Source organism: Schistocerca piceifrons, chromosome 7 (assembly GCF_021461385.2).
Source record: "Schistocerca piceifrons isolate TAMUIC-IGC-003096 chromosome 7, iqSchPice1.1, whole genome shotgun sequence".
NCBI lineage: Eukaryota > Metazoa > Arthropoda > Insecta > Orthoptera > Acrididae > Schistocerca > Schistocerca piceifrons.
This window is the reverse complement of record NC_060144.1, coordinates 68,271,449-68,343,537: the sequence shown is the minus strand read 5'-3', so window position 1 is coordinate 68,343,537 and position 72,089 is coordinate 68,271,449. Positions and strand designations below refer to the sequence as shown.

General features: G+C 43.0%; 2 protein-coding genes across 2 annotated transcripts in view; both read right to left on the bottom strand.

The window, feature by feature from the left end:
- LOC124805425 overlaps positions 1-2,416 on the bottom strand; it is a 107,505-nt gene extending 105,089 nt beyond the window's left edge. The window contains exon 1 of the mRNA XM_047265987.1: positions 2,317-2,416. Coding sequence (XP_047121943.1) covers positions 2,317-2,330 — 14 coding nt within the window. The 5' untranslated portion in view covers positions 2,331-2,416. The remainder of the gene's footprint in view (positions 1-2,316) is intronic.
- An 18,210-nt stretch (positions 2,417-20,626) lies between these two features.
- LOC124805424 lies at positions 20,627-51,779 on the bottom strand. Its single transcript, XM_047265986.1, has 3 exons — positions 51,652-51,779; positions 41,885-41,992; positions 20,627-20,777 (listed from the first exon to the last, which is right to left on the bottom strand). Exons 1-3 carry the CDS (start codon positions 51,777-51,779, stop codon positions 20,627-20,629), a joined length of 387 nt encoding a protein of 128 aa, XP_047121942.1.
- Positions 51,780-72,089: the final 20,310 nt, after the last annotated feature.

Sequence of the window (72,089 nt, the reverse complement as noted above, 5' to 3'; positions counted from 1 at the left end):
GCACAACTTGAGCAGAAGAAGGGATCGGTTGGTAGGACATGTTCTGAGGCATCAAGGGCTCACCAGTTTAGTATTGGAGGGCACAGTGGAGGGTAAAAATCGTAGAGGGAGGCCAAGAGTTGAATACACTAAACAGATTCAGAAGGATGAAGGTTGCAGTATGTACTGGGAGATGAAGAAGCTTGCACAGGATAGAGTAACATGGAGAGCTGCATCAAACCAGTCTCTGGACTACTGAAGACCACAACAACAACAACAACAACAACGTGGGTAAACAGTAAGGCCGCCGAGAAGAGACACCGTGCGCTGTTAGTGAAACTGTTTTATGTGAACGGCAGCAACTACAGCGCTGCGTTGAGAGAGCATCGCCGACTGATATGTCAGATGTTGGTTTAAAGGAGATGATGAAAACACAGATGAGCTTAGTGTGGCTCCTGGAAGAGGGAGGCGACCCATCCCGGTGGAAGTTATTGACGATGTTGCTGTTGCTGTTGCTGTAACTGATTAGGCAGTCCGTGTCCCGGGTCGTGTTATTGCTCGTGCAGTGTCACGAGAACTGTACATCCCACGGTCTGTCTTCCACTGGTACCCAAACAAGGCCCAGAAGGTGCAACAACATTATGAATTTGCTCTTCGATTTCTGGCACGAATCGAAGTTGATGACATGTAGCCGGTCAGTATTCTGTGGAATGATGAGGCACATTTTACACTACAGGTTGCCGCCAGTCGAAATCCTGGGAGAACCTATCCCATGGAGTGGGACGTCGAAATACCTAGGGGTTACCCTAGGCCACAGGCTCACCTGGAAGCATCACATCCGTGATGTGAAAGGGAGAGCAATAGGAGGCCTCCGCGCCCTGTATCCAGTGCTAAACCCGCAGTCGTCGTTGCCACCGGAATACGGCATCACGCTTTATCCAACATTGGTTCGTCCACTGTTAGAGTATGCGGCCGCGGTCTGGGGGAAAGCCGCAGATGCTCACATTGTGACTCTGCAGCGGATACAGAACCGTGCCATGAAGACTGCTATGCATCTTCCGAGGCGCTTCTCGACGCGCCAACTCCACGAGGACACCGGGATGCTGCCTCTCCGAGACAGGATTCGCGCCATCGCCAGGAAGTTCTACGAGAAGACGGGACGCTCCCGCAACCGGCTCATCCGCGGACTGGGCCAACAACCTCATCACAGGCCAACCACGCGTTGGCCTGACCTGCTGAAGGATTAAGTTTTACTAATCCCTCAACAGAGTGTGTCTTTCTCTTTTTCAGGCTACACCAGCTAGGACCAATCAACAATATCAATAATATATCTTTTACGGGAACAGCAGGAATGACAAATTTTGTCTAGACTGCACCACCTCGAGCCAAGGACAGGCTCGTCTTTTCAGCGTCAGCGTCTACAAGTTGCAATGAATACACAGAAATGTCGAATTTGGGCCACTGTTAAAATTCGGGTTGTTCACGGTCTTATTCCCTACTTCTTAGAGAAGAAAACACCAGAGGGCCTGTCCGGTGTACCATGACGTTTGCACTGGACGTTATCGAAACCTCCTTGTGTGGCATGTGAGTGCTCTAGCGCAACTGTGTGGAGAGTGCTTTTGCATGCAAGATGAGGCAACACCTCATGTCCCTCGCCCAATTCAAGGTCTGCTTAATGCAATCTTCCACGAACGTGTTATCTCTACAGATTTTCTAGCTACATGGCCGTTAAGATGAAGTCATCTGAATCCATGTGATTTTTGGCTCTGGGGTACATAAAAGTAAGCGTTTACCGGGGACACATTCGGTCTCTACGTGATGTAAACGCCACTATACAGGAACGAGTTCCTCAGATATCGCGAGAAGTGCTGTGAAGAACTGTCGATCACGTCGCTTTACGGAAGCAGCATCTCGTTGACATTTCCGGTGCTCATACTGAACAAATTGTGTAAGCGTTGCCTTTCTAACTTGTTTGCCCTTTCCTGACCACGTCCCTGTCCCAATCCAACACATATGGCAACATTTTTATACGTCTTCCTTGCATTCACAGCGCCATATTTGCACCTGGTGGCGAAAATACAACTAATTTTTTTCCCGGCGTAAATCGGCTCCACATTAACGCATTATAATATTTACCACGTTTCGCTGCCACACGATAGTTACAGCCTGCACCTCTGTGAGTAGCTGCAGTTTAATTATAACCATTCGGTATCATCGATTATCAGTGTAAAACGGTTTGTCTGTGATCTTGAAGAAGAATAGGCAAGACTAAATGAAAACGAAAATGAGGAAAATAACTGGAAGTGACCTAAGCTGTTGGTGACGGCAGGGACTGACCTGGAGTTGTCCATTGCAGGCGCCGGTCTGAACTGCAGTCAGCTTTCTGTGCGGGGTGACTGCAATGCCAGACGTCGGCCGGTTAGGTCCAGGGCATTGCCCTGGCAGTATGAGCGAGTATGCGCCGTCACGCACAGCTTTTGAAGGCACCACGAGCGACGTGGGCTGGCGTGCTGCATACGCAACAGAATCCACTTCTCCACCGCAGCGGCCTCTTTCTCAGTCACTAGCGACAGGTCACTGACGCGCTGTCTGTGAAGGCGAAGGCACCGTAACAGTGTTTCGTCCATTTCGAAGGTGGCAACCAAGTATGGCAGTCGTAAGGATTTTACTATCAACTTGAAAAAATATCAGTCTACGACATTAAAACTGCTACTCATGTTAGTCCTCTTGTCGTGGAAACGTTCCACCTTGAAATCACTTCGTCGTCATTCTGTATGTCATGACCAGATAAAACTACAATCGTCCGGCTGTAGTTGCAGATTGATTGTTCTGGAAGGCGGATCGCTGGAACTACTACAAGAGACATATTAGTTCACTTTATTACTTGAATGAATAAAAAGATTTACTTTACTTTATACAATCCATTGCCATAGGTGTGCATTGACTATCAAAGCATCTCCATCTACATATATACTCCGCTAGCCACCAACCGGGGTGTGGCAGAGGGTGCTACTCGCGCCAAAGTCATTTTTCCCCACCTCTGTTCCACTCGCGGATGGCGCGAGGGAAAAACGACTGTCTGAATGCCTCAGTACGAGCTCTTATTTCCCTTACCTTTGAATGGTGGTCATTCGCAATTTGAAAGCTGGTGGTAGTAATATATGCTCTACATCCTCGGCAAAGATCGGATTCTGGAATTTAGTGAGCAGCCCCTTCCGTTTAGCGCGGAGTCTGTCTGCAAGTGTGTCCCACTTCAAACATTCTATGTGATTTGTAACGCTCTCGCGATCACGAATCTTGCAGTTTCTCTTTGGACCTTCTCAATCTCTTGAATCAGACCCAACTGGTAAGGGTCCCATACTGACGAACAATATTCTAAAACTGGGCAAACTAAAGTACTGGTTGAAGGACTGGATTGCTTCAGGATCCTACCAATAAACCGCAATCTAGAGTTCGCCTTGCCCGTTATTTGTGTTACCTGATCCAAACCTTTTATCCAACCGCTTATGTCATCGGATAGACCGTAAGCGCGCACTTTTTGGGGCAAGCGACGGCGCGGAACTATATCGAAAGCCTTTCGAAAGTCGAGGAATATGGCATCAACCTGGAAGCCGGTATCTAGAGCCTGTTGTATACCATGCACAAAGAGGGCCACCTGTGTCTCACTTGACCGCTGTTTCCTAAAACCATGCTGTTTTCCGCAGATGAGCTTCTCAGATTCTAGAAAGATCATTAAGTCTGAACACAAAATGTGTTCCATGATTCTACAACAAATCGATTTCAGTGAAATTGGCCGGTAATTACGTGCATCCGATTTTGTAACCTTTTTATAGATTGCTATGTCCTGGGCCTTCTTCCAGTCCCGTGGAACTTTCCGCTGTTCCAATGATCTCTGATAGATGATGGATAAGAATGGTGCTATATTTGTATATAGTCGACATTAAATCTTACGGAGATACTGTCCGGGCGAGATGCCTATCTGGCGTCTAAGGATCTTTACTGTTTTACAATCCCAGATACACTAAACACTATGTCAGCCATCCTTGCGTTTGTTTGCTAATTGAAAGGAGGAATGGTGCTGCAGTCCCCTACCGTAAACGAGTGTTTGAAAGCTAGCTTTAAAATTTCGACCTTCTCTGTATCATCATCAGTTACATTACCCGTACTGTCAGCAAGAGAAGGTATTGAATTATTTGTAGCATTCATAGATTTTACGTACGACCAAAATTTTTTGGGGTTATTTTTAGAATCTGGAGATAAAATATTGCTTTCAAATTCGTTAAAACAATCTCTCATTACCCTTCTGACAGCTGCTTTCATTTCGCATAATTTCTGTTTCTCAGCGGAGCAGTGACTACGTTTAAAACTAGTGTGTAAAATTCTCTGCTTTCTCAGCAACTTCCTAATGTGTTTGTTGAACCAAGGTGGATCCTTTTCCACACCTATATTTTTGCTAGGCACATACTTATCTAGCACGTGGTGGACAATACTTTAAATTCGGACCAAAGATGCTCACTATCTTTGCGTCCCGCGCTGAATGCTTGGAGCTGATTATGAAGATATTCATTAATGACACTTTATTTGCTTTCCCAAACAAGAAACCTCTACGCTGTTTCTTTGGTTTTTTTGCAACGTCCACTGACATAGAAGCTTCAACGACTTTATGGTCGCTAATACCTTCTTGTAGATTAACTTCCTCAAAAAGATTAGGTCTGTTTGTCGCCAAGGTATCTGATATGTTCCCATCTCGAGTTGGTTTTCTAACCAATTGCTCAAGGTTGTATGATGAGAGCGTTCCTAGAATAACTTTACACGTGTCTTTGCATCTGCTTCCTCTAATAAACGTGTAATTTTCCCAGTTAATAGGCGCCAAATTAAACTATCCGCCTATAACTAATGGATAATTTGCATATTTGTTTCCTACGTACTCAAGACTTTTCCTGAAACGTTCTGCGACGTTTGTTGCGGATGCTGGTGGTCTATAAAAACATCCTAATACAATGGTCACTCCTTGTCTGATTGACAGCTGTATCCAGACTATTTCACAGTCCGTCCCAGTATCGATCTCAACTGCGTTTAAACAGCTTTTAACTGCAACGAACACACCACCTCCCATGGCATCATTCCTATCCTTCCTAAACATTGTCCAATCCGAGCTCAAAAGTTGACTGCTATTTATGTCTGGTTTCAATCAGCTTTCGATAGCTGATATGATATTGGCATTAGTACTGTTTATTTCGGAGACTAACTCGGTTATCTTGCTACAGACACTTCGACAATTTACTAACATGAGAGTTAGTGTATGTAAATCCTTTGGAATTACCTGCTTAGGCGAAATAACACTTTTTACAGTTGGCACACCCACATCAGTGTCATGAACTGGTAATTTTTCAGGCCAACGGTTTGTTTCCCGTGGGGAGTAACCTAATCTAAAAAAAAACCATGTGCACGCCACAAGTACTGTGCTACCCATGTAGCTGCTTCCTGTGTGTAGTGCAACCCTGATCTATCTAGGGGCGTCCTACAACCTTCCATCCAATAGCGTAGGTTTAGGAATCTACAACCATTTTCGTCACAGAGTCGACGTAGCTGGTTTAGATTCTCCACTCGACTCCAAACCAGAGGACCCCGGTCCACCCTGGGTAAGATGCTGCAAATCGTCAGCTTGGCTTCCACTCCTCGAGAGATGGAGGCCGCCTTCGCCAATTTAGCCAGCAGTCGAAAGGACCCAAGGATTTCCTCGGAACCCCAGCGACAGGCATCGTTGGTGCCGACATGTGCAACAATCTGCAGCTGGCTGCACCCCACACGCTCGATAGCCGCCAGAAGAGCCTCTTCCACATCCTGGACAAGGCCCCTCAGCAAGCACACAGAGTGAACGTCGGACTTCTTCCCCGCCCTAGCCGCTATTTTTCTGAGGGACTCAATGACCCGCCCGACATTGGAACTCCCAATGACTAACAAATCCCTATCCCCACGTGCCTGCCCGGACCTTGCTGAAGGAGCGGCCATGCAGCCTTTGCCTTGAAGCTCGAGACCTCTACACAGTCCGCCGCCCAAACTGAGGTGGGAGTGGGCCGGCCGGCTCAGTCGCACGTGAGGTCGGCTTAGTGACAGAGAGCTGTGACATTCCCCCGTACACATCTAGTACAGCAGAGGCTGTCCCAGGCACCCCATCTCCACCGCACCTCAAGGTGGCACTATGGAGCCTGTTGACTGTGGCCAACAAAGCTTCCAGCTGCGTTTGGACTGCGGCTAATTCTTCCTGCATCCGCACACAACAGACACAGTCCCTCTCCATCTAACTAATATGTGGTTAACTATAAGAAACTTAAGGAAACCTACCACCACACAAGGTTAACAGCTACACTCTAGCTGAGAGAAACAGACACTCAACAATGAAAAACAATAAAAATATATGGTAGAAGCTAGATCTGGTGCTTATTTCCCTGCTAGGGGCTATCAAGTGAATACTCAAGAAAGAAAGAAAAAATAACGTACAGTAAACTGCTAGGGCCTATCTAGTGAATATTATTAAAGAATTAAACAGTAACCTACGGTAAACTACACTTACTCATTATCCCTCGTATTTATAACGTAAACAAACGTTTACGTACATGCGAAAATGACCTAATAAAACTATAAAAACTGCTACCTTCAATGTATCGAGTCTAAATAACAATAATAAACGTAAATACTGAGTATTGTACACTGATAGATGCAGGTACAAAACAAAACCTTTAGCTAACAATAAGAGTTGAGAATGTAAAGCACAAATACTAACTCTACTCTATAGGAACAGATGGGCTTACAGTACACTATCACTGAAGCCCACAACAGGCTAAGGAATTTAAGCAGACGGCGAGGTGAGTTTTAGATTTCTGCTAACTAAACCGTATGTAAGATGGTCTCAGAAGTTGTATTATAACACTGATTTACTCAGATATTGCAGTGTAACACTAATTTACCACGTATTTTACGTTTGCTTAACTGTTAACGCTCACGGGTTGCGCTAGTCAAGTGTATACAAATCAGGTTAGAATTCACTGTCACTATCACTTTTCCTAATAAAACGTATAAAAACTGCTACCTGCAACGAATCGAGTCTAAATGACACTAATAAACGTGAATACTGAGTATTGTACACTGACTTAATTGATAATCACGCGTATTTAACGTCAGTTGAGAATGTAAACAAACGTTTGCCTACACGCGAAACTTTCCGAAACAGAAACTACGCTTTTCCTATTCAGACGCAAATAAAAACTGAAACCTTCAATTTATCAAGTCTATCTGACACTAATGCAAGTGAATACTATAGAATATACAGCAAAACAATTAATTACTAGCTAAATTACTTATCTTGTAACGCAGCAACTGGAATCACTCAACAGAGGAAAGTCCACTGGACCTGACGGGGTAGCAATTCGTTTCTACACAGACTACGCGAAAGAACTTGCCCCCCTTCTAACAACCGTGTACCGCAAGTCTCTAGAGGAACGGAAGGTTCCAAATGATTGGAAAAGAGGACAGGTAGTCGCAGTCTTCAAGAAGGGTCGTCGAGCAGTTGCGCAAAACTATAGACCTATATCTCTTACGTCGATCTCTTGTAGAATTTTAGAACATGTTTTTTGCTCGCGTATCATGTCATTTCTGGAAACCCAGAATCTACTATGTAGGAATCAACATGAATTCCGGAAACAGCGATCGTATGAGACCCAACTCGCCTTATTTGTTCATGAGACCCAGAAATTATTAGATACAGGCTCCCAGGTAGATGCTATTTTTCTTGACTTCCGGAAGGCGTTCGATACAGTTCCGCACTGTCGCCTGATAAACAAAGTAAGAGCCTACGGAATATCAGACCAGCTGTGTGGCTGGATTGAAGAGTTTTTAGCAAACAGAACACAGGATGTTGTTATCAATGGAGAGACGTCTACAGACGTTAAAGTAACCTCTGGCGTGCCACAGGGGAGAGTTATGGGACCATTGCTTTTCACAATATATATAAATGACCTAGTAGATAGTGTCGGAAATTCCATGCGGCTTCTCGCGGATGATGCTGTAGTATACAGAGAAGATGCAGCATTAGAAAATTGTAGCGAAATGCAGGAAGATCTCCAGCGGATAGGCACTTGATGCAGAGAGTGGCAACTGACCTTTAACATAGACAAATGTAATGTATTGCGAATACATAGAAAGAAGGATCCTTTATTGTATGATTATATGATAGCGGAACAAACACTGGTAGCAGTTACTTCTGTAAAATATCTGGGAGTATGCGTGCGGAATGATTTGAAGTGGAATGATCATATAAAATTAATTGTTGGTAAGGCGGGTACCAGGTTGAGATTCATTGGGAGAGTCCTTAGAAAATGTAGTCCATCAACAAAGGAGGTGGCTTACAAAACACTCGTTCGACCTATACTTGAGTATTGCTCATCAGTGTGGGATCCGTACCAGATCGGGTTGACGGAGGAGATAGAGAAGATCCAAAGAAGAGCGGCGCGTTTCGTCACAGGGTTATTTGGTAACCGTGATAGCGTTACGGAGATGTTTAGCAAACTCAAGTGGCAGACTCTGCAAGAGAGGCGCTCTGCATCGCGGTGTAGCTTGCTGCCAGGTTTCGAGAGGGTGCGTTTTTGGATGAGGTATCGAATATGTTGCTTCCCCCCTACTTATACCTCTCGTGGATATCACGAATGTAAAATTAGAGAGATTCGAGCGCGCACGGAGGCTTTCAGACAGTCGTTCTTCCCGCGAACCATACGCGACTGGAACAGGAAAGGGAGGTAATGACAGTGGCACGTAAAGCGACCTCCACCACACACCGTTGGGTGGCTTGCGGTTTATAAATGTAGATGTAGATGTAGAAGCGCTCATAGCCAGCGTCGGGGCTGCCAACGTCACATCGTGTGGCGCAGTAATTTTCTAACTCTTCTCTCGAAGTAATGTTCAGTATTTACAGAACTTCATTTCCCTCTAAGACTTGAATAATTCTTTAGTACTACTCGTCGATCTTGACTGCTTCAGCTGAGGTCACGAACTGGGGCAGAGCTATTTCACACTCGGCTCTATATTGGCCTCCGTGTGAGTGCCCTGCTGTGATGGGAGAGAGGGAGTGTCGTCGTTTCGGATTGCAGTGAGTGTTGATGTGTGTTGATGTGCAGTGGTGTTGATGCGCATTGCTAGCAGTGGCGTGGGACCGCGATCTTTTGGCGTTACAATACTGGAAATGCCTGCCAAGCAATGGATTTTCCATGTGAGGAAAGAGGATGTAGTCATTTGGCGACACTTCAGAATACAGGTGGGGGGGAGGGGGGGAGGAGGAGAGAGGGCAGAGGGAGAGCAAAATCTGATGGCCCATAGTAGCAGTAAGTGTGACTGGTTCCTGTGCAGGAATTAGCTGTGGCATTGTTGCGGAGCATCAAGACTCCTTCGGGCACTTTCCCTCGATGATTCGTCTTCACTGTCTCCTGTAACCTTGTCAAGAGATTTTGGCAATATACTCGGTAATAGAGTCACAAATAAAAATTCAGCATAGGCTCAGCAGATGCTGGTTGAGAATTCCCCTTTTTCGGCGGTGGTGAATGCACCTGTTTCCACTGCTTGCTTTGCTCCTTTTTTGACAAGTGCTTATAAGCTGTCGTGAGTGACTTACCTTTTCCACACTCATCAAGTGGTGTATGACGCTGAAAACTGACCATGGACTGATTTTCTTAAAATCTTCCCATACAAAATGGTCAATATGCTCTGCAATAAACCTACAGGCTAATCGCAGTCTGTTCATATCGACAGCTACACAGAAGTTGCATTAACTTGCAGGCACATCCACGCTTGACATCAGACGTGAAGTGGCTGCTGATTTGGGGAGGCAACAGGTTTATAACGTCACCGCCCGTCCCCTTCATGAACGACAGCTCGAGTTAAGTCCAGAAGTAGTTTCTTGCAAGCTTCTGCTCCACGTCAGTCCAATCCAACAAAAGCCAGGGCTGAATATGCGACGTAAAGCGCTGTTTCGCACATCGACGTCGGTTCTGCAACATAAATTGTCCACCTACCTCTATACTGCCGCTGATCTGCACACGTAGCTCCTGACTGCAGCTACTTAAGAGATCTCAGAAAAACAGTGCTGAAGAAACCGAGATTTCATAACTACACGTCGGAGGCCGCTATAAGTACAAAAAGCTGAAAATAGTCTTGTGAAATCTAAAGAATAAATCGGAAATGGGTTTCTATTCAAATTTCTACGTTCAAAGTTCCTTTTAAACTTGCATCACGATTTTTTATTGTTATTAAGCAAGATCATCAGCCCACATGTGCTCAAATCATTACAGTTTCTGTTCACAGTGCTCGTCACACTCAAACAGCCAGAACTTTTCCTATCCAATTCCGAAACCATTTACTAGAGTAACACAGTCAATAAACTGCTGTTTACTTTTGCACACAGCATTCAGTGGTTGTCTTTAAATAAAGTTTTTTCTCGCCTTAAATACTCAGTAAAAAAAAAAAAATTGCTTAGTACCGCCACGCTTTTAGTTCAAAGTTTACACACGCGATTTTCTCCAGAACAAAATATCTCTCGACTCTTAAAATTGCACAAATAGTTAATGGTAAACACCAGCTACCTTTATCACCGTACCGAAACGCGGAAGTCACAATATCACTTCGTTTTACACATAACGCGGACACTTTCAGCATGACCGTCTCCTTCGAAAGCTAGTCCACCAACTCCTTCTTCTTCTCTCTCTCTGCCTCTACAAGCACCTCTATCACCTGCGATAGGTGGCAAGCCGTCTCACTTATTATTGGCTGTACTGAATTACGGCCAATCAGAACTGACTTTCAGGGCGCAGCTCGCGCCAAAATCTAGCAAGAACCAACCACTGCTCTCAGCTCACTGACGTCATTAAAATAAGCAACTCAAAACTTTCTTGTTAAACAAATAAAGTGAAATAAACTTTAAGCTGTACTTTACGACTGGAATTTAACTATATAATCGCGAATGTTCTGGCTGTCTCTTACATATTCAAACATGCTTGGAAATCCGTCATCCACTAGTAGGGGAACTACTGGTGGATTTGTTCCGACGATACAAAGCTGGAACACTTGCAAGTTCCTATAGAGAATTACAAACTGAAAATTTAATATTGGCGAATGCCCCACATATAGTCACACAAGTACTCTCTTTCACACTCACCCTAACACAAAACATAAATATCTATTTGAAATTCTTAAAGTTATTACTACAGGAAAATTACGAAAGATTTTCTAAAATGAGAACTTTCCAAATTTGATTCTAAACACTGAAGGTGTTATCATATCTTTTCAAATACTCGCAGTTGGTGAACTATTAACACACACACACACACACACACACACACACACATATATATATATATATATATATATATATATATATATATATATATATATATATATATATATATATATAGTCCCCCCATGAACCATGGACCTTGCCGTTGGTGGGGAGGCTTGCGTGCCTCAGCGATACAGATAGCCGTACCGTAGGTGCAACCACAACGGAGGGGTATCTGTTGAGAGGCCAGACAAACGTGTGGTTCCTGAAGAGGGGCAGCAGCCTTTTCAGTAGTTGCAAGGGCAACAGTCTGAATGATTGACTGATCTGGCCTTGTAACAATAACCAAATCGGCCTTGCTGTGCTGGTACTGCGAACGGCTGAAAGCAAGGGGAAACTACAGCCGTAATTTTTCCCGAGGGCATGCAGCTTTACTGTATGATTAAATGATGATGGCGTCCTCTTGGGTAAAATATTCCGGAGGTAAAATAGTCCCCCATTCGGATCTCCGGGCGGGGACTACTCAAGAGGATGTCGTTATCAGGAGAAAGTAAACTGGCGTTCTACGGATCGGAGCGTGGAATGTCAGATCCCTTAATCGGGCAGGTAGGTTAGAAAATTTAAAAAGGGAAATGGATAGGTTAAAGTTAGATATAGTGGGAATTAGTGACGTTCGGTGGCAGGAGGAACAAGACGTCTGGTCAGGTGACTACAGGGTTATAAACACAAAATCAAATAGGGGTAATGCAGGAGTAGGTTTAATAATGAATAGGAAAATAGGAATGCGGGTAAGCTACTATAAACAGCATAGTGAACGCATTATTGTGGCCAAGATACGAGTAGATACGAAGCCCACACCTACTACAGTAGTACAAGTTTATATGCCAACTGGCTCTGCATATGACGAAGAAATTGAAGAAATGTATGATGAAATAAAAGAAATTATTCAGATTGTGAAGGGAGACGAAAATTTAATAGTCATGGGTGACTGGAATTCGAGTGTAGGAAAAGGGAGAGAAGGAAACATAGTAGGTGAATATGGATTGGGGCTAAGAAATGAAAGAGGAAGCCGCCTGGTAGAATTTTGCACAGAGCACAACATAATCGTAACTAACACTTAGTTTAAGAATCATGAAAGAAGGTTGTATACATGGAAGAATCCTGGAGATACTAAAAGGTATCAGATAGATTATATAATAGTAACACAGAGATTTAGGAACCAGGTTTTAAATTGTAAGACATTTCCAGGGGCAGATGTGGACTCTGACCACAATCTATTGGTTATGACCTGTAGATTAAAACTGAAGAAACTGCAAAAAGGTGGGAATTTAAGGAGATGGGACCTGGATAAACTGAAAGAACCAGAGGTTGTACAGAGTTTCAGGGAGAGCATAAGGGAACAATTGACAAGAATGGGGGAAAGAAATACAGTAGAAGAAGAATGGGTAGCTTTGAGGGATGAAGTAGCGAAGGCAGCAGAGGATCAAGTAGCTAAAAAGACGAGGGCTAGTAGAAATCCTTGGGTAACAGAAGAAATATTGAATTTAATTGATGAAAGGAGAAAATATAAAAATGCAGTAAATGAAGCAGGCAAAAAGGAATACAATCGTCTCAAAAATGAGACCGACAGGAAGTGCAAAATGGCTAAGCAGGGATGGCTAGAGGACAAATGTAAGGATGTAGAGGCCTATCTCACTAGGGGTAAGATAGATAGTGCCTACAGGAAAATTAAAGAGACCTTTGGAGATAAGAGAACGACTTGTATGAATATCAAAGGCTCAGATGGAAACCCAGTTCTAAGCAGAGAAGGGAAAGCAGAAAGGTGGAAGGAGTATATAGAGGGTCTATACAAGGGCGATGTACTTGAGGACAATATTATGGAAATGGAAGAGGATGTTGATGAAGATGAAATGGGAGATATGATACTGCGTGAAGAGTTTGACAGGGCACTGAAAGACCTGAGTCGAAACAAGGCCCCCGGAGTAGACAACATTCCATTGGAACTACTGACGGCCTTGGGAGACCCAGTCCTGACAAAACTCTACCATCTGGTGAGCAAGATGTATGAAACAGGCGAAATACCCTCAGACTTCAAGAAGAATATAATAATTCCAATCCCAAAGAAAGCAGGTGTTGACATGTGAAAATTACCGAACTATCAGTTTAATAAGTCACAGCTGCAAAATACTAACACGAATTCTTTACAGACGAATGGAAAAACTAGTAGAAGCCAACCTCGGGGAAGATCAGTTTGGATTCCGTAGAAACACTGGAACACGTGAGGCAATACTGACCTTACGACTTATCTTAGAAGAAAGATTAAGGAAAGGCAAACCTACGTTTCTAGCATTTGTAGACTTAGAGAAAGCTTTTGACAATGTTGACTGGAATACTCTCTTTCAAATTCTAAAGGTGGCAGGGGTAAAATACAGGGAGCGAAAGGCTATTTACAATTTGTACAGAAAACAGATGGCAGTTATAAGAGTCGAGGGACATGAAAGGGAAGCAGTGGTTGGGAAGGGAGTAAGACAGGGTTGTAGCCTGTCCCCGATGTTGTTCAATCTGTATATTGAGCAAACAGTAAAGGAAACAAAAGAAAAATTCGGAGTAGGTATTAAAATTCATGGAGAAGAAATAAAAATTTTGAGGTTCGCCGATGACATTGAAATTCTGTCAGAGACAGCAAAGGACTTGGAAGAGCAGTTGAATGGAATGGACAGTGTCTTGAAAGGAGGATATAAGATGAACATCAACAAAAGCAAAACAAGGATAATGGAATGTAGTCTAATTAAGTCGGGTGATGCTGGGGGAATTAGATTAGGAAATGAGGCACTTAAAGTAGTAAAGGAGTTTTGCTATTTGGGGAGCAAAATAACTGATGATGGTCGAAGTAGAGAGGATATAAAATGTAGGCTGGCAATGGCAAGGAAAGCGTTTCTGAAGAAGAGAAATTTGTTAACATCCAGTATTGATTTAAGTGTCAGGAAGTCATTTCTGAAAGTATTCGTATGGAGTGTAGCCATGTATGGAAGTGAAACATGGACGATAAATAGTTTGGACAAGAAGAGAATAGAAGCTTTCGAAACGTGGTGCTACAGAAGAATGCTGAAGATTAGATGGGTAGATCAGATAACTAATGAGGAAGTATTGAATAGGATAGGGGAGAAGAGAAGTTTGTGGCACAACTTGACCAGAAGAAGGGATCGGTTGGTAGGACATGTCCTGAGGCATCAAGGGATCACCAATTTAGTATTGGAGGGCAGCGTGGAGGGTAAAAATCGTAGAGGGAGACCAAGAGATGAATACACAAAGCAGATTCAGAAGGATGTAGGTTGCAGTAGGTACTGGGAGATGAAAAAGCTTGCACAGGATAGAGTAGCATGGAGAGCTGCTTCAAACCAGTCTCAGGACTGAAGACCACAACAACAACAACATATATATAGTCTTAAGTGTCGGATAATTACGTTTTTTGTAGACTTTTCTTTTTGTTCTTTCTTTTTTTTCTTTTTCTTTTTTTTTTTTGTAACCTCCAAATTGTGTGAGTTATGACCAGATTTTGACAGATTGTTCCTTTAGACAACAGAAGATTATGTACCTAATATGAAGTTCCTCATACTATTTCTAGATCAGTTATTAATTTTTATAGTTCTAGAGAATGCAACTACTCATTAAGTGCCTCACCGCTGCTTTCACATGCTGCAGTCACGTCATATGGTCAAGACGCACGTGTGCAGGACACAGCTCGCCCGTTGCAGATCGTATAAGATTCTGACTGCTTACACTGGAGCCCACATACATTCATACAAGAAAGCTCTAATAGACAAATTGGTGATCGCGCCCTAGCTGCGACGCCTCAAACAGTCGAGTGAGGGGTATGCCGATAATCCGGAAGGTATGAAAACTGATGAACAATAGCCATCTGATCACGAGCAAGGACAGTGTACGTGGAAGTCGTCAAACAGACTGCGCAAAGGCGTTGCCATGTCCAGGACAATCACAAGAAATGCTACATTGTCAGTGATGAATACTCATCTTGCGAATGTGACGAGGAACAACTATCTAGCTATCCCATGAAGCGCCGCCTTTGTGCTGGTTCATGCATAAGGAGCGAACAGCACAGGCTGACGCTAGTGCCACCAGTAGACAAATAGACAAATAGCGGACACAACTTGTGTAAGAAAATATGATGCAAATATTTCATTATGTCCATTTACTTTCCACGTAGTACTGTGTATCTTCCGATTTTAAATTTCTTTGTAAATTTTTCCTGGGAGCATTACGTGTTCCCACCTCTCGCTATATGAGTGTACGTCCAGCATTATAGGACATGATCTATGGTCGAAGTGGATACGGCGAGCTGAGGCATAAAGTAGCACCGGTGTACTGACATCCTGATATTTTAACACGATACACTAACATATCATCGTTTTTGTATCACTGCACTCCTTCCCAAAGTGTATGTGCGTCTTTTCAGGGCTGCATCTGACCCTGACTTCATTTTTGCATAACAGTGGGCGACTGCATCACCCAGAGGATATTCGGCGGATGGACTTATCTACCCCTTCGCTCGACTTAAATCCCATAGATCCCGTGTAGGATGCGTTGGGGAGACGTGTTGTAGCATGTCCACAAGCACCAAAGACCATACTGCAGTCGTCAGTCGCTCTGGTGGGGAAATGAAACGCCCTACCACAAGAGCTCCTTACCAACATTGTGGCCGCCATGAGAGCACCTACATCTACATCTACATCTGCATTTATACTCCGCAAGCCACCCAACGGTGTGTGGCGGAGGGCACTTTACGTGCTGCTGTCATTACCTCCCTTTTCTGTTCCAGTCGCGTATGGCTCGCGGGAAGAACGACCGCCGGAAAGCCTCCGTGCCCGCTCGAACCTCTAATTTTACATTCGTGATCTCCTCGGGAGGTATAAGTACGGGGAAGCAATATATTCGATACCTCATCCAGAAACGCACCCTCTCGAAACCTGGACAGCAAGCTACATCGCGATCCAGAGCGCGTCTCTTGCAGAGTCTGCCACTTGAGTTTGCTAAACATCTCCGTAACGCTATCACGGTTACCAAATAACCCTGTGACGAAACGCGCCGCTCTTATTTGGATCTTCACTATCTCCTCTGACAACCCAACCTTGTACAGATCCCACACTGATGAGCAATACTCAAGCATAGGCCGAACGAGTGTTTTGTAAGCCACCTCCTTTGTTGATAGACTACATTTTCTGAAGACTCTCCCAATGAATCTCAACCTGGGACGCGCCTTACCAACAACTGATTTTATATGATCATTCCACTCCAGATCGTTCCGTATGCATACTCCCAGATACTTTACAGAAGTAACTGCTACCAGTGTTTGTTCCGCTATCATATAATCATACAATAAAGGACCCCCCTTTCTATGTATTCGCAATACTTTACATTTATCTATGTTAAGGGTTAGTTGCCTCTCCCTGCACCAAGTGCCTATCCGCGTTCTAGAGGGTGCATTGCCGTCCGCGGTGATCACACGCGCTATTAATAACTGTGTCTCGTCTTTTGTAATGTCCTGGGGATCGTCATGAATCACGGTATCTTCACTGTAATTTTATTTGAATAAAAGTGTCGTTTATGTTCGTCTCATTGCGTATTTGTATCATACACCTTATGTACTTTACTGTAGCATTTGTTCCTATCGGCCACTCCCGCCGGAGGTTCGAGTCCTCCCTCGGGCATGGGTGTGTGTTGTCGTTAGCGTAAGTTATTTTAAGTAGTGTGTAAGTCTAGGGACCTATGGTCTCAGCAGTTTGGTACCATAGGAATTCACACGCAATTTGAACATTTGTTTCTATGAGTAGTCCAAGTATCATCGACGTGTGTTACATACCAGTCACACGTCACGCGAAAGTTACTTTGTCCCTAAGTTTTACACATCAGTGTATTTTGCACGTTGACTAACAACGCTGGTGTCGGCTTTATATTATGGATTTTCAGTATTTAGAAGGACGTCATCGAACTAGAAACTAGAGGTAGTTACAGCATTATAGTAGTCAATCCCTACAAATTGTCCGATAACAAATGTTCAGTTTTCTCCATTTTTTACTCCGAGAGATACTTATTTCTATTTGGGTTTTTAAGTTCCGCCTTGTGCCAAACATAATTTTTATTTTTATATTTAGAGCAACGTGTTTCGACACGTGCGAGTGATCTTCTGTGGTTCTTGACTTATTTCCGTAAAAAATATTGTGAAAACTTTCGTGGTTGTTCTACTATAGGCCTAAAAGTTATAACATTCATGTTTCATTTGTTTTATTTCGATTACTCGCCTGGACCTACATTTACCTATGAAAAGTCGATATCTACAATTTGGCTCGTTTTTGTGCTTATCGTCGTTTGACGGGATCTCATCTGCAAAGTAGTGACAAGGAACTTGCTTATTTTTTAAAATACTATTTAGTGAGTAATAGTTATGTATGTCCTTTACTTACGTTTTTCTTTCAGTTGTATGTCTCTTGTTTCTTTTTCTGGTGAATTATATCTTTTAACACTTCACTCTCACCTGCGAAAGTATTGGCTTGCTGACTAAGAGAAAAGATAGTTAATGAAGGAAGGCAGGATATAGGAGAAGTCAGTCGACTGATGCCGCTTTCCTGTGTGTATGTCTCATAGAGAGATTTTGTGTACACATATACATCACTGTCCTCACCTTCAAAATATAGATGTAAAGAAAATTACCACCAATAATATCAAATTTTATTGACGTTTCTTATACTGCAATATTCTGGAAATATACTTCTTATTCTTGCAGATAAAGACATAACCAACAGAACATTATCATAAGTTCTGCTGTTTCTAATAAACACCCAGCGACAGCATTAATTGTGAACTTAAATGAGGGAACTGAACGTATATTACAATTTCTGAAGTCAGAAGCGTCTATTAAAGCATTACACTCTACCAATCAATTGCTGTTAAAAGAGAACACCCACATTAAAGCTTTGGCCTTTTGTCGAAAAATGTTTTGCCAACATGTCTTCAACATTCTGAAACAAATTCATCCCACAGATGGCACATCGCTAGAGCTGAAACGCTATGTACTCAGCAGTGCTAATGGGAACGACGAAGTTGCTGCATATTCGAACGGTGCATATTTCTTGTATGAATGGATTAAGTCAAAACATATATGTAAATTATTTTCTACTATTCATAAGAAAGTTGGAGAACAATGTCATAAAATCAATGTAAATCACTACTATTTGTTTCCGAAACAATTGTTACCATATTTATGTGATATTTCACACAGATTTCACAGGTTGCGCTAGTCTCTCTGACTGATCACTTTACCTCTCAATATTCATATTTTTGTGAGCATAACAACATGAATACCAGGTGTGAGACTGATAGTTCACATCGTATTATACTGGACTGTAGATGTTGCAAAAGACATATTCTTATGAAAGCAAAAGGAAACCAGTAATTATTATGAGTTTATTTATTCTTGCACAGTAAAATCAACTACAACCCTTATCGCTTTTTACGATTTAGTGACCCCACGTTAGGATATTAACCTTATGCTCTAGTACCATCCGTTTGGTATCGATTACTGATAATGCTAACTTATACTGCGACTTGCTGACAACTCCACGAAAAGTTTGAGTGACTTTGGAGGAACAATAATCCAGCTTCTTACCAATATGAATGTGTATTACTGCTCTTCAGCTCTATCGTGTGATAGTAGAATATGATACCATCCTGAATTCCAAGATGACGTCAATACCATAGCACGGGATCACCATAATGTCAAACACGTAATATTTTTACTTTATTTCACAATACAAAATTACTTTACATGTGGAAAAGATCACATTCTGTTTGTATGTCGTGTGTGTGTGTGTGTGTGTGTGTGTGTGTGTGTGTGTGTGTGTGTGTGTAGGTGTGTGTGTGTGTGTGTGTGTGTGTGTGTGTGTGTGTGTGTGTGTGTAGGTGTGTGTGTGTGTGTGTTTATTTGCGCGAAGAAAAAGAAAGGAACTAAATCATTTCAAATACAATTACCGGATTACTTTTTAAGGGAGATGACATATACAAGAAGTATAGGATCTGATGTATGAAATACATAGGTGTGTGCGTTAGTGTATGAGTGCCTGTGTGTCTATTCACGAAACTCAGAAGCAAATATTTTGGAAAAGATTCCATTTTACGTAAATATGTTTGACCTTGCAATTTGTGAAGGTTACGTAATTTATTTGTATATCTGTGAACGTGAGGCCATTTTTATGCAATATTTAATACTACCCTGTGATTGGCTGGAGATGGGGAGGGACAGTGGGAAGCGGGAGAGGAGGTGAGGAAAGGGAGAAGAGAGGGCAAAAGGGGGGCGGGGCTTGCCACGTCATGATGATGATGATGATGTCATTGAGAAGGCGGGTATGGTATCGCCACAAATATGAACAAAGTGAGGACTAGAACGTCCAGTGTAAACAAAGCGAGCAAGGTAGTAGTTAGGCATTGCTGCCGTTCACCAAGTCTGATAATCGGCATAATCGCAAAACCAACAGGACCGACCATGTCCAGATTCTGAGCTTCATGGGCAAAGCACAATCTAGATGACGTATTTGTGTTGTAATGACCAGTTTACACCTGATGAGGCCGTCTTCAGGTCTATTGGATGAATATTACGTCGGCATCAGCTGGCGCAGCACCTGATAGCCACTATGCTTCACATCTCAAGATGTTCTGACTCGGCCAGAACCAGTCATTGCAATACGAATATGTGCTCCAGAGTCTGCTTTGTTCACCACGTTAGAAAACAAGGTGACTGTTTTCTCATAGTCAGAACGGCACCTCTCTGTAAGTCTAAGCGTCCATTCCTGTAAGGACATACGCCACTTGTCAGATGATTTACCTCTACAACCGTGGCTTTGTGTACGACACACGTTTAACGATAACGGTTCTAAAGACTACAGAAGGCTCAGCCTATGAAGAAGCAAACGGTAGTAATAGACAGCACCAGCAGATTCACAAGTATGATAAATGAGGTGTTGCTCTGTTTTGGCCGATGTACTTTCCTGGTTAGTGCTGAGCGTCTTTCGACAGATAACTTGCATAAATGTTTTCGTGCACATCAGTGGTTTTGTACTCGCATCCATGACGGATGGTGACAACGCTCCAGTGGCTTACGTCATATCGACAATGAGTGTGCTCTCCAGCTATCACGATAACATTTGCAAGATGTCGCAATTTTTGGTCCAGCGGTATGTAGCAATGACGACAGCTTCCCACTGCCACGTGTGGGTGGTGCATAGTGCACAGGGTGTGATGCGGGCAGATGAAGGAGCGTCAGGCGGTGAAGAGCTTGGACACGGCGTCGAGCAGCCCGTGGCCCGGGCGGCAGGCGTCGTAGCGCCGCAGGCACGCGCCGCCCCCGCCGCCTCTGCCCGCCTCCCGCGCCTCCCTGTGCTCCTGCAGCTCCTCCTCCTGGTTGCCCGGGCTGCAACACATCACACCACTGACCACGTCTGCAATCCTGTAGGGAGGCTATCTGTATTAACAGACGACTAAAACTTGCAGGTTGCCTGTCTCTCAGGGGCAACAAAAATTTGATTTTCAGTGTTTCATATAATTATTGCCCGAATTTAAAACTTTAGATACCTTAAGGGTTTAACACTTTAAATCAACTACATAAGTTAGAAACTGTGCATACGCGTTGAGGCATGGCATTTCCCAGCGCGAAAATTAACCAGCCTGCATTCATCCAGCACTTAGCTGCCCTCATCAAACTTTACGCACAATTTGAAACTTTATCGAAACGTCTGCTCGCTGGGATTCACCACGCCCTAAATAATGAAGAAAAAAAGTTTATCACTTATTACAATTTAGTATTTATGCAATAAAATTACAGCATAAGGCATGACTTTTTAATTTATTACTTCTTTACTACAAAATATATTCGCAACACACTTTTCAAACGGTATCCACGTATTTCCTTGAATGAACCTCCAAAATTATAACACTGTGTGGCACATGATTTCAGGAAATACATTATAAAATGTTCAAATGTGTGTGAATTTCTAAGGAACCAAACTGCTGAGGTCATCGGTCCCTAGTCTTATACACTACTTAAACTAACTAATGCTAAGAACAACACAAATACCCATGCCCGAAGGAGGACTCGAACCTCCGGCTACTCCGCGCGGCAAATACATTACAAAATTTGAGATGTGAGAAAAACGAGCTTTACTCAAAGTGGTGTAAAATTACCAGACTATACTCATCTAGTGTTTGATAATGACTTTTGACAAACTTTGAACAGAATTTCAAATAACATTTAAAACTTTTCTCGCTTACACCCCACAAGCTAATGGAATTTTCATTGTTCATGTTGTAAAAATATAGTACCAAGCTTGAGTTTAAATTTATTATTTATTTACTACCAATTATCTTCGCCATCGATAGCTGTAGAAGTATCACCGTAGTCAGGGCTCTGCGTCTCTTAAACCATAACGGTTTTACATGCTTAACGTCAAATATTTAGCAGATTAACTCATTTGTAAAACAATCTGACGTCTGAAACTGTTTTAAACGTGGGAGTTGGATTCTTTATATTATATGGCGGAGTGGGGAGGGGGGGGGGACAGGGGGAGGAGTCGTTACTGGTCATTAACATCCGGTCACAGTCAAACATAGTTTATTATCTTTTTTTTTATCTAGTAGAGATAAACATACACAGAAATGCTGCATGTCATTAGAGAGTTGTTTGGCGGAAGGCACTTAGTATACCAGTGCCACATTCCCTTCTTCGTGTTTCAGTTGCGTATGGTTCGAGGAAAGAACGGTTACTGGTAAACCCCCGTGTGGGCTCGAATCTCTCTGAATTTATCTCCGCGGTTTTTTCGCGAGAAAGCAATACACTGCTTGACTCTTCTAGGAATGTACGCTCTCGGAACTTTTGTAGTAGATCATAACGTGATATAGAACACCTCTCTTGCAGCATCTGCCACTGAAGTAGGCTGAGTATCTCCGTGACCATTTCTAGTTCACTAAATCAAAGTGTAACGAAACGTGCTGCTGTTCTTTGGATCTTCTCTATTTCCCCTCTCAGTCCTCTCTGCTACGGAATCCATTCTGACGAGCAATGTTAAATTAATTACTGGTCGAACGAGTGTTTTCTAATCTACTTCCTTTGTTGATCGATTACATTTTTCCTACGATCCTTTCAATGAATCCCAGCCTGGCATCCGTCCTACTCGCGACTAATTTTATGTGGCCGTTACACTTCAGATCGCAGGGCACCCGTGCTCGTAGATATTTTGTGGAGGTAAATGCTTTCAGCAATGGTTCTCTGATATTGTGATCATATAGTAAAGGGTCTTTCCCTCCGTGTACTCGCTATACATTACATTTGTTTATGATGAGGGTCAGTTGCCACTCTCTGCACCAAGTGTCGATACTCTGCAGATCCTCCTGCATTTCGTTACAACTTTTTGTCGTTGCCACTTGTCTGTATACAACAACAACATCCGCGAAATGCCCTGTGGAACCTCCGACGTTATCTATTGGCTCATATATATGCACACACACACACACACACACACACACACACACACACACACACATACACTGATAACCGAAAACGTTATAACCACTGCCCTTCGCGACGTTGGATATATATATATATATATATATATATATATATATATATATATACCACAAAAAATAATAAGTGATGGTACTGGTCCCCAATGGTACACAAAACGGGTCAGATCGTTGTTGCAGAAGCAACCAGAAAAGCATGCCAAATTTAAAAGAACGCAAAATCGCCAAGATTGGCAAAGTTTTACAGAAGTTCGAAATATGGCGCGTACTTCAACGAGAGATGCTTTTAATAACTTCCACAACGAAATTCTGTCTCTAAATCTGGCAGAAAACCCAGAGATTCTGGTCGTACATAAAGCACACCAGTGGCAAGACCCAATCAATACCTTCACAGCGCGATAACAACGGTGAAGTCACTGTTGACAGTACCACTAAAGCAGAGTTATTAAACACGGTTTTCCGAAAATCCTTCACCAAAGAAGATGAAGTAAATATTCCTGAATTTCAATCAAGAACAACTGCCAAGATGAGAAACATACATAGAAGTAGATATCCGAGGAGTAACGAAGGAGCTTAAATCGCTTAATAAAGGCAAGGCCTTCGGTCCAGGTTGTATATCAGTCAGGTTCTTCTCAGAGTATGCTGATAAAATAGCTCCATATTTAGCAATTATATACAACCACTCGCTCACAGAAAGATCCGTACCTAAAAACTGGAAAATTGCTCAAGTCACACCAATACCCAAAAAAGGAAGTAGGAGTAATCCGCTGAATTACAGGCCTATATCACTAACGTCGATTTGCAGTAGGGTTTTGGAACATATACTGTATTCGAACATTATAAAGTACCTTGAAGAAAACGATTTATTGACATATAGTCAACACGAATTCAGAAAATATAGTTCTTGTGAAACACAACTAGCTCTTTGTACTCATGAAGTAATAAGTGCTATGGACAGGGAATGTCAAATTGATTCCATATTTCTAGATTTCCAGAAGGTTTTCGACACCGTTCCTCACAAGCGTCTTCTAACCAAACTGCGTGCCTACGGAGTATCGCCTCAGTTGTGTGACTGGATTAGTGATTTCCTGTCAGAAAGGTCACAGTTCGTAGTAATAGACGGAAAGTCATCGAGTAAAACAGAAGTAATATCCGGCGTCCCCCAAGGAAGTGTTATAGGCCCTCTATTGTTCCTGATCATAGGAGACAATCTGAGTAGCCGTCTTAGATTGTTTGCAGATGATTGTGTCATTTACCGTCTTGTAAAGTCATCAGATGATCAAAATGACTTGCAAAATGATTTGGATAAGATATTTGTATGGTGCCAAAAGTGGCAATTGACCCTGAACAAAGAAAAGTGCGAACTTATTCACATGAGTGCTAAAAGAAATCAGCTAAATTCCGTTATGCGATGAGTCACACAAATCTGAAGGTTGTAAATTCAACTAAATACTTAGGGATTACAATTACAAATAACCTAAATTGGAACGATCACATAGATAATATTGTGGGTAGAGCAAACCAAAGACTGCGATTCATTGGCAGAACACTTAAAAGGTGCAACAGGTCTACTAAAGAGACTGCTTACACCACGCTTGCCCACCTTATTCTGGAGTATTGCTGTGTGGTGTGGGATCCGCATCAGGTGGGACTGACAGATAACATTGAAAAAGTACAAAGAAGGTCAGCTCGTTTTGTATTATCGCGAAATAGGGAAGATAGTGTCACAGACATGATACGTGAATTGGAGTGGCACTCATTAAAACAAAGGCATTTTTCGTTGCGACGGGATCTTCTCATGAAATTTCAATCACCAGTTTTCTCCTCCGATTGCGAAAACATTCTGTTGGCAACTACCTACATAGGGAGAAATGATCATCACGACAAAATAAGAGAAATCAGGGCTAGCACAGAAAAATTTAGATGCTCGATTTTCCCGCGTGCCTTTCTAGAGTTCAATGGTAGAGAGACAGCATGAAGGTGGTTCATTGAACCCTCTGCCAGGCACTTTATTGTGAATAGCAGAGTAATCACGTAGATGTAGATGTGTGCCGCCTGGTGGCGTTGCGGGCACGTGGCACGGTAACAAAAGTGTGTAAGCGGAGCAGACACCGACGGGAAATCACAATAGCGAAGATATGGGCTGCAAATTGCCAAATCTAACGACTTTGACAAAAGGCAAATTATTATTACGCAGAGCCTGTACGCGAAAGAACTTGCCCCCCTTCTAACAGCCGTGTACCGCAAGTCTCTAGAGGAACGGAGGGTTCCAAATGATTGGAAAAGAGCACAGATAGTCCCAGTCTTCAAGAAGGGTCGTCGAGCAGATGCGCAAAACTATAGACCTATATCTCTTACGTCGATCTCTTGTAGAATTTTAGAACATGTTTTTTGCTCGCGTATCATGTCATTTCTGGAAACCCAGAATCTACTATGTAGGAATCAACATGAATTCCGGAAACAGCGATCGTGTGAGACCCAACTCGCCTTATTTGTTCATGAGACCCAGAAATTATTAGATACAGGCTCCCATGTAGATGCTATTTTTCTTGACTTCCGGAAGGCGTTCGATACAGTTCCGCACTGTCGCCTGATAAACAAAGTAAGAGCCTACGGAATATCAGACCAGCTGTGTGGCTGGATTGAAGAGTTTTTAGCAAACAGAACACAGCATGTTGTTATCAATGGAGAGACGTCTACAGACGTTAAAGTAACCTCTGGCGTGCCACAGGGGAGTGTTATGGGACCATTGCTTTTCACAATATATATAAATGACTTAGTAGATAGTGTCGGAAATTCCATGCGGCTTTTCGCGGATGATGCTGTAGTATACAGAGAAGTTGCAGCATTAGAAAATTGTAGCGAAATGCAGGAAGATCTGCAGCGGATAGGCACTTGGTGCAGGGAGTGGCAACTGACCCTTAACATAGACAAATGTAATGTATTGCGAATACATAGAAAGAAGGATCCTTTATTGTATGATTATATGATAGCGGAACAAACACTGGTAGCAGTTACTTCTGTAAAATATCTGGGAGTATGCGTGCGGAACGATTTGAAGTGGAATGATCATATAAAATTAATTGTTGGTAAGGCGGGTACCAGGTTGAGATTCATTGGGAGAGTGCTTAGAAAATGTAGTCCATCAACAAAGGAGGTGGCTTACAAAACACTCGTTCGACCTATACTTGAGTATTGCTCATCAGTGTGGGATCCGTACCAGATCGGTCTGACGGAGGAGATAGAGAAGATCCAAAGAAGAGCGGCGCGTTTCGTCACAGGGTTATTTGGTAACCGTGATAGCGTTACGGAGATGTTTAATAATCTCAAGTGGCAGACTCTGCAAGAGAGGCGCTCTGCATCGCGGTGTAGCTTGCTCGCCAGGTTTCGAGAGGGTGCGTTTCTGGATGAGGTATCGAATATATTGCTTCCCCCTACTTATACCTCCCGAGGAGATCACGAATGTAAAATTAGAGAGATTAGAGCGCGCACAGTCGTTCTTCCCGCGAACCATACGCGACTGGAACAGGAAAGGGAGGTAATGACAGTGGCACGTAAAGTGCCCTCCGCCACACACCGTTGGGTGGCTTGCGGAGTATCAATGTAGATGTAGATGTAGAAGAGTATCTCAAAACGACGATGCTGGTCGAATGTTCACGTGCTACTGTCGTGAGCATCTACGGAAAGAGCTAGAAGAATAGTGAAATCGCCACTAGGCGCTAAATAGTTTTTCGTCCACGACTCTTCACAGAACGTAGGCTTCGGAGGCTTCTCTGCTCTGTAAAGTAGGCATTTCTGTCGAAAGAGCACAATTTTGGTGCACGCACAAGTGTTTCGGAGCACACCGTTCATCGCACATTGTTCAACATGGAGCTCCTCAGCAGACCACCCCTACGTTTTCACATTTTGACCCAATGGCGTCAGTTACCATTGCAGTGGGCACAGTGAAATGTGTTAGCTCTTCGGGTGAATCGCATTTTTGCTGCACTAGGTCGCTGTTTGTCTCCACAAACTCCGTCATAGAGGTGAAAGGCGGCTCGAAATGTGCAACTCGCCACGGACGCAGGCTGGTGGATGCAGTATTTTGCTATGAAAGACATTCTCCTGCGCTTCCATGGGACCTGTGGTAGGATTCAAAGACACGCTGATAGCCAGAAACCACCTGCATTCCTTCATGCTTGGTGTCTTCCCCGACCGCGATGTCATCTTCCAGCAGTATAATTATTCATGTTTCGGAGCCAGAACCGTGCTACAGTGGTTTGAGGTGCATTGTGGTGAACTCACGTTGATGTCTCCGGGACCAAATTCGCCTAATGTAAATCCTATGCAACCCATCTGGGTCGCTATCGAGCGTCGTCAACGCGTACGCAAATGAGCCGCCTATTGTTTACGCGAATTACATGACCTGTGCGTAGACATCTTGTGTCACATACCTCCACAAACCTCAACAAACTGTCGGATCCCTGATACGCAGCATCACTGATGTATTTCGATACGAAGTTGGACAAACATGCTATTAAGCAGGTGATCATAATGTTTTGGTTCATATATATAGCCTACGTTAGTTCTCGTCGGGTCTGTGTGCCTTATTATACAGTACTATCAACCCTGGGTACGTACCATGGTGTTTTACTTTCTTCCAAACGCGAACTCATTTATGTGTTTAGTTTTATTGCGCTGTTTGTACTTACAAATGGTGTAGTACGAGGGGCTGGAACTTAAATAATGGCAACTATTTATTCACAACCGATACAAAAGAGTCACATTTTTGCACCTGTTACTGTCCTTCAAAGTAGTCACCAGCGTTGTATAGAACCCGTTGCCTGCCAGCGATGTGGAAGGCGTAGTATACCGTTAGCAGAGCCTGTTCTGTTGATGGTGCGAGTGGAGCAGTCTACTGCCTGTCGAATCACTGGAACAGTTCTGAAACGAATGCCACGTAGTGGTTCCTTTATCTTCGGAATCAAATCAAAGTCACAATGACTTAAGTCCGGGGAGTATGGGACATGGTACAGTACTTCCCAGTCCCATCGACCGAACAGAGCAGCTACAGCTTGCGTGCAAAATGGTGGGTGAGTTGCGCAGAAAGTGTCGCCGCTTCTTTCGCAAAGCTGTCCTCAGGTGATGCTCCAAAAGCGAACAGTAATACTGCGCATTGACGGTCTGCCGTGGAGGAATGTAATGCGTAGGGATAACACCATCACAGTCGTACAAGACAATCACCATAACTTTCACCATACTGGGACTCTGACGCACTTTCGGCTTTCGCGGCGACCCATAATGACCCCATTCGTTGGACTGGCTTTTCAGTTTTGGCTCGTACGATTTGGCCCATGTCTCATCCAGTGTTACGATACGGCGTAAGAAAACCTCTCCTTTGCGCTCATAGCGCTCCAAATGCGTCTGAGCAGCGTCGTAACGCATCCATTTCTGCGTTTTCGTCAATTCATGCGGAACCCATTGTGATGCAATTTTTCGCATGCCCAGGCGTTCCTTCAGGATGGGAAGCACAGTCGTATGCGCTGATCCGGTTTCGTGGGTGAGCTCACGAATCGTATGGCGTCGGTCACTGTCCATTAACGAGGCAACAGAATACACTTCTTCTTCAGAGACGCTAGGACGACCTGCCCGATGCATGTCTGCCACAGTTTGCCGACCTTCCTCGAAGGATTTTACCCAACGTACCACTGTTCTGTACGGCAATGCCGATTGCTTGCACGCCTCATGAAGACCTTGATGACACTGTTGTGCTGTACGACCTCTGGCACATTCAATCTTGATCCAACTCCGTTGTTCCTGTTTCGAAAACATAGTGACACCGTTACGTTAAACCACTCGCTCACAAGTGACTGTTTTTCCCTCAATTGGGCACACGCCGGTGACGTGGGACGGGCGAGTCCATTTGCTCGGAGGTAAGGTAGGTATGTCAACAACGTGTGCTATCAACGTGTGCTAGATTCCATTGCATAGTGTCTCCACAGCAGTGTTGCCACTATTTACATTATAACCTACGTACATTCAGATTTTCTCCCTTCCACCACTTTAGCAATGAAAGCTTGCTACTCGACAAGTGGAATGAGGGGTATAATATTCTGCTGTGGCTTAGCAAATGGACATAGAATGCGACCCCTCTAGGCTGAACAATGTTCACAGTGCAGAGTGCCCCCTGATAAGCTGTTAGGGCAGACTTTTCCAGCGTCTGAGGAACACTGGTACCTTTGCGTGTCGGATTTCTGCCCCTCACAGTCCTCACGCCTGACTTGTAGGAGCGTGTGCTGCGTTCGGTGGAAGACACCCGTGCGACTAGTGTGCGACGATTAGCAGCAGCAGCAGAAATCGTGTCACACTCTCTCATATGGGGAGGGGGGAGGCGGCGAGGGTACTTAATGAAAAATTGCTCTCCCCATGTCAATTACAACGCGGATGATTCTGTCAATGGCTGTTTCAAAAGTGTGCCGCAAATACACTGTTCACGTCCAAGATTTTGTTTACCGTTGAGGTGGTGTTCACAAGAGATGATGTTGTGAATTTCCATTACCAGCATTTATGGGCAGATGTAAGTCCCCAAGCAATTCAGGAAAGAGTACATTAACACCGACACTAAATCAACGTATGGGCAGACGTGCTTGGCGGCTGTGCCATTGCAGCAACGAATACGCATGTGGTTCATACATGATGGGGCACCAGCAGACTTAACATCTGACGCAGACATTTCAGGACCGCTGGATACTTCAAAGGGTACGTCATTCCTTGAGCCGGAGGGTAGAGGGGTGCATTGTCATTAAAGGACGCCACGTTGAACACCTCCTGTAAATACGTGTTTGTAGCAGAAAGTGTGCATTTCCGGACTCGTGTTTATTGGACTTATCTTAGAAAGTGTGCATTTTCGGATCCATATTTACTGCACTTATTTTTCTTGTGTCGATGAGTAGTACCGCCTATCAAAGTATTCGACACTATTTTAACACCCTATATTATATATATATATATATATATATATATATATATATATATATATATATATATATATCGCACCCTCCAGCGAAAACGTGTCGCAGTACAAAATTAAACTATATTAAATTTCCTACAAAAAAGGTCGTATTCATTTTTTTCTCTAGAACTAATGGATTGTGCGAAGAGAGCGCGAGAATGCTTAAAAATTCGCTCGACGCACATGCGCTGTAACTTACGTAGTTTTTGTAGGCCAGTTTGAGGTAGCATATTGAAGTAGCAAGTTGAGACAAACAGTTTGGTACGGGACGTTTGTGATCTATCAAGTCGCGAAGCAACCTCAAATTGGCCCACCAATACTACGTAAGCTACAGAGCATGCGCGTCGAGCGAGTTTTTCATTCTCGCTCTCTCTCAATATGAGGTGTAATATCGGTTAATGACGTCACACTGGCACCAGATTTTACCAAAATTCAGCCCAATGCCACCGTGGACGTGTCACACGATGGGAAGGTCGTCACATCTCGTCTTACCGACATCTCACCGCTTTCCTCACGCCTCTGCGATGAAGGTCAAAACTGAGACGCCCAACTCTGAAATCACGCGATATTCTTATCGTCAGCTGAGCTAAATATTTCAGACAAACCGGTGCTGAGAATCGATACAAGAGGTGGCATAAAGGTGCACCCATGGAAACACCCCTTCCCTTGTGGAGTTAGTTTGCACACATTTCGCGGTCCAAAACGACAGTTTGCCGTGTGATGTGCAAAAGGACGATGTTCTAGAGACCGTTCGACATTGCTATCATCCTGCAAATAATTCAACCCTTCCCTTAGGTTATCATTGTACTGAAACTCTACTGAATTCAATATCACCCTATGGAGAGTAGCGTCACTACAGTTTTTGCTCTAGTATAGAGAGTAGAACCACTAGCGACCGTTCAAATCCGTTCGACGAAATCTGATCATGATTCGAAGGAGCAAGAGGTGTTTATGCTTTTCCAGTTCTCCTGCTTCACGTCCATCTACGGCGTGTGCATGAATGGGTGAAATATTGATACATGTGTTTACAAAATGGCGAGGAGTCCCCCTAAGACCTCCCTCTCCCCCTCCCCCCCCCCCCCCTCTAGTTCGGCAAAACCCTCGGTGCCATCGGTGCACCTTTCCTGAGCATTTTAAAAATGTAGCTGTATGCGGCAACCATTCACTACTTCCTAGTTGTCTGCAGGGCAGAAAATCCCTTTAGCGCCCTTCAGCGGGGTGATACTACACTACTGCAGTAGGGCATGCAATATCTGAGGAGGGGTTTCCTGTCCCCAGGCGTTTAGGAATCACTAAATGGTTGTCCCTGTACAGGTATATTTTTAAAGCGTTCAACAAATTTGTACTGGTGGCACCTTGGGTGTTGCCAACTGGGAGTCTTAGAAGAACCCTTTACTATTTTATTCACATGTATGTCAATGTCGCATCCCTTCATGCACACGTCGCAGTAGGGTGCGAAACAGGAAGGCTAAAGAAGTATAAACACCTCTTGCTGCTTCGGATTATGTTCAAATTTCACCGAATGGTATTGAACAGTCACTAGTGGCTCTACTCAATACATCAGAGCAAAAATTGCAATCACGCTACTGCACAAAGGGGTGATATTGAATTCAGTAGCGTTCCAGTACGACGACGTCCTTAAACAAGGATCTTCTGCGTCCATGCTACATTTTTCCAAAAGAACACTCTGGAAATCAGCAGCTGCTCAAATGGTATAGTGGAACAGTTTTCGGTAGTTAGTCTGGGTAGAAAAAGCTTCCACAGCAAAAATGTTATTCACATGTTTACAAATGACAACCTGCATTCGCCAGTGAATTGTGTCACTGAAATTACGTCCTAGGAGGTTTGGTTGTCATTGTAATATATACAATAAACTACAGCAGAAATTTTCTTGAAGATTATTTATATTTTTCGATTGCTTAACGTATGCAAAGACAAGTCAACGTTGTGCTCCCTGGGGCTTTCTAATTGATAAAACTCCGTCCGTAGCGACTGCGTGAGACGATGTTATCGATTAAACAGTTGATGGTTTTTCTTCTTTTGCAGTGTTATATGTTCCGTCCAAAATTAGACGAAATCTGGTTGCTCACGGAAAGTAATGTGATTGATGACATCTGGGTCATGCGTGGAATCGATGCATATGTAGGACTGAGGAGTAGAGAGGAGTAATGTTCCTGAAAGAACATTATGGAGGCGATGCCATCTTTACATAAAGACGAACGCTGCAGTCAAACCGTTGATGTGAACAGCTGTAGGGCACGTATGAAATGGTGTACGACCCACCTCTAAAACGAAGCAGACGCTCTACTGTTACACAGGACCGTATATTTGCCCAACTTGCCGTAAGTTGCTGTTGGTTGCTCCCTTTCGCAAGACACATCACAAGCAGGAAGTAGAAATGTATGAACCTGACAGTGTGCAGATGTAGGATGCCTCTCAACGCTGTCGATGTAATTTGAATGCTATACGTTACAGTTATCTGTTGCTGCAACCTCTTTCCCGCCCGTGCAGTCATCGTTTGTGCGAAAAGATTGTCATTCATAGAACATTTTCCCCAACTAGACAGGAAACAAGAGCATGGAGTGGGCTGCAGAATCTGCTGATATGAACCAGGATAATCTTGCTTGTTAGTGTCATCCAGCAAGAGATTTTACATTCACTGGAACACAAAGATGATCACTTTCAAAAACAATTCTTGAATTTGGATGATTGATGTGTTTTTATTCAGAGTAGCTTTTTATTTTTATTTTCATTTTCATTTTCATACGGCTTGTTTTTCATTACCCAAGTTCCCTGCATCTATGCTCACTCTCTTCTTCGGGTATGGAAGTTCTGTAAACTTACATTTTTTTACCACCTGCTCTTTCTGGCCACACTGACTGCTGCAACAGCGACTTTGTTTCTCGTAGCTCTTGCATGATTAGTAAATCCAGTTTTCCTCTTGAACATGCACGGACAATTCTTATGGCTGAGAATGTAGTTCGCGTAGCATGAGAACACGTATTGCTGCATGGACCTTCCTTCTTTATAAGGTTGCATACCCCAGTCGTACAAACAGTACCCTTATAGGATCACTGTGTTGTCACCCTCTCTTTCGGTCTGTCTGCCTGTCCACGTGCCAAGATCTCTTTTTCCCAGAAACTGGTATAGTTATCAAGCTAAAATTTATGTGAGATATTAAAGTCTTTGGTCCCTTTGGGATGTCAATAATTCAGTCGTCTAACCCAATGCACTCAAAAGATATGGCCATTTTTTTATACTCGCAGTCTCACTCATCAAAACCTGAAGGGTGCTTCCGTTAACATAGAATCCCCCCACATTTTTGTGTTTTACGTGTTTTCCATCAATCTTCGTACTTTCACCAGATTTTCCGTAGTTTCAATGCATTTTACTCAATAACTCGAAGTCCTAACCACCATTCTCGACTTGTTGTCACTTCAACAAAATGTCTCATCCCGTCGATCTTGTGAAGCTATCAGCCAATGACATTGCGGCATGGTTCTCAATGTGTGTATCACTTATAAATCATACCCTCTATTACTTTGCGAGGGTCATATACATATGGAAATATCGCGAACCCAGTTACACAGCCTACATCACATGACAGAAATACTGTTCTTAGTGTAGGATATAGCCATCGGCAGAGAGGAGGAGCAAATACTACGTTCCATAGACGAACCACTTTACAAATTCGAAAAAAATTTATTACCATTTGCCACCTCCCCCTATGTAGATGGAGTCACGAAGTATTCTCCCATTCGTGGGATACAGTCGGAGTTTCAAAGGTCTAGCACTCAGTCCTTTATGTTGAAACGAGCCGCCCCTTCGTTGAACCTAGAGGTTAACGACCCCAAGAAAAATTCTATATGGCATCTCTCTATGCATCTCGTGGTTCTTCCTCGTCTTCAACTAGCCCTCGCTGCCACACTGTACCCGATCTCATTTGTTCAAATGTGTGTGAATTCATAAGGGCCCAAACTGCTTAGGTCATCGGTCCTTAGACTTACACCCTACTTAGACTAATTTAGGCTAAGAACAACACACACACACACACACACACACACACACACCCATGCCCGATGGAGGACTCGAACCACCGGCGGGGGTGGGGGTGGGGGGGGGGACGAATCTCATTTGAAACAGGCCAGAAGTAGTAGTTTACTATACGTGCTACATTCAATATTTCTTGAAGGAATAGAAACGGCTGAATTCCACATAATCAATACATTGTGATATTTTTATTTTGCAAAAAGTATAACATCTCTTCCAAACTTGTAATGACCGGCGATAGTGAGATAGACCGGCGTTTTCATTCCTATACCGTAAATGCCATGCTACAAGACTGTTCAGTACCAATCTTATTCACGTCACCCACCAAGTTACACACAATCTCTCTAGATGCTTGCGTGCTGAGGAGCTTAGCACTCCTTATTAGTGAATAGTAGGTATGAGCCTGATACAGTTGAGAGTGTTGTGGAAATATAACACACGATTAAGAAGGTTAATAGGAAACCTTTGAGTTATACATAATGGACTCCAGATGGAAGGACTTTGAAACACTTTACATAAATCACTTCTGCTACCAATTCTGTACAATTTTTATAGTGTTTGGCTTCCATACCAGGTTCTGGGAAGAAAGGAATGATCGTAGGACATAAACACAAACGCATAGCAGTGGTGTTTGGTATGTCAAATTACACACCATGCTGCACTAACTCCTTTCCACACACGCAACATTTGTTAAGCAAATGTATACTCAGCGACTGCAGTACCTCACAAACCGCTGTCGTTAACAGAATCACTGCACTTATGAATCTGAAGACTCGATTTATGTACACGATGTGGTAGAGAAATGGGGTACTTTGCATACATCTTCATTCATCTAGAGAAGGGTGTTGAAAGAGGTTTTCTATCGATGTAAATGATTCATCATCATGAATCATGGGAAGTCATCTGCTGACTGTGGTAAGGAGGGATCTGCTGTTAACGACTGCAGGTGGATAGCCCTCTAACTCACAAACAGAACACGCCACTGTATACGAGTCGAACGCAAATTATACCACACAACCGATGCACCCTGAAAGAACAATTAAAAAAATGGTCAGATGCATGATAAATGACATGCCACATCATCTCCCTCTCTCTAGAATGCATCATCACTCTACCACTAAATCATACCGCGTTCATACCCGTCTCAACCGATCACTCCATCTACTTTCTATCATCCTTTAACGCAGGTCCATGTTAATTTAGCGGCAAATGTTTCTTTTTTCAGGAAAGCATCAAAGACAGCAGTCACACGTATCCCTATCATCTCAATACGCATACAGCAGAATGTTATTAAAAAACCATGCAGCAACTGTTCTGTAAGGCATCTCTTCGCTGACACCACATGGTTGTGATTGGGAGAGAGCCCAGAGAAGCACATTATAAAAACTGTTTGTTAGGATTTAAAATACCTAAACAGTCTCGCACAGGTTCAAACACACAGTCCATTCTGTAGTTGTATATCGCAGTTCCCCAGCTGATAGTACAACGCTCTTTAGCTAAGGACACTTTACAAAAATCTATAAAGTAACTTTGGGGTCACATCTGCATTTATAAATTCATTATTCTACATTTGGCGGTCGGATTACAAGTGCTTATGACTCTGCCGGCCATCCGGATGCGTGCAGGAGGTTGCCAGTAACCAGAACGAATTGACATTTCTGGCTTAAGTCTTTCACGAGCAGCGGATGCAAACAAAAGTTCTGGCCAGCCGGCTAGTCAGTTCTTGCCCACATCCACAGGGACAACTCCAGGCAGCAGCTCTCATGGCACCCTCTGGAGAGCTGAATTATGAACTAATACCTAGTATGCGTTGAGCTGTCTCCATGATCACATGTGTTGCATATATTCTCTGTGGAAAATTGAGCGATTCACTATCGATCTATCACTGCCAAGTGTTGGCGCCAGACACATGCATAACATCCGAACTCCTACCACTGCAATCATCCCCAGGCGCCCTCCATGGCTGGGACAGTGCACTCTGGCAGACACATATGTCCACAACTGCAGCTGTCGTCACAGCAGCAGTTTTTTCCGGCCTCTGAGCATTGGCGCTAGTGGTTGTCGAGGGGACGGGAGCGCTGTGGGCATCTGGGAGGTGAGTGGGCTGTATGTAAGAGTGGTTCCAGCGATTTCAGGCATCTACCTAGTACAACCTCTATGGTCGTGGTTTAGTGCTTGTCAATACATTGCAGTGCACTGTGTCTTGTAGTGGTATTTGTTGTTACTCTCCCAACGTGTGGTAGACCCATTCCTCCTCCTTATTCGTTCTCGTGTAGTTGAGAGATCGAAATTAGGAATTCTATAGTGCTTTATAAACTACACTTAACAGACTTGTCGTGGTTGGGAATTCCACAGCAGTGATGGTATAAATTCACGCCATAATTTGAAAGTCAAACTATCATTTCATACGGCACCAGTTCCATTCAAGACGTCAAATTCCCGATTGTCAGTTTATTTTTTCCTATAGTGGTATTGTAGACACAAACATCAGCTAACGCCTGTGCAGATTGTCTACATCTACATCGATACTCTGCAAATTACATTTAAGTGCCTGGCAGATCGTTCGTCGAACCACCTTCACAATTCTCTATTATTCCAGTCACGTACAGCGCGCGGAAAGAATGAACATCTATATCTTTCCGTACGAGCTCTGATTTCCCTTATTTTGTCGTGGTGATCGTTCCTCCCTATGTAGGTCGGTGTCAAAAAAATATTTTCGCGCTCGGGGGAGAAAGTTGGTGATTGGAATTTCGTGAGAAGTTTCCGTCGCAAAGAAAAACGCCTTTCTTTTAATGATGTCCAGCCCAAATACTGTATCATTTCTGTGACACTGTCTCCCATATTTCGCGCTAACAAAAAACGTGCTGCCTTCCTTTGAACTTTTTCGATGTACTCCGTCAGTCCTACCTGGTAAGGATCCCACAACGCGCAGCAGTATTCTAAAAGAGGACGGACAAGCGTAGTGTAGGCAGTCTCTTTAGTAGGTTACATTTTCTAAGTGTCCTGCCAATAAAACGCAGCCTTTGGTTAGCCTTACCCACAACAGTTTCTTTGCGTTACTTCCAATTTAAGTTGGTCGTGATTGTAATACCTAGGTATTTAATTGGCTGGCTCAGAAATGGCTCTGAGCACTATGGGACTTAACAGCTGAGGTCATCAGTCCCCTAGAACTTAGAAATACTTAAACCTAACTAACCTAAGGACATCATACACATCCATGCCCGAGGCAGGATTCGAACCTGCGGCCGTAGCGGTCGCGCGGTTCCAGACTGAAGCGCCTAGAACCGCTCGGTCACAACGGCCGGCTGGTATTTAGTTGAATTTGTGGCTTTTAGATTAGACTGATTTATCATGTAACCGAAGTTTAACGAGCTCCTTTTAGCACTAATGTGGATGACCTCACACTTTTCGTTAGTTAGGGTCAACTGCCACTTTTTGCACCATTCAGATATCTTTTCTAAATCGTTTTACAGTTTGTTTTGATCTTCTGATGACTTTATTAGTCGATGAACGACAACGTCAAGCGTCATCTGCAAACAACTGAAGACGGCTGCTCAGATTGTCTCCCAAAGCGTATACAGATAAGGAACAGCAAAGGGCCCATAACACTACCTTGGGGAACACCAGAAATCACTTCTGTTTTACTCGATGACTTTCTGTCAGTTACTACGAACTGTGACCTCTCTGACAGGAAATTACGAATCCAGTCACATAACTGAGACGATATTTCATAAGCACGAAAGTTCACTACGAGCCGCTTGTATGGTAAGTGTCAAAAGCCTTCCGGAAAACCAGAAATACGGAATCGATCTGAAATCCTTTATCAATAGCACTCAACACTTCATGTGAATAAATATCTAGTTGTGTTTCACAAGAACGATGTTTTCTAAACCCATGTTGACTGTGTGTCAATAGACCGTTTTCTTCGAGGTAATTCATAATGCTCGAACACAATATATGTTCCAAAATCCTGTTGCATATCGACGTTAACGATATGGGCTTGTAATTTAGTGAATTACTCCTACTACCTTTCTTGAATATTGGTGTGACCTGTGCAACTTTCCAGTCTTTGGTTACGGATTGTTTGAGGACATAGCGTGTAATTGAGCTGAAATTTGAAATTCTCGGCTATCTCCATCGAAACAGACTTCCTACCAAACGATGTAACTGTGCCAGTATTCACCAATAAGAGGCAAGGTAAAGAAAAGTCCAGAAGGGTTTGTAAACTGGCAGGTGTGGGATCAAATCACGCCAAATGTACCAGTTCTAGTATCCGTCAATAGAATGCAAGAAAGAACTGTCCCTCACAGAAGGTATCGATTTAAACAATCAGGCTGCTAGAGTGAGGATATATTTCCAAGCCATCCACAGCTGATGATCTACCAGGTATCCACTACTTTGTTCGGGACAAAATGGGTGTCAGTGTGGTACACAGCAGGTGTTCGCTGGGCAGGCAGTAACTACTCGAGAGAGAGAGAGAGAAAGAGAGCGTGTGTTTCGACAGGAATTTCTCAGGTGACAACATCAAAGAGTTTCCGCCACCTGATGCTTTGTTTAGAGTCGCAAGGTCGAAGGAGGCCGACATCCAGTCCGCGGTACCTGGTATTTAGTATCTTGATTTGTAATTAAGACGTTGGATTGCTCTTGACCTCCGTGTTGGCACGCAAACGACACACACACGTGTGGAATAGCCCAAACGGCGGCTACTATACCACGCTCCATTCCATTCTTAGGGCTTATAGTGATTACGTACTTGGAAGCGTGGGTGGAGGCTGCAAACATGAGCTCTACCCAAGTGGGGGCGCCGTGTCCCCCACAACCGATTAAAAAAAATATGTTGTTGACATTGATTCGACTTCCATGTCGTGAGATCCTTCCTCTACAGCACAGAGTGAGTCTTTTCCTGACAAATTTTTCTGGTAGAGGTGGGGAGGGAGGGGGTGAAGGGTGTAGTGTTGGATGTCCTCTGGTGTGGCGTTGTGCACTAGCTCAGTCAATCCCTGCATGTCAAGATGAGCACATGCACGGACATTTTCCAATAAGATAACACTATCAATCTATAGCAGCGTAATTATGTAATTCGGATACGTAGTTTCTGAATGTGAGCTTTTCCCACAAAATAGAGAGATTCAACCCCTGAAAACTGAACTTTATAAATAAACAGAATATTCTCTGCTCTGTAATTGACATTGACTTCAATTTCATATAATGAGGTCATTTCTCTCCAGCAGAGACTAAGTCTGGTTGTTTCGGAAGAGGAGGTGAGGTCTGAGGACTTCCCAGCATTGGAGGAGTTAATTAATTGGTTGGTTTAATTAATTAATCAAGTAATTTGATATAAAAAGTGTGCTTGTATAGGTGAGGGGGAGCTGAGAATGGTTGGGGATTAGCCAGAGGGGTGTGTGAGGAGAAGGGGGGAAGGAAGGGTGGAGCGTTTGTCGGTAGGGAAAAAAAACACTTAGCAGAATAGTAGGTTCAAAGGTGGGGAGGGTTAGGTGTTACATGAAAACCACTTAGCAGAACAATCAGCTGTCACAATTTAATTAATTTGAATATCAATTTGATATCAAAAGTGCGCCAGAACGCAGGTTACTTTACCACTAATAGGTAGAGTCATTCACGAGGAGGTTTGTGTGTTTAATTTACAAATTTTTCGTGCTAAATGGCTGAACTACGATGAGGTGAAATCCTCTGCTGCCTTCCCGACTATCGTGCCACATTGGCTCTAGCATCACGGTTCGTTTACGAACGGCTTTTTCTACGTATAAACATTCCGTGACAGTCTACCTATGACATGTACAGCATCTGTAATGTTTCTGAGCAAAGCAATATGGTAACTGACGCTGGGATGCACTTCCACTGTTTGTGATAAGGTTCTGGTATCTCACAAAACATTCATTGAGGCATTCTACAGGGCAATTCCACATTTGCTTTAACGACAACAGTTCTATGGCCGACTGAATTGTTTTCTTCTCTGGAGTCTTTCATCAAATCTGAACAGTTATCGTAAAGGGGTCGAGAGCAGAGGAAGTCAAAGCATCTGCAGTTGCCAGTTATTCTAGCATGTTTCTATAACTCTAGAATTGATATAACGCTAAAATTAATCAAATAAATGATAAATTACAATAGCGAACGCAAAATTCATAAATAATTTAAAATTAAAAAATTCTCGAAAGTCTTTCCAGGACCAATATGTTACCAGCAGCAACATTGATAGCAGGTAAAAATCGTCGAGAATCTCAATTCCTGTGGTGGATGAACTGTCTACGTCTATATAAATAATTAAGTATGTGTGGAACCCTCGTAGCATGGGTTCTAGTCGCACTTGTTGGTTTTTATTATTATTATTATTACTGCTGTCCATTTTCTTTCCAGTATATGCAGGCCTGCTACTCTATACTACAGGACATGAGAAAAGTTTTTATCATTTGCTCACTTCCCGGATGCGGTACGTGTAGCCACCTTGATGGATCGACCCTGACGTGTTCAGGCGTTACACTAGTTTCAGCCCACCCATTATTTCAAATCGCGAGGCCAGTAGATCGAAAAAAATAGTAAGACATCAGACAGATTACTTCATGGCGAAGTAGAAGTATCAAAACTGTATACCGGACAGAAAATTGTGCCCACGTTCGTCTCTGGTCTGCGACGGTAGCCTACAACCACGGCACACTACGTCATAATTATGGAACCAAACTAACGATTTAAGAGTGTACATTTGGTAGATTTATAATAAACACAGAAGAACAAATTTCATGGGGCTACATAGTCTCACTTTTTTCAGAAGAGGAATGAAATACAAGAGTACACGAGATCTCACAGGAGGTTTCTTTAATATACTACTTTTGAAAACAGAAGAAGGGAAAAACAAGCAAACAGAGCGAGAAAGAAAAGAAAACACTGAAAAAAGGAATTGTAGTGGGGAGAACTGATGCTTCCTACGCCACTTCGTAAAACACAAGTTGTGGGGACTGGAAGAAATGGTTATTAACTTAACTGTTATAACCGCAAAATCACTGACAAACGCCGCGTACAGATCAACTGTATCACTGTAATGTACGTGGATTATTTTGTGTTTTTCGAAGTCCGGTCAGTCGCGAAATAGAAACCACAGTGAAAATCAAAAACGTTTTGTTTGAAACATTTAGCTACAGCTTTCAGCTACCTGTCTACGTAGCATGCACTCCGTCGTATAAATTTTTCGTAGTGTCGTACCAACTTTCCAACACCCTCGCCATAGAATGCAGCCGTCTCTACGCTAGTCTACAGCACGTTGTCTGTGCCAGAATACTGTCATAGCCAGCTGCTCATGTGGGCACAGAGATAAAAATCAGAGGGCGCCAACTCTGGAGAGCATGGCGGGTGATCAAACACTTCCAATCGAATTCGCTGCGGTAATGTCTTTGTTGCAGCAGCAATGGGCGGCCGAGGATTGTCATGAGGAGGGACAGAGCCTGATGACAACATTCAGCTCCGCTTGTCGTGAACTGCCTACCGGAATCGCCTGATCCACTCTCTGAACAAGCCTGTCGGTCGACACTAGCTTCCTTTCCTGACCACCTGCATCATGAACGCCTGTACATTCGTCTTCAAAGTTCCTGCGTCATCGTCAGCTTGTGGTGTTTTGCATGATTGGTAGGAGGGTATGAAACTTGCATGAAATCAGGTAGATCCCCTCAGAATGAAGAAACTGAATGGCAACACGCAATTCGCACTTGACGGGAGACACTATTGTTGTAGGCACTTTGACGTGTTCACTGCACGCGTAGAACTGTAAAGTGCGACGTGACGCTATCGACGGTCATACTGGAGACACTGCGCAACACATCTGCGCACAGCGTCGTCAGATTTTCACTATGGTTTTAATTTCGTGGGCGATCGGAGGCTGAAAAACATATTTCGATGAGAGCACGAAAACTGTTGCGGGAGTTACTGTAGAGGTGGTGACGATGTGTACTTACGAAAGTAGCAGGTGTGCCAACTCCCCGAGCAGTCCGTCGTGCAGTAGCGGCGTTTCGGCGGCCTCGCAGATCGCCCTCAGCAGGCACGAGTGGCCGTCCACACCCAAGCTGCGGGTAGAAAAGTTTTCGCAGTACATCGCCGCACACAAGCGTAGTAACTACCGACGTAGCCTAGTAATGGGTCAGCTTTTGCCACTGCTACTTAGTCTACAATCAACCAGTGGGAGTATTTCAGTCCATTATGTTTCGTATTTATTTTATTTTTTTTTTCGCCCCAGTAAACTGACTACCAGAATCTCTTTCTCCACTACACTGCCACCATCTTGATTCATTGCGGCTTTAACATACCAGTTCTCTCTCCGTCGACAAAATAACGGATATAGTATTCTGAAAACAGTTATTAATTCTATAATTGGCTGACACCTGGCACTAAGAACTTGATCCACTCTGTCATTCACACTTAAGTGTTGCTGGACAATCTGGAGACATTCAGTTTTATTCACACAGTGCACGTCTCATCAACAGTTAATTGACATAAGGTCTATGTGCAGAACCACATTCATGTGCTTGGTCTCTTTTTCCTCTTCCTCCCTATTCCTCTCTCTCACATTCTCCATCCTCTCTCCTCTTATACTCTCTATAATTTTCCCTCATTCTTTCTCTTAATTTCGCTCACATTCTGTTTCATACTCAACCCCTTGTTGCCCTCGCACACATCCTGTCTCGCTACCCCCCCCCCCCCCCCCCCACCCTCACTCTTCCTCTCTCACTCACCGGTTCCGGTTCTTCACTTCCTCAGTCTCTTCCTCTTTCCATCCTCCTCTTGCTACTTGCTAGTGTATTTTCCCCATTCCTTCCCCCTATTCTTTCCCCCCTCTCTCTTTCGTTCCTTTCCTCTCCCTCTTCCATCTCCCTATCGCGTGTATCATCTTGAAATGTCCTGATATCTGTCAGATACTCCACGTACTAATCTGTCATCTCTCATTTCTATAGGAACGTCGGAGAGCGACAATATTCAGCAGTCGCTCGTGTGAATAAGGCAGCGCAGATATTTCAGTCGCCTTTCCAGTCCTCTCCCTGAACGCCAGACTGCTCCTTAAGTTCAGTAACTCTTCAGATAAACAAAAACGTTGGGGACATTGTTCTTGAAAGGCGGAGATTTCACAGAGATTGCACTGCACGGAGAAATGTATCATCTCCAAATGAAAGAAAGGCAGGAAAGCTGAAAACCTGCGGAAAGATCAGAAAATACTGCAATATTCAATCAGGAACAAAAGTTTTTTCTACCAATCAGTTACATTCTTATGCAAGAAGCTCCTGACAGAACCAGAAGGCCAGCGAGAGCTGGAGGAATATCTGGTAACTTTTACCGATATACCTTTCGAGAGAGTTAATAGTCAATAAAGACTAATGGCTGAAGCCTGGAATAATCTTTGTCTTCTGATCAGAAAAGGGGGCAAAGCAACAACAACATTACACTAATATGTCATTATCTTTCCAATGCATCAGATAACGGTCAATAATTGAGATCATAAAGTTATTGTGGCTTCCGTTCTTATTATGATAAGTTACTTATTTACTTACTTATTTAGTTAGTTAGTTCCCCAAATTATCTAATTTGAATTTTTTTTATCGAAATGATGTGGAACTAGTCAGTCTACAGGATATGTATATACGATTAGTGTTAAAATTAATGAACACATTATTTTTAACGCTACTCCTACAGCTACACTTAAATACTAGACTGTTTCACAGGCTGCCAGCTTCCAAAAAAATTGTTCATGGAATAGGACGAGTTGTTAAGAAGAAATGATTTTAGATAAGTTTAAAATTTGCTTTGCTAACTGTCAGACATTTTATGTTAAGGGGCCAATGATCAAAAATGTTTGTTGCTGCTTATTTAATACCTTTCTGAGCCACTGACTAATTCAGTAATGTATTGCAAACATCATTTTCTGCTGTAGTGTTGTAGGTATGGACACCAACATTCTTCTCAAATTGTGGTGGATTACCAATATCGACCCCCCCCCCCCCCCTTATCTGTTGAGAGGCCAGACAAACGTGTGGTTCCTGAACAGGGGCAGCAGCCTTTTCAGTACTTGCAAGGACAACAGTCTGGATGATTGACTGATCTGGCCTTGTAACAATAACCAAAACGGCCTTGCTGTGCCGGTACTGCGAACGGCTGAAAGCAAGGGGAAACTACAGCCGTAATTTTTCCCGAGGTCATGCAGCTTTACTGGATGATTAAATGATGATGGCGTCCTCTTGGGTAAAATATTCCGGAGGTAAAATAGTCCCCCATTCGGGTCTCCGGGCGGGGACTATTCAAGAGCTTGTCGTTATCAGGAGAAAGAAAACTGGCGTTCTGCGGATCGGAGCGTGGAATGTCAGATCCCTTAATCGGGCAGGTAGGGTAGAAAATTTAAAAAGGGAAATGGATAGGTTGAAGTTAGATATAGTGGGAATTAGTGAAGTTCGGTGGCAGGAGGAACAAGACTTCTGGTCAGGTGACTACAGGGTTATAAACACAAAATCAAATAGGGGTAATGCAGGAGTAGGTTTAATAATGAATAGGAAAATAGGAATGCGGGTAAGCTACTACAAACAGCATAGTGAACGCATTATTGTGGCCAAGATAGATACGAAGCCCACACCTACTACAGTAGTACAAGTTTATATGCCAACTAGCTCTGCAGATGACGAAGAAATTGAAGAAATGTATGATGAAATAAAAGAAATTATTCAGATTGTGAAGGGAGACGAAAATTTAATAGTCATGGGTGACTGGAATTCGAGTGTAGGAAAAGGGAGAGAAGGAAACATAGTAGGTGAATATGGATTGGGGTTAAGAAATGAAAGAGGAAGCCGCCTGGTAGAATTTTGCACAGAGCACAACATAATCATAGCTAACACTTGGTTTAAGAATCATGAAAGAAGGTTGTATACATGGAAGAACCCTGGAGATACTAAAAGGTATCAGATAGATTATATAATGGTAAGCCGAGATTTAGGAACCAGGTTTTAAATTGTAAGACATTTCCATGGGCAGATGTGGACTCTGACCACAATCTATTGGTTATGACCTGTAGATTAAAACTGAAGAAACTGCAAATAGGTGGGAATTTAAGGAGATGGGACCTGGATAAACAGAAAGAACCAGAGGTTGTACAGAGTTTCAGGGAGAGCATAAGGGAACACCTGACCGGAATGGGGGAAAGAAATACAGTAGAAGAAGAATGGGTAGCTTTGAGGGATGAAGTAGCGAAGGCAGCAGAGGATCAAGTAGGTGAAAAGACGAGGGCTAGTAGAAATCCTTGGGTAACAGAAGAAATATTGAATTTAATTGATGAAAGGAGAAAATATAAAAATGCAGTAAATGAAGCAGGCAAAAAGGAATACAAACGTCTCAAAAATGAGATCGACAGGAAGTGCAAAATGGCTAAGCAGGGATGGCTAGAGGACAAATGTAAGGATGTAGAGGCCTATCTCACTAGGGGTAAGATAGATACTGCCTACAGGAAAATTAAAGAGACCTTTGGAGAAAAGAGAGCTCAGATGGAAACCCAGTTCTAAGCAAAGAAGGGAAAGCAGAAAGGTGGAAGGAGTATATAGAGGGTCTATACAAGGGCGATGTACTTGAGGACAATATTATGGAAATGGAAGAGGATGTAGAAGAAGATGAAATGGGAGATATGATACTGCGTGAAGAGTTTGACAGAGCACTGAAAGACCTGAGTCGAAACAAGGCCCCCGGAGTAGACAACATTCCATTGGAACTACTGACGGTCTTGGGAGAGCCAGTCCTGACAAAACTCTACCATCTGGTGAGCAAGATGTATGAAACAGGCGAAATACCCTCAGACTTCAAGAAGAATATAATAATTCCAATCCCAAAGAAAGCAGGTGTTGACAGATGTGAAAATTACCGAACTATCAGTTTAATAAGTCACAGCTGCAAAATACTAACACGAATTCTTTACAGACGAATGGAAAAACTAGTAGAAGCCGACCTCGGGGAAGATCAGTTTTGATTCCGTAGAAACACTGGAACACGTGAGGCAATACTCACCTTACGACTAATCTTAGAAGAAAGATTAAGGAAAGGCAAACCTACGTTTCTAGCATTTGTAGACTTAGAGAAAGCTTTTGACAATGTTGACTGGAATACTCTCTTTCACATTCTAAAGGTGGCAGGGGTAAAATACAGGGAGCGAAAGGCTATTTACAATTTGTACAGAAACCAGATGGCAGTTATAAGAGTCGAGGGACATGAAAGAGAAGCAGTGGTTGGGAAGGGAGTAAGACAGGGTTGTAGCCTCTCCCCGATATTGTTCAATCTGTATATTGAGCAAGCAGTAAAGGAAACAAAAGAAAAATTCGGGTGAGTCAGAGGAAAGGCACATACTTTGAAGAGTGATAGTGATTTTGAACAAAAAACGTCATATGAGCGTATGCCTTTTCTTAAGTTTCCGAGGAAACTAATGAAAACAATGGAGAACAGGACAAATGCAGGTGATAGTAGATGAAACATTGTGATCTAATGTGTCGGATATGGTTAAGGTAATGGTATATGGTAATTTGTAGTTTTTGGTTCAGAACGCCCATACTATAATCCTTATAAGGATGTAAGTTCCCTCCTGACTCACACTGTACGCAGTATAGGAGTGGACTCAAAATTGAACCTTGTGGGACACCCTTCATGCTTCGTCTGCAACCACTAAAACTTTTTCTTCTTCCAACGTTATTAAAGTTATTGTGCACATATTTTGGAATTTTCTCTGTTAAGTGTGATTCAAACTACTTTTGTAGCCCATAAAACGTCTATATTTGTAAAACAGTAATCTAATCTTCCCAGATAAACTCTTCGGGAAGTTCACAGCAATGTGAAATGGCGATACTTTGTTATTTAATGTTTGTAATATTTGGTGAGTAAATATATAAAGAGCATTGTCAGTCGAGAAACTATGTAGGGATCAAAACTGTGTTGTGCTAAGGAAATTGTTTCTACTTAAACATTTTAATCATACTACTGACAGGCGACGGTCGTTCCTTACAAAGTGACCCACAAATAAACTGGTCACCTCTCGCTCATAGCTGTCGTGGGGTCCACAGTCATGGTGTACAGGATAAATGAATTATTCATTGTTTCTGTCTACAACATGTTCAGTAGACAATAAATAACTTTTTTTCAAATTTTAATTACTGCAGACTCAAACACAGCACTTTGTTTAACTTGTTAAAATGAAGTGTAACACCAAATAAACAAGAATTATTTTAGTACTCTTATAAAAATTTTTACCTCCTGAAGAGAATTGTAAAGAAATATTATTGTCTTAAGATCTTCAAACGCATAGAATATTTGGGTACTAGCTGTACCTGGACACGCGTAGGAGTGACTCAGTCTGGTTAAATGTAAAAGAAACAAACGAGAAAGCACAGATTTATAGTATGTTCGGTAACTCGACATGAGTCCTAATCTCCTGTTCACCCTGTCGCTGTCCATCATCTCGTGGCCCTCTCCTTGTCCATTGACTATGTTCAACGATTCTGCAGCTAACAGAAATTAGGGACGTTGATCTGTAATTTTGCGGGTCCGTTCTTTTAGACTTCTTATACACAGGAGTTACCTGAGCTTTTGTCCAGTCGCTTGGGGATTTGTGCTGGGCGAGAGATTCACGATAAATGCAAGCTAGGTAAGCGGCCAGTGCCGTAGAGTACTCTTTGTAAAATCGAACTGGGACTCCATCTGGACTTGGATATTTACTTGCTTTCAGATCTTCCAGTTGCTTCTCAATGTCAGGTATGCCTATTCCTATGTCGTCCACACGGGAGTTTGTCCGATGGTCAAATGACGGTATGTCTGTACGATTCTCTTGCGTGAATGGTTTCTTGAACGTGAAATTTAAAACCTCGGCTTTCGTTTTGCTATCTCCAACTGCCACATTAGACTGGCCAACAAGGGACTGAATGAAAGCCTTAGACCCGCATAGCGGTTTTACGTAAGACCAGAATTTTCTCGGGTTCTTTTGCTAAGGTGTGACGGTGGCAGTTGTCGTATGCTTCGCGCATAGCTCTTTTCACAGACGCACAAATCTCTACTAAACTTCGATTGTCGTCATTTCTGTGTTTTCTTTTGAACCGAGAGTGCAACAGCCTCTGTTTCCTCAGCATCCGCCGAATTTCGCTGTTAAACCATGGTGGGTCTTTTTCATCATTTATCAGCTTACTATGCACATAGCTCTCCAGACCACGATTTATAAGCTGCTTAAACTTTGCCCATAATTCGTCTACATAAATCTTATTGGAACTAAGTGATGCCTATTCACTGTTTAAGTGAGATGTTAATAACTGCTTATCTGCTCTGTCTAACAGAAACACCCTCCTAGCGTTGTTGACTGACATTTCTTTCCCACCCCTCTGACCATTTCCTCTTTCACCGCTCCTCTCTCTGATCTCGAGCCTTGTTTATCGGCATTGCAAGTTACGTTTCTGTAGTAGCATTCTCGTCGTAAACCAATAAACCAGAAATACAACTTTCCACTCTTCTGTGAAAATCTCGTAGGAGGAAGAAAACAAAACAGCACATTGTTGTTTATACAATTTATGTTTAAGAATATATAATATAATGAGAGAGAATATACTGGCAGAATGAAATTGCCTAGTGTTTAAAATGTCCCGCTATCGTAGTTACAATTGGCTGCGTCAAAGAAAACAAAACTGCACATTTTTACAGCAGAGCGATTCCTTTATCAGAAACGGTTTCGACATTAAACATGTACATTGTTATTTTAAAAGAAACATGTAGTCTTTGTTCGTCTGAATGTTTGATAGAGTATCGTTTAAAATTTGAAGTATGTAAATCCGTCAAGAACGTTTCCAGATTTTTGTAAACCGCATTTACACTGTTACATATACGAAACAAAAGCGTCATAACTTCTCAACGGTTTGCGTTAGGACGTTCAAACTGCACGGTTGGCCGCGGGGCATGATGGGAATTAGTATTCGCATGCATGGTTTGCTTTAGGGACGAAGCCCATTTTCATTTGGATGGGTTCGTCAACAAGCAAAATTGGCGCATTTGGGAGACTGAGAATCCGCATTTCGCGATTGAGAAGTCTCTTCGCCCTCAATAGGTGACTGTGTGGTGTGCAACGTCCAGTCACGGAATAATCGGTGCGATATTCGTTGGTGGCACGGTGACTTTCGAACAGTACATGCCGGTTTTGGAAGATGATTTCATCCCCATTATTCAAACTGACACCAGTTTCGACAAAATGTAGTATGTGCAAGCCTGAGCTGGACCCCATCGAAGCAGGAGAGTAATGTCCTGGGGGACTGCATTCTGACTCTGGGGTACCCAAAGGTCATTGGCATGGGTCTCTATTGGCCGCCATATTTTCCGAATCTGAACACACGGGACTCCTTTTTTTGGAGCTATATTAAAGAAAAGGTGTACAGCAATAACCCTAAAACATTGCTGAACTGAAAATAGCCATTCAGGAGGTCATTGACAGCATCGATGTTCCGACGCATCAGCGCGGCATGCAGAATTTCGCTATTCATTTGTGCCACATCATCGCCAATGATGGCAGGCGTATCGAACATGTCATAACCTAAGTCCAAATATTTGTAGTGACGTTCACATGTTGGATAAAGTGTGTGCTCGTCGTAGTTTGTAACAAATTTACGTTTTTTCCATGTAGTTCAATTGTCAGCCTGTATTATACGAGGGTTGGAACTTTAATAGTCGCAACTATTTATTTACAGCTCGTACAAAATAGATACGTGTTTCAAAGTTTTACTGGCCTTGAAAGTAGTCACCATTATTGTGTATAACCTGTTGCCAACGATGTGGAAGTCGCAGGACACTCTTAGCAGTGCCAGTTGTGTTGACAGTTCGAGCGGCACGGTCTATTTCCCGACGAATTTGTAGCATTCTGAAGCGAATGCCGTGAAGCGTTTCCTTCAGTTTATAAATCTACTTGAACTTACGAGGTCTTAAGTCAGGGGGAGTGCAGCAGGTGGAACAGAACTTAGCAGCCCCATCACTCAAACAAATCAGTAACAGCTTGCACTGTACGTGCTTGAGCATTGTCCTGCAAAATGATGGTCAGGTCCTGCAGAAAGTGTCATCACTTCTGTCTCTATTCTGTTCAGTTTTGGAACACAACCTACGGCCAGCTTAGAGACAGAAGTGATGACACTTTCTGCAGGACCTGACCATCATTTTTCAGGTCAATGCTCAAGCACGTACAATGCAAGGTGTTACTGATTTGTTTGACTGATGGGGCTGCTAAGTGCTATACCACCTACTGCACTCCCCTGACTTAAGCCCTCGTAAGTTCAACTCGATTTCTGAACTGAAGGAAACACTTTACGGCATTCGCTTCAGAACTGCTACAAATTCGTCGGACAATAGACCGCGCCGCTCGGACTGTCAACACAACTGGCACTGTTAAAAGTATCTTACAACTTCCATATCGCTGGAAACGGGTTATACACAATGCTGGTGGCTACTTAGAAGGTCAGTAAAACTTTGAAACACGTATCTATTCTGTACGAGCTGTAAATAAATAGTTGCCACTATTAAAGTTCTAACCCTCGTATATGCGGTAAAGCAACGATTATCCGCGGTAATTGGGGACCTAAAATAGCGGACAGTCTGGAATTAAAGTACGAAGTAACGTATTACGGTTGTTCGAAAGCAAAAATTAATTACCATGTCATAATTAAAATCATTTAACGCATGTTTATAATAAATTCTACTTTAATCATGTATATGTGAAAATTCGGTAGTTACAAAGAAGACAGAAGAATCCAGTGGCACATTACCTTACACTACTTTGAAACAAAATACAGTCCAGTGCTTCCAATGTTCGTGCACCACATTGTTTACAACACTCGTATTGTACTGTGGCATTATCGCTCATCCCTGACCACTCCCGGGTGAAAGAAAAATTTCCAACAGCAGAAATAAATGGGAGAGGCAGGGCGCGGATAACTCGCAAAGTGGATAATCGTCTGCGGATAATTACAGTGTCTATCCGGTGAACGTTCATTAGAGTATTGTGTAAAAATTTTAAATAAATTTGTGAAGATCGCTTCGAGGTTTCTTGCAAGGTTCCCCCTCTTACACATCACATACATATTTATATGTAGTAGAAATATATAGATTATGTCCGTCCGAATATGCATTAGAGCGTCCTGTAAAAATCCGAAGCATATTGGTTAACAAGTTTTTTTGTAACAAAGTTTCCCCCTTGCGAATTTTATATTTATTTATATATCGCATACTTAAGAAAACCAGTTATACAAAAATACGCGAGTACGCACACGCAACGTTGTGACAAAATTTCAAAGCACTCAGCCAGCAATTTTTCGAGTTTTGCGAGCACAAACATACACAAGCTGAATTTTTATAAATTACGATTTTTCCTTATAAAAAAATCTGAATTTATTGTTACACAACAATTTTAAAGCAATGTTCGCAGGGAATACACAGTAACACGAGACAGGAAATTGTTAACTCCTTGCAAGTTGATAACTGCGCTGAAAGATAAACATGGTGTGACGAATAGCAAAAATAGTAATTTGACGTAATCGTGAGGGTGTAAAGGTGTTTGTCGCTACACACTGTCTGAAAAGGTAATTCCCTTTCTCATGGTAGAGCTCCACAAAGAAGTGTGATCGCACCAGCGTCAGTACTTCAGCGAGTGACAAGTGTTTTCGAAACATGCTCAGCCATCGCTGACGCAGGTACGTACCCGTCCATAATGGAGGAGATGGCGCCGTAGGCTGCGGCCCGCCCCACCGTCACCTGCAGGTCCTGCTCTGCCTGGCTGATGTTGGTCATCTCGGCGTACAGCCACTGGAACTGCAGCTGCATCACCATGGTGCGGTTGGGCAGCTTCACCGGCGTCGTTATGCCTACGACAAACTACCAAAGGCGGCATGCTAATGCAGTTGCGAAGAACGATCGTTACAGCTTACTACCTATCGAAATTCCATACAACATTATACTCCCACTCAAATAAAACAAATTGTGAATCTATTATATGACGATCAGTGTGGCTTTGTGGAAGATACAGGCAATAGAGAGGCGTTTCTGGCGTTGCAGTTGACAGGGGAAGCCAGACACGTACACAGGATTCAAAGAAACTCCGCCCGAACAGGCGATGCCGGCCGCGGTGGTCTAGCGGTTCTAGGCGCTCAGTCCGGAGCCGCGCGACTGCTACGGTCGCAGGTTCGAATCCTGCCTCGGGCATGGATGTGTGTGATGTCCTTAGGTTAGTTAGGTTTAAGTAGTTCTAAGTTCTAGGGGACTGATGACCATAGATGTTAAGTCCCATAGTGCTCAGAGCCATTTGAACCGTTTTGAACAGGCGATGAAGGCCCAATGGTACCGACCGGCTGCCGTCTCATCCTCAACCCACAAGCGTCACTGGATATGAATATGGAGGGGCATGTGGTCAGCATACCACCCTCCAGGCCGTATGTCAGTTTACGAGACCGGTACATAGGATTTGGCTGCCTGGAAAAAGCGTGTGACGATTTAAAATGGTGCAAGATGTTCAAAATTCTGAGCAAAATCTGAGTAAGCTACAAAGAAAGAAAGTAGTACCCAGAATGCAGAGGGTACAAGTGCAGATATTTTTATGTGTACTACCTTAAGATGTACTCACATCAGTGTGTTGGTTGTTTTTTCTATGTGTCGATTAGTCTTCCCACAAATGTATCGCAAATAGTACGACCTGTTTGTTGTATTCCGCACGGTCATACGTGTGTCTGTACAGACTACCCTTTTCTGTCCATTCATCCACAGTTCAACACTTGACCTGCTGACCAGAGGAAACGTTAATGGCTTGCTGTTGCTACATTTACTTGGAGGTACTAACCAACCAAAAAACATACAACCTGTAATGGCTATAATCATTAACCTGCGCCGCGCGGAGTGGCCGGGCGGTTTGAGGCGCCATGCCACGGATTGCGCGTTCCCTCCAGCCGGAGGTTTGAGTCCACACTCGGTCATGGGTGTGTGTGTTGTTCCTAGGATAAGTTAGTTTATGTAGTGTGTAAGTCTATGGACCGATGACCTCAGCAGTTTAGTCCCTCAGGAATTTACACACATTTGAACACTAGTTTGCAAATGACGTTAATGCTGAGATAATGTTGTTCAGTGCACCGTCGTCAATCACCAATAAAAATATCTCCACTGATACCTATTATACCCTGTAGAGTATGTACAATAACAAAGAGGAAGCAATCAAAATGGAATTCCAATAACGATGGACTCAGATTACAAAGAGTCCAAGAGATCGATGCAGTCTTTCGCTCCTATTGTTCAATCAAAACACTGAAGGAGCAATGAGGGAAATAAAACAACGGATCATGAGTGGGATCAGGGTGAAAGAATATCAATGATAAGACTCACTGCTATCGTCAGTGAAAGAGAAGTAATATAGAATGGACAGTCTAATCAGTACACACTGTGGATTGAGTGTTAATCGAAGAAAGACGAGGAATAGCTGAAATAAGATGAACTATAAACTTAACATCGAAATTGGTGACCACGAAGTGTGCTATGTTAATGAATTCTGATACCTCGTAAGCAAAATAACACATGAAGGACGAAGCAAGCAGGACAGGAAACACAGAACAGCGCAGGCCAAAAGAAGTCTACCAGTTGGCGTTAATCTGAGCAATAAATTTACAAGAACGAACGTCTCGATGGCAGTACTGTTTGGAAGTGAACAGTGAGAAAACCAGAAAAGAATATAATCGAATCGTTTGAAATGTGGTGCTGTACCAGGATGTTGATAACTAGGTACACCGTAATATAAGGAATGAGGAGATTCTCCGCAGAATCAGAAAAGAAAGGAACACCTGGAAAACACTGCCAAGATAAGAAAGGGTCATAGAAAATGTTTTGAGATGTCGTGGAATAACTTACACGGTACGCTGTAGGGGGCTTCCATCTCATTCGATAAAGAACCGTCGTGTGAAGTGGAAAGTTAAAGGAAGGGCCAGTACATCTCGAGGGGGGGGACATTACCAGGATGTGTCTTAAGTTCTAACGGATCACAATGATATGCCTCCAAGAAATGGATATACTACAGCGTGACATTTCCCATCCTGCACAGCAAACTGCTATGGTAACAACACGTTTGCGAAACCATTAAGTAGAAGAAGCTTTCACGCCGCAACCACAGCAAAGAACTGCCGCCATCTTGTCCAACGACGGCTTGATAAACAGTGGTCTACGTCAAAGCTCTGCAGGCGGTGTGGACCTCGTTCAGCGAAACAATTCCATTGCATTGGCTTCTGTTCTACAGAAAACGTCAAACCCAAACGCCTCAGAGTGCAACCAGCGAGCGAACACCACCGGTGTCGTATATGACGACAAAATGTAGTATTTTCGAAAATGCGTACTTCAAACTGTCACACAGTGCAAAAAGGGTATGTGCATCTACACTTACCTCATTACTCCGCAGTTAACACGTCTTTGGCAGAGGGTTCATAGAACCACTTTCACATTATTTCTCGACCTTGCCCTTCTCCTGAAGGGCATGTAGGAAAAATAAAAACATAAATGTTCCCGTGTGAGCTCTTATTTCTCTCATTTTATCACGATGATCATTTCTCCCTTTGTTACTAGGAGTCAACAAAATTATTTGGTATTCGTAGACGTAATTCGGTGATTGAAATTTTGTGAAAAGATCTCTCCACAACGGAAAACAACTTTGTTTTAATGGCAGGCACCACCACTTGCTTATCGTATCTATGACACTCTCTCCCATATTGCGTGATGATACAAAACGCCATGCATTCCTTTGAAGATTTTTGGTAACATCCGTCAATACTGCCTGCTAAGGACCACTTCCCGCGTAGCAGTACTCCAGAAGAGGACGGACAAGCATTGTGTCGACAGTCTCTTCAGTAGATTTCTTGCATTTTTTACGTGTTCTGCCAATAAAGTGCAGTCTTTGGTTCGCCTTCCGCACAACATTTTCTATGTGATGTTTCCAGTTAACATTGCTCTTAACTGTAATCTCCAAGTATTTAACTGAATCAAGATGATATTGTATTCATCACAAATTGGCAGCTTGCTTTGTCGAACAATATCAGGAACGTTTGAGGCGCTACCCGTTACGTCACATAAATCTCAATTTCTAAATATTTGGAGCATCCTATACACAATACTTACTAGGGTTTCAGAATCTGAAGCACACTCACATTCTACGTTTCATCAACACGCGCTTTGAGAAATGTTGAACCCATCTGAAGAAAGATAGGTACCACTGTTTCACTGGGGTGCGCGTTCACTTTATATGTTAATCAAAATATCCACGGGTGTACTGCCGGTCTACAGTGTCCAACGGGCACAATATTTCGGCGATCATACATGTCGCCATCATCAGGTGAACTGACGGACTGAGCTCCTGTGAACGTGCCGATACGGAGATCCGTACGCTGTGGCTGCTCAGGGGGAACTGGCTTCGGTCGCGGCGGCGGCCGATTTAAATACCCTCCGCCCGCGGCGCGCTCCCTCCGCCGTCCGCGCCCCGCGCCACGGTCGCGCGGTGGAACAGATTGCGACGGCGTCTGAGATGACGTCGGTGTGATGGCTCTGTCCGCCGTGGTCGTCACAACTAAACGTTTGCTCGATTTACTCTTGATTAACCCAATCGCTGGTTCTAAAGCATTGGTAAGATTATAGCCACAGTCACGGTTTATGAGGTCGTCATTGGTGCGAATTTCGATGGCCCCTCTAACAACGCTGTCCCAGCATCTCGACGTCTGTACCAGAATCCTCGTGCGTTCATACTCCATAGCGTGATTTTCCGACAAACAATGTTCAGCGACCGCCGACTTGCTCGGATACATCAGTCGAGTGTGCCTCTGGTGTTCACGGCATCGATCCTCGACGGTACGCATCGTCTGACCGATATACGACTTGCCACATTGACACGGAATCTGGTACACGCCGGCCTTCCCCAAACCGAGGTCATCTTTGGCGCTCCCCACCAGTGCACGAGTTTTATTCGGAGGACAAAACACAGTTCCGACCCGGTGTTTCTTCAAAATGCGGGCGATTTTCCCCGAGAGTGGGCCTGTATATGGAATAAACGCAGTGCCTACCTCCTCCCTCGTGATTTCACCCATCTCCACAGGTTGTGCTGTAGTGGTTGGGCGGAGAGCACGTTGAATCTGCCACGCTGAGTACCCATTTTTTCGAAATACAGTTCTCAGATCTTCCAATTCCTGGGGTAGACTCTCTGCGTCAGTGCGCGCCCTATGTACTAGAGTTTTTAAGTACCCCATTCCTCTGTGAAGGGTGGTGGCAGCTGTCAGCGTGCAAATACGGATCAGTGTGCGTTGTCTGACGATACACCCCATGACCTAGGGTGCCGTCAGCCCTTCTCTTGACCAAGACGTCAAGGAAAGGTAATTTACCCTCCGTTTCAGTCTCCATAGTGAATTTGATGTTGGTGTGTATGGAGTTTAGATGAGTAAGGAAGTCAAGGAGTTTATCCATACCATGTGGCCAGATGACGAACGTGTCGTCCACGTAACGGAAAAAGCAAGTAGGTTTCCATTCGGATGACGAGAGGGCTTGCTCCTCGAAGTTCTCCATGCACAAATTCGCTACCACCGGTGAGAGTGGGCTACCCATGGCGACTCCCTCCGTTTGTTCGTAGTATTCTCCATTAAAAAGAAAATACGTGGAAGTCAAGACATGGCTAAAAAGTTCAGTGGTCTTCTCGTCAAACTTCTGACTAATCAATCCTAGTGACTCTCGCAGGGGTACCCTCGTAAACAACGAAACGACGTCAAAACTCACCATGATATCTGACTCATTCAACCTGAAGCTATCAAGGCGTTTAACAAAATCCACGGAATTACGAATGTGATGAGGGCATTTACCCACATAAGGACTTAATATTCCCGTCAGGTATTTGGCCAACAAATATGTAGGTGCCCTGATGTTGCTGACAATGGGGCGTAATGGTACCCCCTCTTTGTGAACCTTCGGGAGTCCATATAGTCTAGGCGGTACCGGACCTTGGGGTAACAATTTCTTAGCGTCACCCTCCGGTAAATCTGCGTCCTTGAGAAGCGACCTCGTCTTGTTCTCCACCTTCTTTGTAGGGTCAACGCTAATCTTCCGGTAGGAATCGTCATTTAGCAGGCTCTGCATCTTATCAGTGTAGTCCTTATGGGAGACAACAACTGTAGCATTGCCTTTGTCAGCTGGTAAGACAACAATTTCAGAGCGCTCCCTGAGATCACGAATGGCCATCCTCTCTTTACTGGGCGGAATCAGCTGCAACCCAGGTGACACCATCGAGAAAACATAACATAGTAACATACTTGTAACTACTACACAATGCATTTATTATACATTTAAAAACAAACATGTGGTACAGGCTACTGAAGATACTTCATAAATAAAAGAAGCGAAACACATATGCCTTCCATTTAGTTGCAAAGACGGAACGTACTTCGACGAAAGTTAATGTAATCTTTGAATTTATTCGTGGACTCACGTTTCAGCTATTGAAGACTAGGTGAATGGATTATGTCAACACACAAGTCGTCGCGGTATACAAGTGCTGACAAAAATCAGCTGGCAGAGTGTCTAACGAAGAGAACCAGCGTTATGACCAACCGCTTAACAGCGCACCGGTCCACGTTTGGAAGGACAAACTGAAGCGATTTCACGTGGCGTGGATTCGACAATGCTTGGTAGGTTTCCAGAGAAACGTGGCACCAGATGAGTACGCACAGGCCACGCAGTTCCCGCAAATTACGGGCTGGTCTTCAGTGGGCACAGAGTTGGTGCCTGCTAGCGTCCCAAAGGTGCTCCTTCGCGTTCGTATCAGGCAAATTTCGTGGCCTACACATCAATGTGAGTACACTATCGCGCTAATCTAACCGGACACGAGTATCAACCTGATGTAACAAGTACTTGGTTCAACCGACTAGGAAGAATGTTACGTACTCCTGACATACAGTCGGTCGAACAGTGATCAGTAAAGTAGTGAAAAAACTTACAGGGTGCGAGTACGTATACAGACAGTTCAAGTGGTTCAAATGGCTCTAAGCACTATGGGACTTAACATCTGACGTCATCAGTCCCCTAGCACTACTTGAGCCTAACTAACCTAAGGACATCACACACATCCATGGCCGAGGCAGGATTGGAACCTGCGACCGTAGCAGCAGCGCGGTTCCGGACTGAAGCGCCTAGAACAGCTCGGCCACAACGGCCGGCTTATGACGTCATATCTCCTGAACTATGTGTAGTACCACGATATAATTTGTGGCTTATGCGGATGGATTCCATCGCTTGTAGTGTTCTCTACACAAACTTCTCCAATCTGCCGATAAACTTCGTCAGTTTTCACGTGTTTTGCACACATAAAAAAAGTCACTGTGTGTATTTCACAGTCGGAGGATTTTTAACTGACCGAACAATTTCAAATCAACAGAAACTACTGCTTCCTTTACCGTGTGATGGCCAACCACTGGATGCTAATCAGTACATAATTGCGGAATGGCCACCTAACCTGCTGCCGAGATGATATTTAAAACCGGTACGCTAATAAAAATACTTACTTGGTATAACGTAATAGAAGAGTTTCCAACTTCCAACTGCACATAGCTTTGAAAAGAGATTTTAACTCAGTTTTGTTTCTCCAGTCCGATATGTGTTCGCTATTTCCCGACGAGTCTATCGTTTGAGTTGCCAGTATTTCCCCAAGTGTAATGTCTTTCCTGACACCATTCATCGAAACTGGCGGAGAAAATTATGAAAACGCGCTTTGGTTAGCCGTTGACCCAAAACATCGATTTCTTACACGAATCGCAAATTCCAACTGTTATTTCTAGGCAGACATGTCTCTAAGATTAACGTTGAGGGTCATTTCACGGCCCATCGCGCACTGTGCGGAAATGAATCTAACAGCGATATATTTTCTCGAGTGCAATAAAACAGTCCCCAGCGGTAAGTGGCAACAATAAAGCTCATTTCGTTGAATTGGGTGCAGGTGCAACATTACCGTAGTTACTTTCATTACGTTACAGCCTCCATTACTTCGTAAATTATTGGTTAAGGCAAGCGAATATGTGTGAACTATTAGTCACATGCCTGCCATCTTGTAAGTGTATTTCCCTGCAGCTTAAGGTTAATGACGTATTTTATTGACCACAATGCAGTACATACGAGTACACGGTGAGTCAGCTGCCCCTATCAATGTTTTATACGCATGCATCAGGAAGGTATCCAGACAGGCGATAGCCACGTAATCGACATTCGTTCCCTCTCAGAGCTTCGGGCGACTGTTAGCAAACAGAATGTTACTGTCAGTCAAAAACACAGGTTAGGATTGGCCATGAGTTAGACGGTGTTTTTGTACCAAGCTGTACCTTACTTCTGCCATACTTATCCATCTCTCTTCAATCTTTCTTTGTGTAATTAGCAGTGTAATTATATAGCTTTGGGATGCCTATTTAAGTTTAATCCGTTTATAGTACTTAATCTTTCATAAATGAATCAGAAACGTTGCCTTATAAAGTATGTTCCACCATCGGAAACAACGAAATTAACAGTAGACATCAAATTGAGAAGCATGGAAATCTTCCCGGCCTGTATCACAATGAAAAGATTAATATATGACTCGCTGCGTTAATGTACTAAAGTGGTGTCACAAACAAAATTTGTACAGTATGTTTAATATGTCTTCGTATACTTTACCAGATATTTTGCAACTTTTGACAATATGCTTCACATTCACTGAGTTACCATGCTGTACGTAAAGCAAAGCTCGGAATACGATCTTAAAAGGTGTCACTCTAGTGTGGATCCTTTCGTAAAATGACGGATTATGGCTACTTTTTAATTGTAATTAAGAGTGATATGAAAATGGCATGGCTGGCCGCTCTGGCCGAGCGGTTCTAGACGCTTCAGTCCGGAACGGCTCTGCTGCTACCGCCGCAGGTTCAACTCCTGCCTCGAGCATGGATGTGTGTGATGTTCTGAGGTTAGTTAGGTTTAAGTAGTTCTAAGTTCTAGGGGGCTGATGACCTCAGATGTTAAGTCCCATAGTGCTTAGAGCCGTTTGAACTATTTGAAAATGGCATGACGTACACATGCTACAGAACTGCTTCATGATGACGGTTAGTCGAAATTAGCCAATCGCACGATTAAATAAACATCTCATTACAGCCTACTACGGACTATGTTTACGTTCATTAAGTATCTATGGACTGTGGATCCTCACAAATACAAAAAAAACAATACATATGCCGCAAGTGGGACATTAAAAAGTCTTTTGTTGCACTCTGTATCAACTATAACCCATACAAATATTCGTTTTTCTAAAGGAAGGAAATTTGATGAACATTAAAATACCCTAAAACATTATTAAATTTGAGAGTCCATGAGACAGAATTTACGTAGTCTGACTTCATATACACAACAACGGCGTCATAGGAGAGGATGGACGAACTCGCACCAGACAGGGATGGAGGAGTGAAACGGCCTGGGCCCCTTCACACGCGCCATTACGGCACTCGCCTTAGCGAAGACCGAGTCTTCAGCAAAGAACATTAAGTTGTTCGTGGATAATACTCCTCTGTACTTAACATATCACCAATGCAACTTGTCAGTCTTGGCCGAGAATGCAGCTCTCTCCTTCTCAAAAATTTTGTATCTTTTAGTTAAAAGGGAGATCTTATTTGGATGAATGTTACGCATAGGATAAAAATTGTCTGACTCTTTTCCGTCCCTGCTTAACATAGTCATATCCGTTATGATCCCCATGAACTCGTCTTGGTCGGAAGACTGGTTTGATGCAGTTCCCCACAGAAGTCTACTCCGCACCAACCTAGAAACCTATATCCATTTCAATCTGCTTACTGTATTCATCCACTGCTATCCCTCTGCAATTTTTACCCAAAACGACCCCCTTCCCCTTCTCCCAATACCAAATCGAAGATTCCTTTGTGCCTTAGAATGTATCCTGTCAATTGATCTCTTCTTTTAGACAAGCTATACCATAAACTTCTTATCTCACCAGATCAATTTAGTAACCCGTCATTACTTATGCAAACTACAAATGTAATCTCCAACGTCACATTCCAAAAGTTTCTATTCTCCTCTTGTCTGAACTGCTTAGCGTCAAAGTTTCAGTTGTGTACAAGACTACACTCTAGACAAATACCCTCAGGAAAGACTTCCTAATGCTTAAATTTATAATGTTTGTTAACAAATTCCTCTTTTCAGAAACGCTTTCCTTGCTATTGCCAGTCTCCATTTAACATCATCTCTACTTCGGCAACCATCAATTATTTTGTTGCCCAAATGGCAAAACTCATTTACTGTTTTTAGTTTCGTATGTCCTAACCAAATTTCGTCTGCTTCACCTGATTTAATTCGACTACACTCCATTACACTTGTTTCATTTTTGTTGATGTAAGCAAAAAAAAAAATGGTTCAAATGGCTCTGAGCACTATGGGACTTAACTGCAGTGGTCATCAGTCCCCTAGAACTTAGAACTACTTAGACCTAACTAACCTAAGGACATCACACACATCCATGCCCGAGGCAGGATTCGAACCTGCGACCGTAGCAGTCGCGCGGTTTCAGACTGTAGCGCCTAGAACCGCTCGGCCACTCCGGCCGGCCTGATGTACGCCTTATAACCCGTTTTCAAGAAACTATCGGTTCTGTTCATTTGCTCTTCCAGATCATTAGCAATCGGTAACAGAATTACAATTTCATCGGCAAGCCTAAGACTTTTTGTTTCTTCTTCCTGAATTTTAATTCCTTCTCAAAATTTTTCTCTGGTTTCCTCTGTTGCTTGCTAACAGCGAGATCTGTTCGTAGTGGTGACACACGGATAGCATCAAAATATTGGTACCATTTTTCACGTAAATCAGTGTTTATCGACCTTCCTTTTGTTTAGCTCACATTTGACAAAGAAGAAAAAATATAAAACCTATTTTCACACTGTAAACATTCTGTTGAGCTGCTTCCTTTAAATGACGCCAAACGTAAGAAATGTTTCTGTGGTAAACGAAGCGAGAAGGGGTCTCGGCCTAGAGCGCTGCATGGTGAATGTCGTGGAGTGAGTGAGGGTCACATAGCTTTCCTTGCACATACTTTCAACACGAACCAGGAAATGTCCTGCGCAGCACCTTGTTGTTGCGACATCTGTACGCAGCTACCGGTTCCGGTTAACAATAAAAATAGTTTCCGAAAGTCATGTTTGTATACAAAGAATATAACTTTTATTAATACGTGTTACTAAAGGGTTAGAGAGGACGCTCAGTCCCAGTTAAAGGTGGCATATGCAGTGGCATCCTGGGATAATGAAATATGATTATATACAGAATTTAAAATATAAAATACTGTCATAATGAAGTCATTCGGTAGTATAATCTAACATTAAAGGTTTGACACACTAATTCATACTATCATTAGAAACACTGTATATGTCTTACGTCTTGAGGCAGCATTAACACGTGGCGTGCAAGCCACCAATATAGGTATAAGCAAAGACATTTTTATATGTACTACTTTAGTACGTACATACGTCAGTGTGATGGTTCTTTTTTCTCTGCATCGAACTGTCTTCCCACAAACATGTCACAGCCTTTACAATCTGATGTTTTCTGCACGATCGTACTGCACCACTAGGAGGAATATGCCTGTCAGTACAGACTAACCGTTGTGTGTCCACGCATCGACACTTCAATACCTGATGTGCTGGGAGGGAAAAATAAGCATTAATGGTTTGCTCTGCCACATGCACTTGGAAGTACCAACCAAGGTAAAAGAATACGACCAGTAGTGGCTATAATTATTATTCTGCAATTGACGTGAATACTGATGTCATGTTGTTCAGAACACTGACGGTAGTCAGCAACAGAAATATCTGCACTTGTACCACTATCTGAGAATGAGAGCACTTTTCTACTCCCAGGTTTCACATGTAATTCCAAAACTTTCCGAAACGCTTTCTCTCTGATAATCCATAAAACCATAAAACTTTATCCCTTACTCCAGTTTCGCTGGTCATTAAGTAAAATTTTATCAGCTGACATGACTTTTTAATTCATTAATTCTTTACGAGTGTCGTAGGTCTATTTGCAATGTACCGGGTGATCAAAGAGTCAGCAGTATAAATTTGAAAACTTAATAAAAACCAAGGAATAATGTAGATGTGGAGGTAAAAATTGACACACATGCTTGGAATGACATGGGGTTTTATTAGAACAAAAAAAAAAGTATTGTAAGACGCGTGAAAGACCTCTTGCGCTCGTCGTTTGGTGATGATCGTGTGCTCAGCCGCCATTTTCGTCATGCTTGGCCTCCCAGGTCCCCAGACCTCAGTCCGTGCGATTATTGTCTTTGGAGTTACCTGAAGTCGCAAGTGTATCGTGATCGACCGACATCTCTAGGGATGCTGAAAGACAACATCCGACACCAATGACTCACCATAACTCCGGACATGCTTTACAGTGCTGTTCACAACATTATTCTTCGACTACAGCTATTGTTGAGGAATGATGGTGGACATACTGAGCATTTCCTATAAAGAACAACATCTTTGCTTTGTCTTACTTTGTTACGCTAATTATTGCTATTCTGATCAGATGAAGCGCCACCTGCCGGACATTTTTTGAACTTTGTATTTTTTTGGTTCTAATAAAACCCCATGTCATTCCAAGCATGTGTGTCAATTTGTACCTCTCTATCTGCATTATTCCGTGATTTATTCAGTTTTCAAATTTATACTGACCTTTTGATCACCCGATATTTTGCAGAGAGTATCCACGTATATTGCTGAATGTACCAGCAAAATTATATTTTTGTACGACGGATAGTTCAGGAGATGTAAATCCATAAACGTTGGGACGTTGAAAACCTAGATTTTTCTTAAAACGGAGCCCAAATCGCCCGGAATAGACACATTCACTGTTTGATAATGAGAGTATTGAGCGATGTGCTTCAAATTTACACAGAATTTTAAACCTTTTCAAGATTTTTGCTTTTATAGGTCTCCAAAATAAAGAAATCTTTTGATCACTTACCAAATATTCGTCGTTCATGTGGTAAAGTTTCAGCATCAAGCATGACGCTTTTATTTATTATTTCTTTACTGGCCACTACATTCGCTACCCATTTTGCAGATAGTATTCACACGTAACACTGAAGATACGTACGAAATTACGTCTTCAAAAAAAATGAAGTACTAAATATTTAACACATTAACTCATTTGTAAAGCAATCAGACCTTTGAACCTACTTTACATATGAGAATTTAGTGCCTTAAAGACTCGGAGTGGAGTTACTGTTTTTTGACTAAATCATCGGCTAAAGAAAAACTGGAAGAAAAACTTTCGTCTATAAATTAAATACAATTTCTGTAGGCAACGCTTCCACACACATCAAATCCCGCGTACAATACACCTAGTATTTCGGTACAGAAAATTAACTGACTACATCATCTGATTATAACAACGACTCCTTACTTCTATCCGACAGTCCTCTTTATATAAATACCGGTGTATCTTTGTTTATAGAAAGGCGAATTATTTCCGAGAACTTTAAGGGAGAGTGAAATGTATGTCTAGTTTGCTTCTATCTATTTAAAAAAAGTCCAGAAATGTTTTACAGCGTTCGATTCGATGAAACATGTACTTTAGTATCACTGAAATTATTACTAACTCTACAAATGTGGACACGACACTAAAATCGGTCATTTTCGATGCCTTCTAGACGCTGCCGTTCCCACTTCCATTTCCAGGAATGAAATGTATTGTGGCGTGTTCACAATTAGCGCAGCGAGCATGAAAACTAGGGAGTCGACACCAACATCGCTGGTGCTCAATTATTCGCGTACGTCACTCCCTTTTTCCACTCAAAGAGGTGCAACCAGTATCTCACTCACGCAGACTCATTTCTCAGTAAGTAAGTCATGTGTGTGTCATGGAAGGTTCCGTATTTACATTTGTTTTCACACGTCATCGTCTTTCCTCCTCCACCTCCACTCCCAGGCATTATTTTTTCTCAGTTTGTAACTAATATCTTTACTATTCGGCTGAAATCGCTGGATGTGTTCCATAACATTGTGCAACAAATTGTCCCTGAAAATTTGCAAATTACTTGTACTGTATTTAAGGTTTCTACATTTATTTACATATAACGTGATCAAAAATAGCTGTTAAATGAAAGATTTAGTTCCAGTTTCAGAAATACGTGTCCTGTTTTATACTGTCATAACACATACTTATTCTAGTTGTAATACAGGGTGTTACAAAAAGGTACGGCCAAACTTTCAGGAAACATTCCTCACACACAAATAAAGAAAAGATGTTATGTGGACATGTGTCCTGAAACGCTTAATTTCCATGTTAGAGCTCCTTTTAGTTTCGTCAGTATGTACTGTACTTCCTCGATTCCGTACCATGTACAGCGTGTGCAGGCACTATCAGCAGCTGAATGGCCTCCACGGGTACACTTCTGCGAATGGTTCATCCAACAATCTGTCAATCCTCATTTCAGTGCAAATGTTCTCTTTACGGATGAGGCTTCATTCCAACGTGATCAAATTGTAAATTTTCACAATCAACATGTGTTGGCTGACGAGAATCCGCACGCAATTGTGCAATCACGTCATCATCGCAGATTTTCTGTGAACGTTTGGGCAGGCATTGTTGGTGATGTCTCGACTGGGCCCCATGGTCTTCCACCTACGCTCAATGGAGCACGTTATCACGATTTCGTACGGGATACTCTACCTGTGCTGCTAGAACATGTGCCTTTACAAATACGACACAACATGTGGTTCATGCACGATGGAGCTCCTGCACATTTCAGTCGAAGTGTTTGTACGCTTCTCAACAACAGATACGGCGACCGACGGATTGGTAGAGGCGGACCAATTCCATGGCCTCCACGCTCTCCTGACCTCATCCCTCTTGACTTTCATTTATGGGGCATTTGAAAGCTCTTGTCTACGCAACCCCGGTACCAAATGTAGAGACTATTCGTGCTCGTATTGTGGGCGGCTGTGATACAATACGCCAGTCTCGAGGGCTGCATCAGCGCATCAGGGATTCCATGCGACGGTGGGTGGACGCATGTATCCTCGCTAACGGAGGTCATGTTGAACATTTCCTGTAACAAAGTGTTTGAAGTCACGCTGGTACGTTCTGTTGCTGTGTGTTTCCATTCCGTGATTAATGTGATGTGAAGAGAAGTAATAAAATGAGCTCTAACATGGAAAGTAAGCGTTTCCGGACACATGTCCACATAACATACTTTCTTTCTTTGTGTGTGAGAAATGTTTCCTGAAAGTTCGGCCGTACCTTTTTGTAACACCCTGTATACCCTAGAAATGTTAAGTATAAGGGAATATTGTTAATAATTGTGGATCCTTGAGATGAAGTATCACTCAAACAATGTGAAACCCTTGCAGTGATAAAATTCAGTAAACGTTAATTCATAAAATTAGTAAAGTGAACCAAAGGAAACAACAATTTTCCGTGTGTTTGTATACAGACATTATCAAACATACGTAAACAATGCATTACTCTATAAAGAACAGCTAAAACAATGGTAGGGACAACTGGAGTACGGCAAATGCTTATACAATTATCAATGTTCTGATCTGACATTTTGAAGAATTTTTTATCAAAGTATGAACCGGCTGCGCATTTGTCCCTCGTTTGTTGCTTGTAAGTCACGTCTGGTGCATTCCTAGCAATGGCCCAGCAGCAGACTGGCGAAATACCAGGAAGCCCCTTCCCTGCACACATCTTCTCCGTCACTGCGGTATCCTGAGGAAATCGCTCGCCATGTTAGTCAGAACCTGCTCCGCAACTTACAGAGCAGAAGTCTAGGTGGGCATGTTGCAACCAAACTTTCATAACACGCCAATAGTCCACCGCCAGCCTGTTTATATATTATTTCCGAAGAAAATTAAGCATTTTTCTTTAAATTTTTCCAGTCAGCCATCTAATCGCCATATAAAGTTTCATTAAATTTCATATCTCTGAAAAGCATCTGTCGCTCCCAGAGACGTGATTTTCATTATGTCGCGTAGCTGTTAGCTGAATTAAAAACTTTAAAATGCAGTAATGAGAATCAATACGTCCCTGGCTTCGTCCATTGGTCCCAGCAGAGTCGAATCAAACACTGTCTGGCTTTTCGTCATCTTACTGTAAGGGTTATACATAGTGTCGGGCCAATCACTCCGAATGCGTCCTCCACGTGCATAAATGTAAGCTTTGATAAAAACATGCTTGTGCAACGAAGTTTCATATAAAATGAACAGTTGAGCCTGTAATTTAGTACAGTAATCACATACTCCCGTTACAGCTTCGTAAGAGAATGAAAAGTATTTAATTAATAAGAACCTAGACATTCATTAAGAGAATTCCTGGCAGATTAAAACTGTGTGCCGGACCGAGACTCGAACTCGAGTCTCGGTCCGGCACACAGTTTTAATCAGCCAAGAAGTTTCATATCAGCGCACACTCCGCTGCAGAGTGAAAATCTCATTCTGGCCTCATTAAGAGGTTCAACGTTATGTTAAACGTGTAACACAATAAGACGAGCAGTACTGTTAGAAACAGTGTGTTAGTGGTTTGAGGCAGAGTAACAGATGACTCGCACCTACCCGGAATATATTCATCCAGTATTTGAGACTCAGAGCACTTAGTGACTACCAACAAACTTTATACGTAATCTCAAACCTTTACGAAAATTATTCTCACTGACACCCGAACAAAATGATAAAAGCATTTTCATTGATCATGCACTCAGACTTGAGCAACAGGCTTTTTAATTTATTACATTTTTCCTACTAACTACATTCGCAGCGTACTTTGCAGACACTGTTCACATATGCCAGTGAATATACCTCCAAAATTATATCATAGTTCAGAATATATGACTTCAAAAACACTGAGATGGATGGAAAACTAGTTTTTACTTAAAATCGCACGCAGTAAAACTTCACCATCGCGCACGACTTTTTATACGAACTCTATTCGTAACACACTTTTCACAAAGTATCTACATATACATTATGTGATAAAAAGTATCCGGACGCCCCCAAAAACATACGTTTTTCGTATTAGGTGCATTGTGCTGCCACCTACTGCCAGGTACTCCATATCAGCGATCTCGGTAGTCATTAGACATCGTGAGAGAGCAGAATGGGGCGCTTCGCGGAACTCACGGACTTCGAACGTGGTCAGGTGATTGGGTGTCACTTGTGTCATACGTCTGTATGTGAGATTTTCACACTCCTAAACATCCCTGGGTTCACTGTTTCCGATGTGATAGTGAAGTGGAAACGTGAAGGGACACGTACAGCACAAAAGCGTACAGGCCAACCTCGTCTGTTGACTGAGACCGCCAACAGTTGAAGAGGGTCGTAATGTGTAATAGGCAGATATCTATTCAGACCAACACACAGGAATTCCAAACTGCATCAGGATCCACTGCAACTACTACGACAGTCAGCCGGGAGGTGAGAAAATTGGGATTTTATGGTCGAGCGGCTGTTCATAAACCACATATCACGCCGGTAAATGCCAAACGACGCCTCGCTTAGTGTAGGAAGCGTAAACATTGGACGATTGAACAGTGGAAAAACGTTGTGTGGAGTGCCGAATCACGGCACAAAATGTGGCGATCCGATGGCAGGGTGTGGGTATGGCGAATGCCCGGTGAACGTCATCTGCCAGCGTGTGTAGTGCGAACAGTAAAATTCGGAGGCGGTGGTGTTATGGTGTGGTCGTGTTTTTCATGGTGGGGCCTTGCACCCTTTGTTGTTTTGCGTGAAATTCTCACAGCACAGGCGTACACTGATATTTTAAGCTCATTCTTGCTTCCCACTGTTGAAGAGCAATACGAGGATGGCGACTGCATCTTTCAACACGACCGAGCACCTGTTCATAATGCACAGCCAGTGGCGGAGTGGTTACACGACAATGACTTCCTTGTAATGGACTGGCCTGCACAGAGTCCTGACCTGAATCCTATAGAACACCTTTGGGATGTTTCGGAACGCCGACTTCGTGCCATGCCTCACCGACCGCCATTGATACCTCTCCTCAGTGCAGCACTCCGTGAAGAATAGTGAAGAATAGGCTGCCATTCCCCAAGAAACCATCCAGCACCTGATTGAACGTATGCCTGCGACAGTGGAAGCTGTCATCAACGCTAAGGGTGGTCTAACACCATATTAAATTCCAACATTACCGATGGAGAGCGCCACGAACTTGTAAGTCATTTTCGGCAACTGTCCGGGTACTGTTAGCGTCATGGTACAACGCATAGTTCAGATGGTATGGCGGTATAAACGTCGATATGCTTGAATAATTAGCTTTTCCTTAAAAAGTGCGCAATTTAAGCAGGCTATATACATCCGGTGATTCACAATGAGAGCTTTCAGCGGCTTGCAACAGTCTCTAAGGCTAATTTCAAACCTTCCCTTAACTTTTCTCACTTCCCTACATATTTAAAGCCAAATATTTAACACGTTTGCTCATTTCAGTTCTTTAAGGAGTCGTCTGTTTACTGGTTGACAAGAATTAGCTAGTTTCACTCAGTTTACCTTTTCACTGTTGCACGGCGTAGGTACCCTTTTACTTACATTTAACTCCTTTCCCACGCGTACCTCCAAGTTTGTGGCAATGTGGGTTCTTTTAACTTCGGTATTTATATACGTAGCTACGTGCATACTCCGCAAGCAACCGTAAAAAAAGGCGTAATGTTCGAATACAGCATTAGGAGTGTCTACTTGGCACTGTCTCTTCGTTTAAATATCTGGGCGTAACGTTGCAAAGCGGCCTGAAATGGAACGAGCATGGGAGGAATTTTCTCGTAATAGGGAACACGAATGCTCGACTGAAGCTTAATGGGAGATTTTTGGAGAAGTGGGGTTCATCTGCAAAGGAGATCGCATATAGGACGCTGGTGCGACCTATTCTTCAGTAGCTAGATTTGTTACTGGTAGGTTCGAACAACACGCAAGTATGTGGGAGACGCTTCGGGAACTCAAATGGGACTTCCTGGAAGGAAGGTGACGTTCTTTTCGAAGGACACTATTGAGGAAACGTAGACAACCGAAATTTGAAGTTGACTGTAGAATGATTCTACTGCCGTCAGCATACAATTCACGTAAGGACTACGAAGTTAAGATACTGCAAAATGGGACTTAGACGGAGGCATATAGATAGTCGTTTTTCTGTCACTCTGTTTGCGAGTGGAACACGAAAGTAAGTGACTGGTGATGTTAGAGGATAGCCTCTGCCACGCACCGGTTTGATGAGTATGTATGTAGATGTAGATGTAGACGTAAAATGTATGACGTAGGGTACTTTGTAGAACTGTTAGTCATTCCGTTTCCTGTTCTGCTCGGAAATGGAGCGAGGGAAATAAAGACTGTATGTGTCAGTGTATGGACTCTCATCTCCATAATTATGTTTTTACGCGAGATCAACTTTGGGGCTACCAGTAATATTCTGCAATTTGCCGCAAATGAAACCTCTCTAAACAACGTTGCTTTTGTGTCGCGAAACATCGTAGTCTTCGCTCCGAGGACTCCCATTTAAGAGAACGGAACATTTGTAATGTCCTGTCAAACCGCTTGTGTAATAAATGTAGCTACATTCGTCTGAATTCGTCAATGTCTATCAGACACTTCCAGACCCCTGGGCATTGATCTACTAAGTCTTGTTTAAATAACCTTCTTGGAAGCCCATCTCCACCCCCGCCTCCCATGAGTGATAGGACTAGTTACCCACAGTACTTTTCATTCGACATAGTAAATAATATGTGTACCAAATTTGACTGGAGTTTCTCCAGGTGGCTCAGAAGCTATGAAGCAACAAATATGCACATATATCTGTCTATAATATACATTTCGAAGATATTTAGCTGAAGAAGGGGGGATGGGGAGCAAACTCAGTTCTTTATTCCTACAGCTTTATCCTCCACTAGTTATCGTGGAGTTTACTACGTGTGATGCCAACCACTGGCGTTACGTGTAACTAGCAACAGAATGCAGAGCTCTCTACATGAAAATTGACATTCCCTCCTCCCCCACCCTCCTCATGCACTAAGTGGACCAGAAACAGCAACCGCGGATTCAATTACCTATGTGCGCGCTCGCGATTGTTTTCCGTCATTAATTAGAGTAGTTTTCTGCTCTTCGCTGTCCTGTTCCGCTTATTGCTGCGGCAGACCACTCTAAAGGTAAAGCACAGTCCTCACCATCCCTCACATTTTGAAACCAGGCGCGATCATTCGGATCCCTATATTCTAGTTTGACAATCAACTCGTTTTAAGTATTTATACTTACAGAAAAAAAGGGTACACCTGGGAACATCAAGTCGATTTTGAACCAACGACGACATATGCCACTTGGGGGATAATAGATGTAACGATAATGGTTTTGCCGGCCGAGGTGACCGAGCGGTTCTAGTTAGGTTTAAGTAGTTCTAAGTCCTAGGGGACTGATGACCTCAGAAGTTAAGTCTCTTAGTGCTCATAGCCATTTGCACCATTTTGATTATGGTTTCAACGTTGTCCGCCAACAGATAACGTGACGGCATAGCTACCAGAGAGCCATCTGTGTCCGTTCTGTAATACAGAATGCGTGCAACTAGAAGTCTCAGTCTGCTGCAGATGAGTCAAACAAGCAGCTAACGATACCATGGACACCGTTCTTGATTCCTATACCCAACTGAGTGAGTTTGAGTCAAATTGTGGCTTTTGTGTAGGAGGCTGGCCCTTTCGAAGAACTTCCACACAAGTTGGACGTGCAGCGTCAGTTGTGCAACGCCGCATTGTAAGGGCAGCAGAGGCCGGTAAGATGTCTTGTGAGTCCAGAAGTGTCAACAAAAACTATTGCGAACCGGTTATTAGCAGTGGGACTACGGGTACGCTCAGCTCTAGCCTGTCTCCCACTCAGACGTGCACGGTTCCAATGGTGCCGTCAGAGGATCGCTTGGAAGATAGAATAGATCGCCGCGGTCTTCGGCGATGAGAACAGATTCTGCCTGCAAGTGAAGGTCGTCTGCGCACACAACATATATTGGTGAGCGCTGTCTCGTAGAATCCATTCGTGCAACACACACTAAGCCCGCCGCAAGAATTATGGCCTGTGGTGC

Bases quoted from the DNA above. Each gene is read 5' to 3' on its own strand.
- LOC124805424 (XM_047265986.1), bottom strand. From the start codon at position 51,779: ATGGTGATGCAGCTGCAGTTCCAGTGGCTGTACGCCGAGATGACCAAC. The intron at 41,993-51,651 runs GTACGTACCTGC...TTCTACCCGCAG, and splicing joins ATCTCCTCCATTATGGACGG to CTTGGGTGTGGACGGCCACT. The intron at 20,778-41,884 runs GTAAGTACACAT...GATGTGTTGCAG, and splicing joins TTGGCACACCTGCTACTTTC to CCCGGGCAACCAGGAGGAGG.